Below are 72089 nucleotides of genomic sequence, written 5' to 3'. Positions count from 1 at the left end.
AACACAACCAGGAGAGACTTTAATTTTAATTATTGTATTACTGTATTTTATTTACTATTCGAATAAAGGAATTTATCAAAAAATAGCCTGTAGCATTTACTTTTCGCAAACCTTGTGAACATGTGAAACCAAAAGCAGTGACCTCACGCCAAATGTTTTTTTATTGGTTTATAAAGTACAAACAGACCAGTTATGAAAAACTGAGTGTGAGGGATTTGTTCACTTCACACAAAAAGATCTTGGAAAGAAAGAGATGACTAACTGTAGTAGGGTTTAGTCCACTGTCTATAATAGCCTAATTTACAGATCCCTTTTTTAACCGACAACCGACAACTTTGACCGGTTAACGTTGAAACGGTCAACCATCGGTCAAACGGTCATCGGTTCACACCCGTCGCTATGGGCGGGCCATAGGGGGCCGGGCCCGCCCTCAAAGACGCGTGTGCCCCCCCCAGTATTTAAAAAATACTGTAATTTTAAATTATCATAGTTGCTATTTTGTGTTGCATTAATGTTGTATTCTTTATAATTAAAACATTTAAAATATAAAAAACAATGGTGTGATTTTGTTTGATTGATGGGAATCTAGCTACACTTCAACAGCCTATCACGAGGCTACGTACGACACGTACGTGACGTAGCCTACGTCAGTGTAGCCGCTCAACAGTTACCGCACTTTTTTAAACTGGATGAGTTTTCGCTTAGCTATACTGCTTTAAGATGGATATTATCCGCAAATGGTTGAAAAGCCCACCAACAGTCTCTTCTGCCAAAATTGAAACGACATTGACACATGTTGGAGAAGACGACGACACTGGACGACAGCCTGAGCCCGATGTCAGCTCCGTGGAGTCCGACCCCGTGCCTTACAGACTACTACATTCAGAAGATATGGACTTGTTCACTGCGGTGATTCAGCTTGCTTTTGAAAAGGACCTCACTCACAAGTTTAATTCCGAGTGGACACTTTATTAATGAGGAGGTTCTGCTCGGAGAAACGCCGCCTGCCGCTATACTGACTGGAGGGAAGGGAGAGACGACGACAGCGCTGCCTCTACTCAAGTACCGTAGGTTAAAAGTCTGCGTGCGTGCGTGCGTGTGTGTGAATGTGTGTGTGCGCACGTGTCTCATGGCAATGCATATCCCTCTGTTGACTGCTTTAAAATGCAATGTCTGAGAGATGTCTCTGGTGTTACATGTAATATTTTGTATAGATTTATGGATATTCATAAAATTGCTTCTATATGTAATGTGGTGTAGGCTATAGGCTATCTGGTCATATTGCTGATGGTTATGTTTAACGTGTTGATTACGTGCTGCGCGAATAGAGTATATATTATTATAAGTATACGTACTGTAGGCTAATAATAAGTGTGCCCTCCCATGCATTTCATATGCCCCCCTTAAGACTGAGGTCTGGCGACGGGTCTGCATCGGTTAACATCCCTACCAAATGTAATATCTTTATTAAGATGATATGCGGACAACATTCAACTTCAGGAAATAAATTAGTTTATGACTTGACAAAGTAACTGAGAAAAATGCATTATTATTTCTTTAGGGACAGACAGACAGTCAGATACAGGCAATAGGACCAATGAAAAGGTCTCAAAAAATTCAGAATTTCTTCATTTTGAAGAAAAAAAGAGAGATAGAAGCAGAAAGGCATGAGGATAGGGAAGAGAGGAAGACGCAGCAGTAGTCCACTGACTTTTCTGCAAACCAAGGTATGTGTATTACATGCAGAGACCAGAGGGAGGTTAAAACAAAAACACATCAGGAGGTTTAAATGTACTGAATGTATCAGGATACAGTATACAGTATTATTACCTTCAATGTAGGGCAAGTTACACTAATTCACTGTTTATATGTATTTAAATGTGCCACCCCTCTCTAAGTCTGTGCCCCAGTCCGGCCCCCCCATGAAAAATTCTCTAGACCCGCCCCTGCAAAACGTAATAGTGCTACATTTAAATGTTGCAAATATGTCTACATTATACGCTTCAGCATCTTTTTAAAGTACAAAAAGTACATTTGTATTTTTGAAAGTTAATTATAAAAGGTATTAACTGTGAGACCAGGCTAAAATGCCAAAACTTGTTCCAACTTTAAAGTGACCTTTCTTTTTGTCAAATGTCATAGATACATCTTCATTTTCAACATTTGTCCAATCACCTGGATGCATTCCCCTACGTAACACCAACGTTTTTATGATCTAATCAGTCTTATTCTCTTATTAAATATCATAAGTAATATACCCTACATTTTGTTCCTCACTAAATATCTACTTTTTAATTTGGTAATTTGCCTGAATATAAACATACACTGGGTTTAATGTCAAATTTATGGCATCATTTTGTTTCATTCTAATTATTTTCATTTCGACATAATTCACTGGTCTATTGATACTATTATCTTATTAATCCTATGACAATCTTATAGAAAATAATGTATTTAACAGGATCACTCCTGCATCTCAGTGCTTGTAAACACAAAGTATGAACAGATAATCCCATCATCATATCAATAACAGGCAGAGATAGTTTATGATGTCATTTATTTAATGCATATGCCTCATTCATCAAGATACCGGTAGATGTAATCCTCTTTGTAGGCAGCTTCTGCATTTCGTTCATTGATTTGAACTCAGTTGTCTCCCATAAACCTTCTCATAGACTTGAAGCCACAAAGATGACCTTATATCATAAGACATTGATTGTGTTAATGTGTGAGATGGTCACCTCACTTCACCACTCAAAATTATTATTAGTGCTGTTTGCCAGGGCAACCCATACTATCAGCACAGCTCATACTGTACATTCATCAAACTCCATTTATTAATCTATGGTCCATGACCCTTCCTGTTTGTACTCCAGATATGAATGAGCCAAATCCTTTCGTTTCTTATCTAAATGATCAGAGATTTACTTAGCAGTATTCAAGCATCTATTCAAGTAAGAGAACACCAAGTGATGTATTATTTAAGTGCACTGTACAAACTTCAAGTTCGGTGAACTTAACTATTTAAGCTCAGTCTACATGACCACCAAGTTCAGTTAACTTTACTTAATTGAATTGAGGGAACAGTTCACTAAATCAAATGAGTTCAGTCAACTTATTAGGGTTTTCAGTGCTGTTGTGAATAAAATAAATAGAAAATAATGAAACCTAAAGGAATTTTCTTTATACAGTATTGGGCAAAAGTCTTAGGCCACCATGCTACCATTAGATTAGTTTTATTTTTGCAATGTTATAGTGATCATATATAATTATTTCTCAGTCTCTTTTTTATTTTTTTCCCAGGCAACTGCAGGATCTCTTAAACCTAAATGAAATTAAATCCTAATTTCCAATTCGCATCGAATGACTTCAGGACTTCAGTCTCCTCAAAAAAGCTCAAGATGTGTTTCGTGCCAAGAGAGGCATTTTAGTGAAGAAGATATTTAGTTTATAAAATTGTTTTGTTTTTAATTTTGTGTACATATTTCCTGTATTTTCTGTTTGTATCTTAAAATAAGTGAAAAATAAACTTTGCTAAAACAACGAAGCTGGTGATGGTGGCCTAAGACTTTTGCACAGTACTGTGTTTTTAGTTTATTTCAGTTTGTCTGGTAAACACACAATGCAATTTCAATTACATGGGTTTATTTATAACCCAAAATGTGTTCTGTCTAATATATTCACCCAGCGTTGGGTCCAAAATAACCCAGTAGAAGTGAGTGAGAATAAATTAACCCTGGCGGTTTAACCCTGGAGAACCCAGGAAAATCCAAAAACCCATTTATTCTATTGAAAAAATTTGACCCTGTGGATTCTTCAGGGTTAATTGAAAAATATATTTTTGCTGCTAATTTAGTAAACACATCTATTATATTTGGTGGAATAGGCAAAAGACCAAAACAATCTTATGGGTTGAAGGAAAGGTTGGTCTATTAGATGCAGCAATGTCTAAACATAAATAAATAGTAATTGTAAACAGCTTAAAACCACTTTAGTGAAGAGATCTTGCAGATTTAGCGCTATTTTAAGGTGATCACGTGTGTTTGACTTCGGAGAGAATATTGGAAGGATGATTTTTTTGTATATATATTTTTAATTATTCTGTTCACACATGAACTCGTAACTGCAGTTTACCAGTTTAGACTGTATGTGTGAAAGAAGTTAGTGTCTGTTTTCTCTTTTAGTGAAGTTGTTTATCAAGATTCAAATGGTGTCTGGGTAATTGTATTAAAATGATTGTGTAACAAAGCATTCAAATATAATCCATATTGAGTTTGATTATTCAAAAAACTGAATTCAAAACAACAGAAACCAAGAACATTAAACATTACTACTGTACACTTGATTCTGATATCAGCAGTTCTCACCTTACAATAATTTACTGGTAACTATTTACATCTTTATATTGATTAACCAATGACAGTGTTTTTTAAATCATTTAAATAATGTATAATAATTCAGTTACCATAAAGTATTCAAATACAAAAAAAAAAACAATATCACTCAACAACAGGACCAATATCAAGTTATCCTGTAGGTGACTTAAATCCTAATATTATAAGGGCTTAGGTTTTGAAAATCTTCAGCATCTCTTTGATTTTCAGAAGGTCACCAAGCTATTTTGCATGACTAAATGAATATTCACACATTAAACTTTGAATTATATGGGGATTCACACAGGAGTTATTATTTCAAAATCAGCCACACCGTAAAAAAAATCATAAAAAATGGTCAAATGACTGGCAGCAGTGGCTGCCAAACAAAAACTGTAAAATTAAAGTAAAAATTCTTAATTTTACAGAGTTTTTATGATCAAACACCTTCAATAAAGTGACCAATAAAAGAAAAAGTGATAGATAAGTGATTGTCTCTGCATTTTACCCATCCACTGGAAGTCAGACACACAAACCACACACAGACACAAACAATAGGCAACTATCACTGCAAATACTTCCAATACTTTCAAACCAACAACCTCTGGGTTACAATCAAGTCTGACTCTCTAACCACTAGGTCACAATGTTTGGACAACACAAACCTGTGAATCATGGTCACTTTTATCTCCTGTAAAAAATTAATGATAAAAATATTTGTGTTTTTTTCATGTTAAATTGTTAATATGGTCATGTACTTTTAATATAATGAATTACCTTAATGTAATGCAAGAAAACAGAAAAAATACTGTATAAATAATTTAGTATTTCCTGTATTAAACTTAGATTTTCTGTATTTTGTCATTAATGAAATAATACTTAAAATAACAGTCGAGTTGTTAATTGGCAGAAAATGTTTGTAATTTGACAGATTTATTTGATGTTTTTACCGTAGTTTACCATTATTTAACCCTTTTTTAACAGTGATAAAGCACAACACAAACCCAATAAAGACTAAACGCAAATCACCATGGTTTTCTTTCATTTCTCTCGCCCTCATTTCAGTGTAACAATGCTTACCACAATAACAGTATGGCCATGTTTAACAAACATTTGACTTCCAGAAAGTGTCTAAAACATTACAATTTTGAGATGTATCACTTCTAAATTTCATATTACATATATTAGATTATTTGGTAGCACTTTATTTTACAGTATGTGTACTTACCTTGTACATATATGGTAAATAAGTTGTACTTACAGACAAATGTGAGGTACTTACTTTTAGGTATCTACATGGTAATTAACTGGTATCATTACTGTACTTACCAGTGGTACATACTTGGTAGTTATTATGTAACTCTAGATAAGTACTGGGTAACAACAGATACATACTTATATTGTAGGTATACTGGAACTAACGAGAAACATTACTGTACTTACACATAAATATACAATAGTAGTATTTAGTATTTACAGGCAAGTTGGGGTAAATGACAGGTATTTATAGTGTACATATGATAACTGATATCAAACACTACTGTACTTACAAATTGTATATACACGATAAGTGTATACTAGTGAATGTACCCGGTAGTTAATGCATATGATAGTCAATGGTTGTTTTTGCTTCACAGTGACATGTATATGATTTCTTAGGTAGTAGGTCCTATGTAATAACTGTGTAAAAAGCAACACTTCACGGTCCTGTTTCCATGCAGTTACCATAGACGTACTAGTGAATGTAACCAGTAGTTAATGCATACGGTTATTTAATGCTTGGTTTAAAGGACAAAGATACTGAGTACCAAAATGGCACATCAGTAATGTTTGTTCTTAGTTATCATATACATATGGTATAAGTACTTACGCTTATACAGGTACTGCAGGTACCACACACTTATCGTGTATATACAATTTGTATACAAAAGTACAAAAGTGTTTAATATTAGTTATCATATATGTACACTATACATACCTGTCATTTACCCTAACTTGCCTGTAAATACTAAATACTACTATTGTATATTTATTTGTAAGTACAGTAATGTTTCTCGTTAGTTACAGTATACCTACACTATAAGTATGTATCTGTTATTACCAAGTACTTATCTAGAGTTACATAATAACTACCAAGAATGTATCACTGGTAAGTACAGAAATTATACCAATTAATAACCATCTAGATACCTAAAAGTAAGTACCACACATTTGTGGGTAAGTACAACTTATTTACCATATATGTACAAGGTAAGTACACGTACTGTAAAATATCAACATTTCTAAGTATGGATTTTTATATTTTTAAGGGTCCAGTTATACTTTAGCAACACTAAACATGCCTTGATATTACACTTTCCCAGTGCTGGTGAAGGTCATTTTTTCTGAAGGGATTGAGTTTAGAGACCGCAGAAATATGAATTGAATCGCTTGTGTGCACTTATGGTAAATCCATGTTCATTCTGTTTTTGTAAATTGATATAAGGAAACACGGCCATCTGCTGTGCAGTGAGAAACACGAGTAGAGAGCCTGAGCTGGCTGCAGAAATGTCTCCCCCTTAACACTCATTATGCTGTAATTGCCAAGTGTGTTTTGCATCTTAAATTAAAAAATGAAAGCGAATGCTCTTTTAACCTGCTCTTTTCCAACATTGAAACAGATGCTGCTTGCCTGATATTACGTATAGATGCTGTGATATATCACTGATTTATTCACACTATATCTCTGTGTAGCGGTGTATTTTAGTTTTTTAACATCTGGCTACCTTTCAATTTGCATGTTTCTTTGAATTCTTTGGGGCAATGTACTGTAGGTGTTTTGTTTTTTTCAGACCAAATTTTTTCTTTTGGGACTCTGCCTAATATGTGAGATGTCTATTAATGGTAAAAGAGCATTCTTTATTTTGATCAGAAATCATCCCGTATATCCCCTTGAAGGAGAGAATAAACTCAAATGTGTAGGTTTAGGAATTCATCCATATTATGGGTATTATCTAGTTTTATTACACGGCTTGTTAAAATGCTTGATTCTGATTGGCCAGTTATGACATTTGCATGTTTGTTACAAATTACATTATATTACATTGTTACATTATATATATTTTGTGCTGTTAGGAGTTTGAAAGTTGATTTTATATAAAGTAATGTTTAATTTTGATTATATGTAGCAGTTGAGCATCACATTGTACCAGAGTTTTGTTTTTACAAACCACAGGGCTCTTTAATTAAGAACAATATGTACACTTGCATTATGAATTCAGGAGCATTTTTCTTTGTCAAACTTGTCTGCTTTAAAGCCTAAAATGAACCCATGGTGGTTTACCGTGTGCACTGGAGCATCTTTCATTACAGATGTTCGGAGTCTCTGTATGAAGTCAATCTTTACAGATTGTAGTTATAATGCTTATCTTTTATTTTAAAAAGTCACAGGTTAAGTTATACTTTACCAACATGGATTAAATTTAGCAGAGTTTATACTTCATATTGGGTTTAACACTGATTAACTTTAACCAATATTAAAACTTTTACCTGGATGATGTCACCAGTTGGTTTTTGGTGTTGACAAAAAAGAGACAAAATATGTAGCTTTTGCAAGGAAAGAAAATGTGTTTGATCCCTTGACAGACCAGTAATATAAAGAGATAATAAATCAGGCTTAGAAAAAGTGTGCATGGATTTTACAAGCCATAAACAACTGTACATTGTATTAATTAACAGAGCAATGTTGCAGCATAGATTGCAAATTGCAGATAATGTCATGAAATGAAAACAAGAAAATCATTAATCATTAATCCCCAATATGTCAATTCAATCTCATACCCTGCACCTCCACATACAAGCAATATACTGTAAAAAAGGTGCATTTTTACTTCGTTTTTGCTGTTTGTGGGAGAAAGGTTTACGCACTGACCTCTTTTAAGCTATATTTGACTAAAAACTATTACAGAATTTATTTTCTCATCATCCAAATTAAACTCATCCTTATCCTGATATCATTTAAATGAAACAATTCAGAACAGGATTAGAATAGACTTATATTTTGAATATTATAAAAAATGTTATCCTCTATATTTACAGCCTTATTCCATGTGCCCCTTTTATATGTTGAGCACTTTCCCCTCTAAAGGAGTCAGTGTAAATGTATCACTGGTTACCTGTTATCACAGATTTCCTTTTCTTGAGAGATCCGTCTCTTTAAGCTCCCAGGTGGAAATTTGGGTGTTGAGGATTTTTAGAAATTTGAGCTCCATTCATGTCTCTGTTAATCCACAGATGAAAATCTCAGTTGTATATTTAAAGGTAATCCCTGCTGTTTAGTGTTTAAAGTATTAGAGCAGCATGATTACATGTAATCTACGGGTTTACTGTAAACTTAAAACCAGTTTATGGTTTTAACGTAATCCGCAAGGTTTAAAATATGATGGGTTTAAGCCATCCTTGTTGGTGCAACTCCCACAGTGCATCATTTTTAGTTTAATGACAAGTCTTGAATATATGCCTGCTTGATATCAATAGAGGTGTCACGGAGTGACTTTATACACCGGAACCCAAAATGGTGGAAATAGTTCCACCCGGACCATTGTCCTTGAAACACACCGCTAGTTCTGGCTATTCCGGGCAAACAAATTTGGGGATTATTAGGAACAGGTGTATGAAGTGAACATGGCGATTGGTGATTGGGCATTTCAGAGAAGAGGAGACATATAAATAAGGCATCCGGAGAACAGCAAAGGGAGAAGTTTATTCCGGCAACGCTGGGGGTGAGACGGAAGCGATCGGTGTGTTTGGAGAGACGTATTGATGCGGATATTGCAGACTGGGCGAAGTCAAAACAGAGGATTGGGCTCAAGGAACACGGAGCTAAGTGTTAAATCATTCATTTTGAAGTATTTGTGCTGATATGTACTCTTTACCTTGAAGAGACTGTGTACATTGAGAAGTCACCGGAAACGCATTGAGAAAAGGAATGGAGTGGGTTCTAAGTGTTCCTTAGAAGTTTGTCCTAGTGAGGAAGGCTAGAAGTTCGCTGTGTGCATATACGTCCTCTCCAGCCACCTGAGCCTCGAAGAGCTAAAGCCTGACGTCCCCCTATCTACGGGCCTGTGAGTTGCATCCATTCCAGCTAAAAGCCTAGTATACTCACCTGTACGCCCAAAGCTAAGAGCCGAGAAGATGAAGGAGTGGGTTCTAAGTGTTCCTTAGAAGTCTGTCCTAGTGAGGAAGGCTAGAAGTTCGCTGTGTGCATATACGTCCTCTCCAGCCACCTGAGCCTCGAAGAGCTAAAGCCTGACGTCCCCCTATCTACGGGCCTGTGAGTTGCATCCATTCCAGCTAAAAGCCTAGTATACTCACCTGTACGCCCAAAGCTAAGTACCTCCCTGTATACTCACCTGTACGCCCAAAGCCAAGGGCCCAGTGTACCTTCTTGTATACTCACCTGTACACCCAAAGCTAAGAGCCAAGGGTACCTAACTGTATACTCACCTGTACGCCCAAAGCAAAGAGCCAGTGTACCTACCTGTATACTCACCTGTACGCCTAAAGCCAAGAGCCAGTGTACCCCCCCTGTATACTCACCTGTATGCCCAAAGCCAAGAGCCCAGTGTACCTTGTATACTCGCCTGTACGCCCAAAGCTAAGAGCCCACTGTACCTCCCTGTACACTCACCTGTACGCCAAAGCCAAGAGCCAGTGTACCCCCCTGTATACTCAACTGTACGCCCAAAGCAAAGAGCCCAGTGTACATACTTGTATACTCACCTGTATGCCCAAAGCTAAGAGCCCAGGGTACCTACCTGTATACTCACCTGTACGCCCAAAGCCAAGAGCCAGTGTACCTACCTGTATACTCACCTGTACGCCTAAAGCCAAGAGCCAGTGTACCCCCCTGTATACTCACCTGTATGCCCAAAGCCAAGAGCCCAGTGTACCTTGTATACTCGCCTGTACGCCCAAAGCTAAGAGCCCAGTGTACCTCCCTGTATACTCACCTGTACGCCCAAAGCCAAGAGCCAGTGTACCCCCCTGTATACTCACCTGTACGCCCAAAGCCAAGAGCCCAGTGTACCTACTTGTATAATTACCTGTACGCCCAAAGCCAAGAGCCCAGTGTACCTTCTTGTATACTCACCTGTACGCCCAAAGCTAAGAGCCCAGGGTACCTACCTGTATACTCACCTGTACGCCTAAAGCCAAGAGCCAGTGTACCCCCCTGTATACTCACCTGTACGCCCAAAGCCAAGAGCCCAGTGTACCAACCTGTATACTCACCTGTACGCCTAAAGCCAAGAGCCAGTGTACCCCCACATGTACGCCCAAAGCCAAGAGCCCAGTGTACCTACTTGTATACTTACCTGTACACCCAAAGCCAAGAGCCCAGTGTACCTCCTTGTATACCAACCTGTACGCCTTAAAGCTCCAAGTGCAGTGTACTTACCTGTATACCTTCTAGACGTCTCTAGCTCCAAGCCCAGGCACGCACCTGTATACCTTCTAGACACCCACACTGCAAGCCCAGCCTACTCCCCTACACGTCCGAGGTTGCCGGTTAAGGTACTTACCTATCCACTCACCAGTGTACTTACCTGTATCTGCTCTTACGTCCAGGAAGGGAGGTTGGAGCGTCCACCTGTAGTCCATCTGGAAGACACAATGAGCGAAAGCTGAGAATACTCACCTGTAATTCATGTGTGGATAAAGAGAGGAAGCTGGGAAGACCTACCTGCAAATCCCCGTGAGAGTCAGTAGTGACTCGGATCCAAAGTTCTCCAGTTCCAGAGAGCTTGGCCATTTTAAGCACCTTACCCTTAACCTTTTTAATTAATATTGTTTTATCTTACTTGCTCTCGTCCGTCTGGTCATTGGGGTGTTTTGGGGAACTCCTTGGGGTGGAAACTGAGGGAGGAGCGAGACTCACGATAGTGGTGGTCCGCTCCGACCTGTGACAGAGGTATTTAATTAAATTAATTTCTACATGAACACCAACATTTGTGCGTGCAGGATGACTGGAGGCACCAGAGAAGTCCGTCCAAATGCATCTTGAAGGTTTCAATTAACTTGAGATTATTATTTAAGACTTTGCATTGGTGACATAAAGAGGAAGGCTGAGATACTGTTTTTTTTTTGTTCATTTAAAATACTTGGATCACACTTAACTGAAACATGCACTCAAAAAAATTATTCATTGGATTAACTCAATAAAATTGTGGGCAGGATTTCCATCCAATATGAATGTGTACCCCTAACTCATAAAAAACTGCTTTACACAATAAAAATATATTGAGTTAGTCCAACTCAATTTAAAGTAAATGGCAATACTCAATTAGTTGCCTTAACTCAATTTAGTGTAGTCTGAACAACTTGATTTAGTGTAGTTTGAATAACTAAATTCTGTTATTTTATTAAACGTTTTTACATCATACTAATTAGCATAAGCACATGTTAGTATGCTAATAATAATAACATTTGATACTTTGGATGAGCATGTGAGAAGAGAATGATCTCCAAACAGGCATTAACATGCTCATTGAGAGAAATACATCACATCCACAACCTAACCACAAGCGCCACTCTTCTGCAAGGTGGTAACCAAACAATTTGAAAAAATATAACACAAACGCTTCTAAATCAATAAGATAAATGGACATTAAATACTATTAAGTCTTTCTCTTTACCTAAAAATGCATAAAATAACACTTAATTAAAAAAATTACTCTCCAAAAGCACTTGCATGCAAAGCATGCTGGGAATTTCTTTTTCCAGAACCCAAACCCAAACTAATTGTGTTAAAGCAATTAAAAAGAAATCAATAAATGATAGTACATATTCATTTTGTGTTAGACTAATTAAATATATATATTTATTGCTCTTAATGAGGTTTTTTAAATTTCTATCATTTATAAGAAGGCCTTGAATCATTTTTTTTTGGAGTGTGCTCGTATTTGTAGTCTTTAGGGCTTTTAGGAGGCAAATAAAAATTACACTTGCTTCAACCGAGACTAGGGCCGTTTCTCAATATGCGTTCTTGTCTGTACTTTTGTTCTTGTGAAACATCATCAGTTGCGGTCCAAGTACTGTTCCAAATTCAAGTTCACAATTAGGTTCACATAACATCCCGGGTGTGTTCTTGATCCATCCATTTTATTGAGGATGCATCAGGAGCTGACTTGTGTGGACTTATGGCAAGTTTCCCAGAATGCATTTTATTTCAACAGCAACGGAGATACAGGTATGCACAATATTTTAAATATTACTCTTACTGTGTCGTAGTTTTAAGAGCTGTTTAGTCAAGAATATAGATGTATAAACTTTAAATCTGTGGTCATTTAGTAAAGATATCGCATATATAAAAATATCCTTAGATGATTTCGGATTTGTCAGTTCCAGGTGATCAGCGGGAGGTCAGCACCATGTACACTGCCGAGGTCTTTTAGAAATGTGTAACTGCTCTGCCGCTCGGTGTCTATATTTAACTGCCATTTTTTGTCTTGTCAATTTATTTCTCTTTATTATTCATATGAAGTCTGTTATTTGTTATTATATTTTTAACTGAGGTAAAAGTTAAGTTGTATAACTTAAATCACATAGATATATAATCTTAACACTGTAGTAAATCACTGCCTTTGTACTTTAACTGGATTTTAACTGGATTTTTTTATGGTTTGTTTACTTCATGTTGTACAAACATTTTGTACTTTTAAAATAAAGGGTTTTGTTTAATATCATATTTAATTTTGTGGTAAATACATTAAAGGTTATCAGCATATGCATAAGTGTTGCCTGAACCACACACTGTATTCATATTTCAAAACGAAACCAAGCAGAGTTGCATTTTATATAAAATAAAAAAAAATAAGAACATATTAAAGATATTTTGAACAATTGACGGTATCCATTGAATTCCATCGTATTTGTTTTTCCTACTATGTAAATCAATGGTTACAATCAGCTGTGTGCCTACCATCATTTATCAAAATCTCTTATTTTGTGTTCATCGGAAAAAAGAAATTCATACAGCAACATGATAACAGTAGTTTCATTTTGGGTGAACTATCCTTTTAATAGTCAGATCATACATCTAAGCATGTTATTTTTTATATGCTCTTTTGAAAGATAAGGGATTTAAAGGTGCTCTAAGCGAATTGAAGCGTTTTAGACCATAAAACATTTTTTGTTACATACCGGAAACATCTCCTCACTATCTGCTTGCTGCCTGTCCGCTGATCAAACTGTAAAAAAACGCGATCTCTGTAGACAGCCCAGGCTTCACAAACGGCAATATCAACAAATGGCCAAACCTACAAACAGAAACCATAACAAAGTGTTCCAGCCAATAAACGACAAGAAGGATTTGGGGGTGGGGGTTGGGCGCGTTCATGAAAGCACGGAAGGGAGGGGGAGGGGGAGGAGTTAGCTACGCTCTGTCTGTTTGAAAACAGTTCAAACATCAACAGGAAGTGACGTCGCACATTATTCGCTTAGATCGCCTTTAACTCCATCTGAAATATCCCTCTTAATTAGGCCATTTCAAACACAAAGTCAGAGATTTACTAAAGTTTGGCTGTGATTGTAAACAAAGAATTAATTTACCTTCATCACCATCACATGCTTTATTTTTTAAATGTTTACTTTACAAAACCTCTCAATCTAAAATAGAAAAGTCGTCTTCTTCCAGTGGTGTCACTTCCTTCAGGTTTTATGGCTCCTGATGTTGTGCTTGTATCTGCTGAGGATTTGTGATTGAGTAAGGGGGATTTTCACTGTAAATATTTGATGGTCCTGTTAAGAATTGAGATCCAGCACAAAGCTGCTGTGAAAAATAGTGTCAGACAACGTGTGAGGCCTTTTGGATTCTGGAAATAAATCAAAGTTGTCAGCGTTGTGTTGGCATCCTTGTATTACTTATGAATAAATGGATTAATTAGTAACTATTGCATCTAGAATCAAAGGTTTAATTTAGAAAGATTTAGCAACTTCAATCACATCAATCTGAATTTGACAATAATTTTCTCTTTGATGTTTTTACAAGCTTGCTATTTTTGACAAATATAGTTCTTGATAATGCTGTTGTTGATAAAAGCCATCTTTATATATTGTAATCTGCCTTTTGCTGCATTTTCTGTTTTTAGTTTGAGACATCTGTGGTAAAGTACTGTGTTAAATAGAGCTAACAGTACACACTTCGCACATTGGAAAAAAATGCAGCATGTTAGAACAAATAAATTCAACATACTATTTTAAGTTTTGATAAGTTTGTGATAAGTTGACGTAACTTAGAAAAACATGTTGAAATTGTTTAACTTAATTTGTTAAGTCAAAGTAACGCAAACATGCCGTTTTTGATATCATCAGTTGTGGACACCTTGATGTTGAAAATGTCAAATTGACAGCATTTTGAGCCACTCATACACTTTCTGAAAAATAGGTACAAAAGTTGTACTTTTTGTCACTGGGACGGCACCTTTAGGTACAGATATCTACCTCTAAGGCAGAGTCCAGCACGGGTCTATTTTTGGAGACCCTTCCCTACCCGCAAATTTCAGCACCAGATCCGACCCGTCAACCATGATAACATCAAAATGAAATCTGCACCCACCCAGACCCTTAATATGTGGCCCGTTACCTGATCCGTTTCAGCAATAAATCACACATGCTAAAATTATTCCAATTAAAATGCTTTATTTTTTATCTCGCACCTCTGTCAACATGACAACAGCATCATGAATAGGCTAATGAAACAGGCTAAATTGCGTTTTGTTTGCACCATTCAAGTAGCCTATCATCGGTACCTAAATAGCCTATATGGAACCTAATAACTATACACAAATAGACAATTTTCAATGTTAATGAAAACACTTAAACAAATGCAAAGTGTCGAAAAAGCAGTTGAACGTGTTACAGAGTGTTTTTTCCGAATGCACTTCGCCAGGGTTCGTCCAAGTTTCTGAAAGTTTTTGTAATATGGGTCCAGCTGGGGTTTCAGGGGTAAGCCAAACATATAATTTCTTTTTATGGGCAGTTCCCCCGGAAAACCACGCCCACACATCAATCAGCAGGAGAGCGAGAACCAAGGATGCTAAGTTACATACATCACTTCACGCGACCGATTTGTTTTATATCAACACTCAACAATGGCATGAAAAAAGTAGTGTGTTTTTGGATGTAAGGAGCCGGGTCATGTTGCATGCAAAAATACTTCTGTGTTATGTTGCAAATAGGCGGAAGTGTATATTATATAAACGACACGAACATGTAGTGAATCATAAGTTTTTCATTCAGTGATGTATAAAGTGCTGACTCGTGACTCGCTCCCCCGCAGTTTGTAACTCCTCCTTCCGAATTTCGTTATTGGAAAAAATCGGTAAAGCTGATCTGTCTTTTATAAATCTGATAAAACTAAAGACTCTATAGGTACTCCAAATTAACATTATTTAACATCTCGGAAGCAGACATTTACTATGGTAAAACATGACGAAAAAATTGATGTGATGTGAACAAGCAACTACTGTAAACAAAACCTTGACACTCATGAGAAAAGCAGACAGCACATAGCGGGCATGGTTTCTAAAAGGGTTGCCGATAACCCTTCATCTGGTCCACTGAACTTAATGAGCAGTGAGGATAAGTCAACAGGCAAGTCACCACAATAAAAACACACTCAGAAATACACACGCTACAGTGCTAAATGTTATCAAAGTACAGAACCATTTCTCGTTTCACAGTAGTCATGCATACACAAAAAGTACCAGAAATAGTCATTGCACAAAGTCATATTTCTTGTTGTTGTATGTGTTAAAAGTTACCCAAGATACCTGTAACTTGTTTTAAATATTATATGAGATGTCAACACATGTACCCACCTACTGTAAGCTTTACTCATTCCCCGCCATTGACGAGTTATCTCATCAATTAAGAGAAAACATTTGCATGAAACGTGTTCCTGATTAGTTGTTATGGTAAAATCTGTAATACCACGATTATCCACACGATTATCTTTCCCAATTTAGGAAAAAACGGAAGTAATTTTTTTGTAATTAATTTTACACTCTTTTTTTTATAATCCTTCTGAATCTGATCTGTAATCAAATTAATATGAAATTTTTACTGTAGTAATGTAGGACTGTAAAAACCATTTATCAGGTGACAACATTATTTAAAATGCTAAAAATGTTACTGTTGAAGGCAACTGTTAAAGCATGAAATAAATCTGTGACTGTGTCGTTCCTTCATTTAAACTTCTGGACTCCTTCCGGTCCCTGACTCTCCCATTTGTATTTTTCCCTGCTAAACTTTCCTAAAAATGTATGCAGTCTATCACGCAGACTTTGATACAGCAAACAGGAAAAACAATAAAAGAAATTACTTACACTGCATCCAGCTAGCCAACTCTTTCATAAGTGCTGCAAAAGCACTCACTGTAAGCTAGACCGCAATCACTTGACTCCTGCTGGTCGATCTGGTCCAAGATCCTTAATTTTTTTATTTATTCTTCAACTGAATGCCTTGTAAATGTTGAATTTGTAAGGATAAAATCATATTTTATTTTATTTCAAGATATTTTGCTTGCTTCCACTTATCAGTACTGTAACTACAGTAGCAGTTACATGACTGCACACGGTTATAAAACTCTAAGAACGATCCAATCACATGAGGTCAAAAATATAAAAAACAATATTGATTTTCTAACAACAAACATCGGAGGGTTTGGGGTGCACAGTGCTGTGCCACAAGGCGGATACGAAACCAGCCAATTAGAGCTCAGCCTAAAGTCATATGCTTTTAATATATTTACTGTTCTACACACACACTCATTTGGGTGGCGCCCCAGACATATACATGACACACACACAACAAACTCAGTTTTGATTTTTTTTTTTCATAAATGATAACATGACTAACAGTGAAATAGTACAACTAAATTATTTTATTTTGTATTAATTTGCACTATATATGTAACTTTTTGGTAACATGTTAAAGTAGCTTTGCTCTTAGGCTTTTAAGGGGGCAGCACCCCAGCACCCCCTATTGACCAGCCGCCACTAGAGCTAGGAAATTTTCAAAAATATCTGAATATATGTTTGTATGAAAAAAGATGGACATATGTAATTCGGATGGCTTGAAAGGGAATCATGGGATTTCATTTTTGGCAGTTTCTCTATGTGTTCTCGTCTGTACTTGTAACGTCAGTCTCTGCCCAAGTACTGCTCCAGTTCAAGTTACCATCGAGTCAAGCTAACCATAAATTCCTAGATTTGTTCTTGCTTCGTCCCTTCAATCAAGGATACATTGTGAGGTGACTTGTGTGGACAGCCAAGTTTCCCAGAATGCATTTCGCGTAAACTGCAATGAAGCAAAAAACATGGATATTCAAAATAATACTGTTCATGTAACTTCAAATCTGCAGTCATTTATAAAAGATAGGACCTATTTGAAAATGTGCTCCGATGTTTTTGGAGATGTAAGTTCCATGTGGTAAGCGGATGGCAATCAGTTTAACAGCCTTATCTCTACAAATACTTCTGAAAATTGTCACTGGCTCTGATATAATTCATTTTGGATATATCTAATAAGCATCCTTTGTTATGAATGTATTATTTGCAATGATTTATTCACATTAATTCTGTAATTTTTATTATTATTTTAGCTGAGGTAAGAGCTTTATAAGTTACAATGAGAAGGCTAGTAAACATAATAAAAAAAGGAAATAAACACATGGAAATGTGTGTATTGTTGAAGTTTACATTGAAATGCATGCATCCTAAAAATAATCCTGTCGTTTTAAATTAGAAATCATACTCAAATATATTAAGTTTCACCTGCTGCAGGTAGAGGCGCTAATTTAGTAAACGCATCTGGGGGTAGTATTTGGGGAAATGGACAAATGACCTAATCAATAGTATGGTTTTTAGGAAAGGTTGGTATTTAAGAGCAAAAAATAAATTTCTCTGGCCAAAAATATGTTTTAAATATATGCTAAATACATTTTGTAGAGCATTATTAAATATATTTTTGAATTTGTGATTATATTTAGTGTTAACCACCATATATTAACATATATGTCAAAATGTATTTCAGGGGCAAATACATTTCTAATTTTACAACCCATATGGCAAAAAAGATATTTTTTTCTGGACAAAATATTTTAAAGTTTTTATAAAATGTATAAAGTATAAATATATTTTGAAATATATTTAAAATTATGTTTGAAAATATATATTTTGCCATATTCCTAATGCAAAATCTGTTGCCTGTTTTGTCCTAGCACTTAACAACACCACACTGCTATTACTCCATGTTTCAAGGTAATTTATAAATGTAAAACATCATCAGACATCACTATTGTTTAAAAAAATACTTTTTTGCAACCTTTCTGTTCTGTGTTCAATGAAGCCATACTGAATGCTAAAATTAGATACTGAAAAATATGGCCATTGATTCATGGGAGTTGATTCATAAAATGATGATCATTGTACATAATGGCTGTTGAATTAATTCCAGAGCAGGTCTTAAATATTTCAGTACACGATGATTTGTTCAGTGCTTGAGCTTTCCAAATGTCGTCTTGTAATTCAAGCGCGAGTGCTCTGAGCTTTGACCGAGAGAGTCTCCTCTCTATATTTCATATCAGGCAGAGGAAACCAATTCAGGCACCCTCCGATGAAACATTTCTCAATGTTAATTTAGTCTCAACTGAAGGATTTGTCATTTAAAGTGTGTATTTGAAAAGATCTCTTTTAAAGCATCTTGTTTCCTGCATGGTGTCATTATAATAATGTAATGTCATTTATTCTGTACTCTTCAATTAGGGCATTCATGTCAACCGCCCATTGAGGAGATTGAGGTTTAAAGCTTTAATACGAGGGTATGACTCATTTCACAGATGTCAGCATCTTCTTCACACTTTAACATTCTTGCGCTCAGAAGTGCTGGTTGCTAGGGCAAAACTCATTTATACTATCGCTCGTACTTTTAACTTTAAAGAAGCGTAGTTGGTCCTGCAACATCTAGTAATGGACATGAACAATACCTTAAATTAATGCTTGTTGAGGATGGCAACCCACACTACCCTAACACTGCAACGACAGGCAAGGACTTGTATTTCCTTAAGAAATTGTGAAAAGTTTGCTATTTATACCATAGCCTAGTGTTTCAGGAAGTTCAAAGTTAAACTGAAGTTACTTTTACACAAAACTTCTAATCTGTTGTTTGCACGCATCCTGGGGATTACATTGACATTGGGGTTAGAACAGAAGCACCAAATACAGTGACTGTTCAGATAAAGATGCAGTGGACTTGTTTCCACATGAGCAATGATTCTTGAGTCTTCGTGTTAATTACGATTAAAGGACAATCTGATCTTATATACTGAACAATTACATTAGGATTATGTTTGAGTTTTTCCACATAATTAATACAACAACAACAACAATAATAATAATAATCCAATACTGAGCTATTTCTAGTTACCCAAAAGCTTTGGCTATAACCATTGTCCAATCAAAACTGACAAACACTGTTTATTATTTCAGTAAACTACCTCAGTAGCTTGCAGTTTGTTGTTCCAGAGAACTTTGTAATAATTCAAGATGATTTGCTGCAGTTAAAGCAAAATGCCTGGGGCGGTCGTAGCCTAGTGTAGGGCAGTCGAAGCCTAGTGATAGCCTAGTGCGGCTGAGGTGCCCTTGAGCAAGACAGCTATCCCTACAGCGCCCAGGAAGCAACTGGGGTTAAGGCTCCCTGGACACACATAGTCCCAATGTGAATAACTGATGTTACTTACCTTTTCCTTTGTAAGGGTGGATTCACCACAGTGGTTCAGGCTGTAGGAATGCCTTTCCTTGACCATGTGACCAAACCCAACATGATACATTCAAACCAACCAATCAGAAGACCACCTTTTTTTTCAGTTGTGATAACAAGCTGTTTGGTTTCATTTATTTATTCATTTTATAAGCGTCTGTACCATTATATGTGGGTTGGACAAGACCCACCCACTTTTTAAGACCAGTGACATCTACCTTATTTTCGAAGGCGGAAGTAAGAGATGTGACATATTTCCCTGTTTTGTGTGAGACGTCTGTTTCAATAGCCGGCCGGTAGAAAACAGTGTCGTGGTAGCATGCATAAAACATGCTTTAAACAGTTATGGTAAATATTTACTACACCTGCCATGTATGACCCATTAGATGGATCAAATTAAAAACTAACCTGATATATCATATGAAGATATATTCAATCATTTTACGTTGTTGCTTGGGGGGGTGACAGGTCACCAATGCACTACAATAAAAGCACAGAGAAATAGGCTATCCATATCTTTAAAATGGGAAAGTCAGTCGAGTGTTTTACATGGAATAGACCAAGACTTTGTGTTTTTAACCTTTTCAGGCGATGATTTAAAATGTCACAATTGTCCCTCTGGTGTCAGTTTTTTTTAAACTTGTTTGAGTTTTTATGGTGACACATCAAGATTCACATCGTCTTAAGGGGATCGCACACCGGCCGCGCAGCTCAGCGCTGCGCAGCGCCGCGCCGTTCTAAAAAACTGCTGCATCCTCCATTCCACTTGGCTCATTTAGATTCCATGTAAATTAAACTCCATTTCATGTTTTTAACACTTTGGCCAAATGCACTAGGTGTCACAAGGTAACCAAAGCTTTTAGGCTATAAAAACAACAGTTTAATTAAAAGGCCCGAGAATACAAGAAAAAGGCGCTTCAGTAAATGTTTTCGACCCACCAAATTTTTTTTTGCTTCTGATGCCAATGATTCATTTATTTTTGGCTTATGGTTAGACGTAAAATTGACGGCCCAAATTTTGCCTTGTTTTAGCCTAGACGTCTGGACTGTTGTGATGCCTATTAGATGTCTTTTAAACTCAAAATTCCTGGGTCACAGAAGTTCAAAGGAAAAATTCTCGAAATTGGCATGATACAACGAAAAAAATGTGTCGAAATGTGATTCATATAGATTTGCATATTCAAATGACTCTATAATGTTATTCGGTGACTTTGTCCTTGGGTTGATTGGTTGAGGTAAAAATAATTAGAAAGCATTCTGGACCTCATGAAAGAAGATGTACATAATATTAATCTAGATTCCCTCGTTCTTTTTTATCAAGGCTGCCTCATGTTATGATTTTCTTCCAATGCATGACTGTATTTTGCTGAACACAGTGTTTGTTACTTGCCATTACCTGACAACATATCCTTTAATGCACTATTCATTCATTCGAATATCTTGTTGACTCCCTTCAAAAAACATCAAGTTCAGTCTGTAAACATTGATTTGTCAGCGTTTGAGGTGAGACAGGACAAACAACTGAGTATGCTTATGGCATTGGTTTTCAACTGGGTTCATAATTTTGTTTGGCAAGCCAATACCGCAGTGGTTCTTAAACTGGGGGCCCTGAGAAGGTGCCGGGGGCCCCAGTTTAATGACATTTTTAAATTACATTAACATAAATTCTGTGTAAATAAACTCTTTAGAAAAATAAGGCTACTAACCAACAGCACTACATTGTGAAATTTAATGTTTTTTATTCAAGTTTCGAATGTTTTGTCATAAATATTCTTTGGGGGGGGGGCATGAAGGGATGCACCGTACACAAGGATGGGCCACACACAAAAAAGTTTGAAAACCACTGCAATGCAGTACCAAAACTGTAGTCCTTAAACAAATATTTGCAATGTATTAATATGAGTTGGATTGAATGCAAAACTTGATAACCAAAAATATGAGTTGATGTATGTACAATGATGCTGTTATTTTTATTTGTGTTTAGCATTGTATATCCCTGTTGCAGTCCGGTCAGAACAAACCAGACCCTTCAAACAACCTTGTAACTCACAAATATCATGTTCTTCCAAAGTACTGTAGTAAAACAGTCCGTAAAGCCATTTAAAATTCCCTCATGGTACATCATCATCTAACACAACCATTACCAAGATACTGAACTGCACTTTTTTAAAGAATAAGACAGTGCACAATAATTTTAGTCTTGCAGTAATTTAAAAAGGCCAGAGAAGCAGTGGTTTGAAACAGGAGTGGTGTTGCTTTAGCAAGCATTATGGGGCAGTTTCCTGGACAGATTTTAAATAAATCCAGGATTAGGTCAGTTATATTCCCAGGTGAAAAATATTTATATAAAAAATATACTTTAAAAAAGTGTACTAAGTATATTTTCTACATTTTGTACTCTTTTCGTTGAATCCAAGTATAGTTTAGTGTATTCAATTATGTATTAAACCGTAGCCCACCACACATATACAGGGCCGCTGGAAGTCATTTTGAACAGGGGGTGCTGTGAATTGATTTTTTTTTACAAAAAAACTATGAGCCTAGAGGCCTATCTAAAATTTTAAAAATAAATACATTGAGTTTTACTACTTTATTGTCATATACACTTCAGTGCACACAGTCAGGGTCTGAAACACACAGACATCATCAGCTCTCAGATGAATATGCGCTATCAATCAGAAGCAAAAATACTTTTAATAATCCCAGGGGGAATTACTTTCATTACAACTTCAGATATACATACATACAACATATTTACATACAACATATAATATTATAACAACATATAATATTAATTAAACTTTTTTACTTTCGTTTTTAAGTTAGGATCACACGTCGATTAACAGTGGTAAAATATTGTCACGATAACATACCTAGTATATTTTCTTTTTTTCCTAAATAGTACTATTACTGTCTGTTTTTAAACTCATAAATAATTCATAAATTGAACAAAAATAATAAAATGGGTTTAGTTCTGATATTGTATACTTTTATAAAGACATACATGATGTATAATTACATTTTTAGAATATATATTAGGCTTTATATAAGGTTTGTACTCTAAAAATACTTTATTTGTTACAAACAAGAGATAAAGAATTTACAAATGTGCGGAGAGCCGTTTCAGCACTCGGACAGTGGCAGTTTTTTTAAAAGCATTATTTAAAAAAAAGTCTCATCTCACCATATACACAGGCATTTAAAAGCATTTTTTTTTTATTCTCATCTCACCATATCCACAGGTACAGAGTCATAAAAAACAATAAATCTGTGGGGTAGCATTAAAAAAAAAAAATTAAAAATAGATGCATTTGTTTAAAGCAAAGCATTGATTTACTTACCAGGGTAGCTACAGATGAAGCAGCTCTTTACGCCTTCTAACGTCTCATAATCGGCCATCATTTATGTTCAAGAGACTCAATAAGAATATTTTACAATTTAATCCTTTAATTTTTCATGTTTAAATTTTTTTTGTGTCGCTGCGCATTCATGTATGTGATAAGCAAACCCGCGTTGTCATCCCGTTAATGCGCATATTACTAATGCGCTCTTTACTCTTGCAAAGACACTTCCTTTGAACATTGCGCTGGTTGTATAAAAGAGTCCAAAGTCTCTCATAAGTTGGGGATGAATGTCCACGGAGTTCAGAATTTATGTGTGGGCATGCATCAGCAAAAGGTGCGTCTTTTCTGGGTCATGGTGCTGCATACCCCTGTTTTCAATAGACGCAAGGCGGAGAAATTGCACTCGGAAGAGGCCACGGAGATGGGGTAGGCACAGACAGTAATGCAATTAAAATCCAAAATACACGTAATAAACTACGTGTGTCAAAAATTATTTCCCTCTCGCCAATAGGGGAGCACCCGCAGCACCCCCCTTCCCGCGGCCATGCACATATACACCTGAAAGTGCGCATGCGCAGAAAGCAGACCTAGGGACGAGCATGTACGACGGCTTTACGAAAACATATCATCGGAATGATTGACAACTGGGATGACCTATAGTCTTGATGATCCACCCGGAAAAAGAAAATCTTCCGCTATACCTTTAAACTTAACATCTATTTGACTACAATTCAAGTGTAAATGGTATACTAAAATGGAACAACTTTTTTAAACTTAAGTGCACTAAAATACATTACTGAAAATCAAGATTCATGAGCAATTAAGCACACTTACTGTACAGTACAACTGCATTGTGTCGCCATTCTAATAGAAATACACTTAAAAAACATTGCAGCGCAAATTATAGCTGTGTTTAAGTTCATTTTGTTCATACACTAAAAGTATATGTCACACGTCGGGGCTGGCTGCTAATGTAACTAAGCCACGCACCTTTTTAACTTCCACCTCGAGGAGGTCCCCATTGCCAACCCAATGACACGACAACACAAGTGCACGTAAGTATAAAAGCGAAAATTTTATTTAATTTAATTAAAATTGATATGGGGAATGGGGAGGAGGAAAGGGATTTAAAACTAAGCACTTTGTCCTGCCCTCCAGGTGGGCTGTGATCGGAAGAGTCAGGGAAAGGGGGACAGATGGGGTCAAGTGTCCGGGATCTAAGACACTGCGGGGATATGCGACTCAGGCTCCTCTGCCTGGTTTTAGGTTCCCGTGGCGCCCTCCTCTTCCTCCTGGAGGCAGAATGAATGACAAGATAAGTGTTGGGCTGATAAAACTTCTTTCGTTACGTACCCTTTGTCCAGATAACACCGTATCTCTTCGGCACGTAGTGCTGGGGGGTGGCTTCGTAGCGTTCCTTTGACTCACGTGTATATTTCTTCTCTTCCTCTTTGCAGACTGCCGCTAGAACACAGACGATCGATTAGCTATACTGCTATGGACTCTCCCTCTCACCTTTCCAGCTTGGGACGACGTGTGGTAAGTACAATACAGGTAAGGTTTTGTTCGTTCACTTCCTCCACTTTCTCTCTCCACAGGCTGAACAAGTACGATGCAGGTAAGTTTCCTCGCTCTCTTTCTCTCTCTCTCCACAGGCTGCTGACTGAGACACAGAAGATCTGCTATATATACTGCTGGTTTCTCTCACCTCTCCAACTTTGGGACGACGTGCAGCAAGTACGGTGCAGGTAAGTTTCCTCGCTCTCTTTCTCTCTCTCCACAGGCTGCTGACTGGGACACAGAAGATCAGTTATTTAAAACTGCTGGTTTCTCTCACCTCTCCAACTTGGGACGACGTACAGTAAGTACGGTGCAGGTAAGATTTCTTTATCCACTTTCTTTGTTCTCCTCCACACGGTAACACTCTTGGTCAGATGGCAGTCAAATTATACAGACATGGTATTTGGATCGAAATGTGGTGGACTTACAGTGACCGGGCTCTCACAATTTGCCAGATGTTTCGAGAGCGTATGGTAGTGAGATGTCGGGGACAAAACCTCCCAACGGCTGCTGATGCTGCAGAGGGGAAAGTGCTGCACTGTCACACCGAGCCGAGCGCCGCCCTCTCCTCTCCACTTCCTTAACTACAGAGCACTGGACAGGGGCACCCCTTTGAAGAGGCCTCCGGACAGGATAGGATCTACTCCGCCTCACTCTGCAACAGTAGACGTTATGTAGATGTATACACAAGCAGCATTAATCTTTAGTCGTACTCACACAGTCTCTAACGGTCTAACTCTTCACCACCACTCTGCAGAACAACCCAGATGCAAAAGATGACGGCTGTCGAACACCACAGTAATACTGCACACCCAGAGCTCACTCACAGCATATGCCAGGAAATAAACAACTGAAACCTGCGGCCTTTCCGTTCTCCCACGGCGAGGTTAGCGGAGGCGGGGGTTTTCTGACAATACACACACAGCAGTACACAGCACCACATCAAAGTGAAATTTCCACAGCAACACAGACTCACCCACCGCACTCAAGTGAACACTTAGGACGCCCCGTCTTCCTCCACTTCGCCGGGACCCGTTAGGCGTTGTTAGCACGGCCCAGTCAACATTTACGTCGCTGTAGTAGCCCAGGTTCGTCCTCCTCCGGCTCTCCCACCACACTGTTCAGGGGTAGGGCCGTCCTCCTTTTTCTAGAGTCGTTCGCTACGGAATAGGTTAGTACACAGCGTGTCCAAAATCAATGTTTCATACTCACAATCTTGTATGATCTCTCTGATGCTCTCCTCTTTAGTACACGCAGGCGATTCTTTTCAGCCACACAGAACGAAACGTTTCTTCCCCCAACAGGGTTACACAGCGATTTCACTAATGTCACAATTTCCTCATATAGCAAACACTCACGCTAACTCCGCTTCTCCTTCTGTTTTGTTTCAGTTTCCAGTCATCTCCAGTCGTCTTCCAGCCACTATGGTTCGTTCTGTCCCACACAGCCACGCCAGCTTTCAGCCTGAGAGGATAACCGCACAACAACAAGCGCACCAAAACAGCACCAAACGAACCCCAACAACTCAGCCCCAAACTGTGGTTTTAGATGATCCTTTATACTGCCCCACTCCTCGTTTACTCCAATCACCAGCCGCTTCTGTTAACTAGACGCGCCTGTGTTGAATCAGCTGATTTTCCATCTCGCGGTGTCTACCGGAAGTTCCGGTGTTCGTACTCTTCTGTCCGGGAGGAAACACTTCCGGGCGGAACCAAACTCTCCAACTTTTGGTTCCGCCCCTGGAAAGATCGTCACCGTGTGACATATACTTTTAAAAAGTACATATTAAATACTCTTTAAATATAGCACAGCAAGTATAAGCATGCTTGTTTTATGCTTCATGTACTTCATATTTCTAATCATAAACATATTTCTAATACACTATAATATACTACATTTTAACTGGGTACCTTACAAAAACAATACTGATGTTTTTAAATTAAGGCAGCTCAAACATGCATTTAAGCCCGGTACACACAGTCTTTATTTGGGCCAATTTTCCCCCTTATGACAATCCTAGGTAAAATCTTGATCGTCTTCGTGGTTGAACTGATTATCATATCAGATTTTCCTTTGGTGTGCAGTGTTTTAAAAGCTGATGAAAGGCAAAACCATAATAACTACAGTCATTTCACAGCAGGCACAGTCCAAAGTGAGATGGACATCAGAGATGTAAAAAAGCTCTTCACAGTATTAACTCATTCCCGCCAGCCATTTTTTGAAAAGTTGCCTGCCAGCATTTTTGGTGAAGTTTCACAAAATGCCTTTTAGGAAAATTCAAAAAATATATAAACATACAAATATATCAATTAAAAGAACATACCCTCTGCTTTCAAACAAACAATAAAAAAACTGGAAAAAAACATTTAATCTTATCTATATTTTTTCTCTGCTTTATAAACTCCTAAATATGGGTATTTTTCTTAAAAAATATTTTTTTAGCAAAAAGCTGAAATAATTGCATTTTTGTGAAAAGATTTTGATAGAGATCAGTCTCAGAACGATTATCAAAACATACAGTTTATTTGCGTTTTATTTGAGTTTAAAATTAGTAATTTATTTTTGCTTCAGTTTTATTTTATAAATTTGGTATTACTAGAGTTGGGGTACTCGAACTTGGACTCGGACTCGAGTCCAATTTTGAATGAACTCGGACTTGTCACGCACTCGGGTGAATTTGTACTCGGACTTGACACGGACTTGGACATTTTGGATTCGGAAAATATCCCGAGTACAGTCGAGCAGTGGGGAACCTTCAGGGCCTTCTACGCCTTCAGAGAAGGCCTAAAAAAATTTATAAAAAGATTTTTTTATTATAGTAATACAAATAAATAATATTCAATAAAAATATGTTTTTACATTTTTAAATTTCTATTTAATTCAATTTAATACAATACATGTAATATATTTTCTCTCATCTATGTTCTAACGTTAAGCTTACTGTCAGGTTCATGTCATGAAAACATCTAATCCAATCAGAATCGTCGGTCTCTATTAAGGCCCGGTTATCTGGCTCATTCATTGGTTAGGACTTCATGAATCCCAGGGAAGGCCAAGCTATGTGTTTTGGTGTGGAGAGTGACGGGCAAATCGACCAATCACGTTTTGATTTCAAGTGGGCGGGCAAAAAACAAAACATTGTAAGCCTTCATGAAGTCCTAATCATGCAACAAACTGGATGCGAGCTGCCGTAAAACACCAAAGACGAAGATCATAGACCGTTAATATTAATACAGTCTAATGGCCCGAATTTCTGCGGTGAGAGTGGTTGAGATAAATGGCGGAAAACGTGATTGACGTTGTGGCTAGCTTGATAGGGCTGAGGTAAAAACGAAATTACTTAAGCGGGTACTCGTCAAGAGTACAGCTGGGAGAAGCGCGTGCAGAGGAGCCTGTGCATATGACGCGAACACGAGAAAAATAATGGGTTTAATTATACTTTTACTTCCTGACAGTTTCACTTGTTACGTGAGGATAGTAATGACTGACAGACGACGCCGAATTACATACAATATAATTTCCTAACTAAATCTGAGAGCATGCGAAAACATTCAAATATTAAAGCTGTAGTGTACGATGTTGAAAATCGGTAGAGAAAGCCTGAGACGGTTAGTAAGTTTTAAAAAACTCATCCCGCCCCTCTGTGCTACCTGATCCCTCCCCCCGGGGAACCACCTGAACAAAGTCACTCATTCAAGCTGTGATCACTGGTAGTAAACATCAGAACAGAGATTTACCGAGCAGTAAACACATAAAGCCTTGAAGGAATGTACAATTACAATTATGATTGTAATTGACGTTATTTACTTTCACAACAACGTTTGGCATACGTTTCCCCTCCTGAGCTTCAAGAAATGACTTTATAAATATAATTATTTTGACCCGTGATACGCGATGCTAAACGGCTAACATTCCGATGCCGACCGACAGCATGTTGTCAGACTCACACAATACAAAGTATAAATAAATGCGTACCTGTTCAACAAAAGTCTGCCGTGTCGGCGTCGGTTTTCAGCCCCAAATCTCCCAGAAGCTTCCTCCAACAGTCAATGGCGGAGCGTCTCTCCAGTTTTTGCAATTTTGCAGTATTATTCCTGCTCATCTCGGGTCTGTTCGTACTGAACAGCTTTGCTTTAACATCATACACCCGACAGGAGCTTTTGGGTATCGGTGAGGACTTTACCAGCAGTTTTATCACCAATCTTCGACTCTAGAACGCTAGAACAACCGAGGCTTCGCACTCTACCCGGCCGGGCGGAAGTGCTCGCAGGCGGCGTCGAGATCGTAAACAAAGGCGGGGGAAGCGCGGAGGTCTAAGAGCCAAGCTAAAGCTAACACCGCTCCGGCTCTCTTTACCCAGCATTTTCCTCGCTAATGTGCGGTCACTGGTGAACAAAATGGATGAGTTACGACTCCGCATCACCCACAGTAAGAGACTTACATATTATAGACCTTTATTCTGTACTTACTGCTTATTGCACTTCTGGTTAGATGCTAACTGCATTTCGTTGCCTTGTACCTACATGTGCAGTGACAATAAAGTTGAATCTAATCTATCTAATCTATGTTGCTGCTTCGCTAGCTACCATACACTGACACAAATTTCATGTCGCAGGCAGGAGAGGGGCGGGGTGGTGTGCGATGGGGTGGAGACGCGAGCACGAGGTGGATTTTCAAATGTAGCAGGGATTGGATGAGAGCAGTTAACCAATGTAAGCTGTCCGGCCGGACAGTTTACATTGGTCAACTTATCTGCTACCATACACCCAATAGACTGAATGGATTTTTTAAATTCTTTTTTCTCTTTATATTGTTAGGATGTTACTGTAGAACCATAACCAGCATATAAACGAGGTTATTAATAATGAACAATCTTTGAAATCGTAGACGATAGCTTTAATATATCGCTATACCCGATGGGCAGGGCGGAGATACATTTTGGTAGCCCGACAAGAATTCGCAATAGCCCCGGGACCTTGGGGCTCGGGCTAGCGATTTTGCGAGCCCTGGATATCTTATAACAACAGTTATAAGCCACAAGGAGGTGCACTGAGAACGCAGGGTGCTATATTTCCCCTTATGAAAAAGATTAACTAGGTGTCCTACAGCTAAATATATATTTCCAAAAAATTAAATATAAATTAAAGAACATAATTTAAGCTTGTTAAATGCAAATTTACAGAGCCCCTGTCATTACAGAGCAGCAGAATCTGTATTTGTGTTTATCAGTTAGATTAAAGTAATTTTAAACTTTAAAACTGCATTTAAAGGCAGACAATGCCCATTCTGTAATTTAAATTTGCGTGCTCATAATTTTTACACGTTCACTGTATGATTTAACGAAATACGAATAGCCTAGTATTATGGATGGAGAGGCATTTGCACTTCATTGCATATTTTGACGGCCCAGCTGAAGTACCCATGGTTCGCCACTGCAGTCGAGTCCACGTCATGTGAAAAAACAGGATGAACTTGAGATGAGAAATTAATGAATGTCTCGTCTCGTACACACTGCAAACTTTCGAGAGTGACAACCGCATTTAAATGCGGGAGTGAATCCCCTAAATGTTCGTTTCATGTCTGTACGGAACAAGACAAGATAATGTGATGATTGACACAGAAATAACCATAGCAACGTTCTGCCGTCTTGCGTGCTTATCACTCACAGCTTTGACCAAAATAATCTAACAGGATTGTGTTTTGCAATGAACCTCCGTCCAGGTGTTGTGTATTGTACGCTTCTTTTGTGAGGCTGCTTCACAGCGCGCGGTCTTGCAGTGTTGCCGGGTCCTCGGCTTTTTTGTACGTAAATACTGTAAATTACTGAAGTGTGTGTGTGTACAGAACATGATTAAGCATTAAAAGGTGAAGTGACAACCCAATTTAATATGCAGTGTGTACGGGACCTTCTCCACTCCTGTTATTTTACTGCAACACACTGGCAGGCAGCAGCCAGTCGCATCATACTTGCAGACAAACACATCACACACATCAATGCGTGGCTAGCACAATGTCATCAAAGTCAGCAATAATTTGTTTTGCTTATGAAAATCATAAAGAAATTATTTGCATGACATCTGGTAAAAAGAAGATACCTCTATATCCCATTATTTTCTTTGAAATCAGTTTTGATAGGAAACTAGTTGACATAGAATAAAAATGTTCAATAGCAATGACATGATGCAAAAGAGGTATTTTTATTACATTTTTATATTGCCATTAGTTAAATGGGTTGAAAGGTTAAAGTATTAATAAAAAAGTAACCATTTACAATACAAATTTTGTATCTTTTTTCAATTTAATTAATTTATGGACTCGGACGGACTCGACTTGGACTCGGCCTTTAAGAACTCGGACTTGAGTCCACCTCGGACCCTTTTGGACTCGGACTTGGACTCGGACTTGATGTTTAAGGACTTGGTCTTGACTCGTACTCGACAAAGGTGGACTCGGACCCAACTCTAGGTATTACAGATTAAAATAAAACTCATCAGGAACACGTTTTTTATGCAAATGTTTTCTCTTAATTGACGAGATAACTTGTCAATGGTGGGGAAAGAGTTAATGTTATTTCTTTATGCCCATCGTCCATCGTGTTTGTTAACTATGAAGTCACGACCATGAGAGACATTGCAAGATTTTAACAAGATTTCCTATGTTCTCCGTCAAGACTCGCCATATCTGTGAACTTAAAGGGAATTTAAATATGTGTGTGCTGTAATAACATCATGGCGGCAATTCACACACTATATGAACAACATTGGTTAATCCTAGACTTTTGGTGTGGACCTAGCTTTAGTCTGGGACATAAATCCTATCCAGGAAACCGCCCCTATAGTTACAAAGACACAGTGCTTACTGTAGTATAAAGGTGTTATACAGTTTATTCACACAGCATTAGAACAAAACGGTCCACGAAGATCATATATATATGTATTGTTTTCTGTATTGTTCATCATTTATGTTACTCTCCGGTTCATAATAAAAGGTCTAAACAGAAGACGGATGATGTTCATGTATTTTTAATAGCATGCAGAGGTCAAGTCCACATAGCGCCGCCTACTGTCTGTGTGGATTTATAACTATCATCTTCTGTTTCACATCAATCTACTGATTGAAGTCTTGTTTACCATGTTTACCCTGCTGTTTACCCTGCTGTAGAATTAATACAATGGGTTATGATTGTAACTTTTTCATGTATTGTCATATGAACTATGTGCATCATGCCTGCTGCACATGCGTCTAAAGGGTTAATGATAAATGAGACGCCCGCGTTTGCCAGATACTCACTTCATCTAATGTGTAATCAGAGTTTACTGTTAAGGTAGTGTCTTGCAAGTATTTTGTGAAGGTGAGCGTCTCTTTTATCATTAACCCTTTCGATGTGCGTGCAGGAGGCATGTATTTTGACAAGACGTGTGATGCACATGGTTCACATGATGCAACGAAAATATATTTTGCCATGACAATCAACACACATGACACATAGCGAACACATATTTTGAATTTGCACCCTCGGAAGAGAAGTCACCGGCTGCCACTGCTTTAAAATATTATGAACAATATTGTTACCAATATAGGAGATAGCACATATTTTTTCAGTGTAATTTTATTTAACTTAGTTAAGTAGATTTACTTAATTTCCATGTGTGTGAAATTTACGTGAAAAAACTCTTTTAAAATTTAAGTAGCCTAAATTCGACTTTTTTTAGTGTAAATAGTGCCTGCTTAACATGACATGAACTACATATCCAAAAATATAAAGATGTTTGGCTTGTTTGGTATGTACAGCATCTATATGCAGAATGTGAAAATGCTCTTTAACCCATAAATAAATAACTGTGTTTTCAGCACAATGTTGTGTTAGTGTAATTGTAATTGTGAGGAATGTGTAATAGTGTTATGACAGTGTGTTACAGTATAAAAGCAGTGCTTTTCTACATAAGGAACAAATAGATAAAAAACCACATTAGACCATGTCCACAATGCAGAGATAAGTGTGTGCGAGGGTGTGTGGGTGTGTGTGTGTGTGTGTGCGCGCGCGCATGTGTGTGCATGCTAATTAAGGCTTAATTAAGATAACAAGTCTTTGAAATTTAAGATCACTGTTTGGCCACCCAAATTGGAGGCTATAATTTAGAAAGATTTAACCCTATAACCCAAAAATATACTCAGTCCTATATAATTAATCTTCTGTTGTGGACATAAATATTCATTTTAAAATAATAATTACCAGGAATCAGATTGGAATAAAATTAAGTAAATTGCCATCTCAGTTGCAGTCCTCTTAAACCTCAGGCATTAATCTAAAATATAAGAAAGAAGGCTTAAAATATAACACACACAGTATAACATATACAGTATAGGAGTTATGCTACTGCTCATATATGTCAGGATACTACATACTGCTAATTGTACACGTTGTGCAGTGAGGGTTACATACGTTTTCTTTATGAAATATACAAATCTACAGATGTCGTATGTTTAAGTGATGCATCATAAAGTGGACAGAAAACATATGAAACATAAATAACAAAAGAGATATGTGTTGTCTTTGCAGTAAGTTTGAACTTTTTGAGAAGTTTGGTTTCTGGAGTGAAATGTGTATGTGTTTATACTTCACACGACGACTATGAGATTTATTAGCCAGAAATAAGAGACTTCATGCTAGTTTGAGCAGTGCAGGTGATCGATGGAGGGAATCGGTGAGCTGTAACAAGCGTGACAAAGAGACCCTGAGTTAAAAGAATACAATATTTGTCATTTGAAGATGACGGGTGAGCTGTTTACAGCTCCGAGGCCTTGCTCTCCTTTCTAAAGTGACTCACATTTATATCCCTAAAAAGCAGTGAGATCTACTGAGGAAGATGATGGATGAGTTTAAAAGCAGCTCTCATTATTTAAGTTTTCCTTTGTGGCCTTCCCAGATGAACAGGACCAACATCATGCATCAACTTACTAACACATGTTTTCACCATGCTTTTACCAGCTGTAAGAGTATTTCTCAATAGTAGCTCAATTTGTAGAGTAGTGCATTAGCAGCATAAACGTTGTGGGCTAAATTCCCAAGATACACAAATCAACATCCTAATGTGACATATGGTACACATTATGATAATAAACTACAGTTCCTGTATTTTTTTATTAATGGAATTCATGTTTGAATTTTCCCTATACAGTAGTATATAATATTGTTCCCCTCTGTAAAAGTGTGGTTGTCACTGGTTTGTCTGTAAGAGACTGTCCTGTACTTAATGTTTTTGATTTTTGGTTGTTTTAAGCACTAAAATGTGTCTAGAATATAATTAGCTATGCTTCCTTTAGCAAAAAATATTTGTGAATAAACCAGAATTTTCATTTAGTGTTGGAGAATAAAATCAAAACGAGAAAACTCGTCAAAAGTCAAAACGGAAATGAAACTGTTAATAGAAACTGAAATCTTCAAAGCTGAAGTAAACCGCTGTAGCTCTTTGAATATCTGTGTGCTCTATTATACTTAACAAAAGATCCACAGTGGCTTCTTCAGCTTCACTTTTATTGATTTTTGGTGGCACTTTTCCTAGAAAAGACCGTTTTATTCTCTGAAACACATGAGTTGGAAATCTGTTCTTGTTCTTACTGTTTCCCTAATAAAAGGTAAAACAGGGTTCGGCTATGATTTTTATTTTATTTTATTATTATTCCAATTTTTTAATAGCATATTATTTGCATTCAGAGCTGCTAAAAATTAGATAACAGACTTAAAAATACCATTTTATAACTCAAATACTGGTTTTACTTAAGCCAGATTCTGACATGCTCTTACATTTGGTCTTTTTCAGTTGCTTTAAACATAATAATGGCAAGTGTTTCATAACACTGCGTTCAGCACAAACTGGGCTACAATATCATATGAGCTACATGTATGTACATGTTTGTATTTTTGAGAGAGAAATGTTTATGCGTGGTTTTTAAAAAAGCAAAATTTTTAAATCATTGATATAAGTCCACAAAACCCATACTAAACATGTTTTAACAAGACTTTTCTAAACAGAATCTAGTAGTCTGTTTTTTTCTTTAAAATGATGTGAAAATCATTCTGCCTTCTCATTCACATAAAACAATATATTGATTTAGAAATTGTAAGACACTTTTTGTTTAGAGGGGCCGTATGTGAGAAGGATTGATTGACAGCTGAGGAAACATAAGACTCGCATAATGAGCTGCATAATGAGCCTTTGGGCAGGAATGTGAGAGGGAACTACAGTAAGGAATGTGAGGACAAAAGAAATGTATACATGTTTGTTTGTGTTTTATTAAGAAGTTAATAATATACCAAAATAGAAATGAAGGTCAGTGGGACATTTTCAGTTTATTTGGAAACAAACCCTATTCAAAAACTTAACTATAAACTAAGAAACTGATACACAACAGAGCTGTAAACTTCATGTGGTTCGTGTTACCATATAACTTTATGTCCAAAAAGTGTGAATATGTTTTTCCACTTCATAGTTTTGTACTGATGAGAGGGATACAGACCTGTAAGAGAGTTATAAACAGCTGTTAGCATAAATTGTCCACAGATATACCACATAGGTTGACATACATAATGGTTAAATATCACTGATAGCAGTACATTCAGATAAACTATCATGCACATAAACTAAATTCAGAACATCTCAGATAAACATCTGCAGTGATTATTTATATAAAAAGCTGTTTTCAGATGACTGTTTTCAGATGCCTATCGATTGATCGTCTAGCTTCTGTTTTTAACAATGTTTTAATGCGTTTCTGTAAGCGCGTATGAACTTTAAAAACACAACGCATATGGCGTCCATGTGCACGAGTATTCCCGTCTCCGTATAAACAACGCACCGCTCATAAAAACCGGTGTCGCATGTAAAGCGCAATGTATGGAATTGTGTTGCATGTAAACAATATATGGAATCATATTACAGCACACACTTAAAAGATCCTGCAGTGCAGCCTTACTGAAAGTTGCCATGAAGGATACGAAAGTGAAAAAACTGTGTCTTTAAAATGGTTGCATAATAGAAAAGATATCGCCGCTTGTATGCTTCTTATCACTCAATTTGATATGTTCAGTTCCACTGATGGCTCTCATTTCTAAAGCCTCTTTGCCTTTATGAGAGTTTTCTCTCAGAGCATCACATATGCGCATTCAGAGTTGAAATAATTAACAAACTGTAAAAAAATATTCTTTTTTGTTTAATCAACTCAGATTCACAAGTAATTCAACTCATCTTTTGTCAAGATAAATAATAGTAAGTTGTAATGACTTGTAGATCTGAGTTAATTAAACAAAAAACGTAAGGTAGCAAAGAATGTTTTACTGTGCACTAAATTGTACTCGTACTAAAAACCCTTATGCTGTTTGTACTTAAAAAGTCAAGCAATCCTGACTTAAATTTAGCATTTTGATCCATAACTTAGCTAACTTTGTTTATTTACCTAAAATTCAAGTGCCGAATACCTTTTATTGCACCTTGTTACCAATGAGGATTAGGGCCAAGCTAAAATGAAAGAATAATTCTTTCAATTTGAAAGAATGTCCCGCATATAAAAGGCAATATGGGGGAGATGAACAAGAAAAATTCGGTACACACCGTGATAAAACAGGCAAGAACGAGCAGAATATAAATTCAACGAGTACTATTAAGTTTCACTACTTTAGGAATGTTCTCATGAAACATATGAAGAATATGAAAGCAAGAATATGCATGAAAGTTTTACATTAAGGGCATTCCCTTATAAAACCATAAAAGAAAACATTGGACGTGGCTTAATTCATTTACACAGTGATATTAAAACATCAAATTCAGCAAACATTTGATTAATAAAACATTCTGTGTACAGGCAAGAAGAAGATCCCAGAATAAGAATGCAAATTGCTAAAGGGCACATTTGTTTCCCTATATGAAAACGAGCACATTCTGGGCTTTTCTGCTTGACCGTACATGCTTATTAATAATATATCATTCGTTTATAGTGAATTTATTGTATTAATATCACCGTCTCAATGCATTAAACAATGTTAAAAAATACCTACAGTGAAACTTTATTCTGAAAATATTGATTATGAATTCTGTGCGCATCCCCCTCATTTGCCTTTGTTATTAATGTAAGGCATGTCATTTGGTATCTGCTTTGCAGATCTGCTTGCTCACATCACTCCAAACACATTAATGTAAAAAAATGTTATTATTATCAAAATATTTTTTTATTCACGTTACATATTGACTTTATTCTCGAAATTTTAATACTTTATTCTTGTTATATATTGACTTCATCCTCAAAAAAACTACTACAGGTAGTTAAATCTCACATAATAATGACTTTAATCTCGAGATTATTTTTTTTATTTTAGCTTGACCATGTGGCCACCAAGTTAAGTGAACTTGAATTTTTTTTTTTTTTTTTTGAGACCCATTACTCAATTTAATTGAGGGAACGAGTTTACTTACTCAAATGAGTTCAGTCAACTTATTAGGGTTTCAGTGCATATTTAACTCAATGGACTGCTTTACATGAAAGATCTGATCTGAAAGTTTTATTTAAGAGAGCATTAAGATTTCATCACTGCAGTCCAGGAAACCTTTAGTATACAGTATGATGCTGTATAATGTTAATGATTTCAGACTTCTTGGTGATCTGTGGTAGATGAAGCTTGTGTCATATGATGTCATACTTTGGTATAGTTTAATTAAATACAGTGGGGTCCAAATATCAGAGACCACACTGCAAAACTGGGATTAAAAATCCTATTTAAATATGACTGAATTAGAAATATTGATCATTCTGCACTATTTCTAGCACTTCTTTGTAGTCCTTCTGTTTCCTTGCACATCTTGCATATGGTTTTTTTATGTATATATGTTTTCTGAAAACAAAACCATTCATATATTTTTTATTTTGCATTCTTTTGGGGATTTTCTCTACCGTCTCTTTTTCCATATGTTAATGTTTTACGCTATTCATACATTACCAATATTCAATATTTACAATGATATACAATTATCTTGAGAATATCTAATATTCAAAATATTGCCCATGCATGATGCCCTCAGGTACATTAATCAGTAGACATGTGAAGGAGGGACATACAAAATTAAATTCATTTCAATTTAGCTTTTCGCCTATATTTAATCAGAAAAAATGCCAAATTTAAATGCTTTTCCATATACTGTAAACTCTTGGCCCGAACTGTGCTTTGAAGATACATAATGAAATATACATGGAATAAAAATGTAACATATCTTCACAGCATGACTTTCACTCTTCAGCATTGAGTGGATATGTAATTCTCGCCTCTGTTTAATAGGATGCACTTCAGAGTTATTTTGTTGAATTGTGGACTGTGGCGTCTCAGGGGCCGTCATTATCTCCAACGCTCTGGCTTTCTGTCATGTGTTTAAAGTGTTTCTAGAGCGGCTGAATGAGAGAAATGAGCAGCGTTTGATGAATCGTGACCTCTGTGGATGAAGTCTAGGGTGGTATTCAGAATACAGACCAGTGCAATGAGAATTTGCAGAGTGACTTTATTCCTTCTGTTAATGTGTAGTTTTTTCTTTCTTTCAGTTTAATGTTGACAGTGTAGTGGCTTTTCTGGATTTCAGGGTTCTCACAGGTCATGGAATTTCTGGAATATCTTGGAATTTTTATAAAAGATCTATTCCAGACATCGAAAGTCAGGGAAATGTATATTTTTGGAATATGTCATGGAATATCATAGAATTTAAAGTTTCCATTCATCAAATTGAATTTTTCTATACTATATTTTTCATCCTGTTGTTTCACACATTTTGTGTAGTGCTTTAGGGATGCTGTATTTTTATAGTGTTAAAAAGATTCATTTGCAAAGAAAAGTGAATGGTTTTATTTATTACTGTCAGTGGCGTGTTTATTCACCAAGTGGGGCCCCATGGGCTTGGGGCCCCCTAATGGCCACAAGCGGTTAACTCTTTTAATGGTTTCTTTTGACATCGCAACATGCAGCCCAGATACATAGAAAAAATCAACCAGACAAAAGACTTTTGCTTAAGGCAGTGGTGAAAATATTTTTGTTCATTGGATTAAGGCAAAACAAAGACCTTTGTTTGCTGGATTAAGATAATCCAAAGACCTACAGAGAATGATTGTTTAATTTTGGGGGGGAAAAGACAATGGACAGTACTTTTATTTTTTTAAACCATTAATTTTTGTCTTATAAACTGTAGCAATTTTGTGTTATGTAAAGTAATTTAAAATAAAATAAATCCATTTTATATATGTCTAACTTAATTCTGTATAACAATATTACTTTTGTGTAATTCAAAGAAAAACCTTAGGCAGTGTTGGGGCATGGGGCCCCACACTGTAAAAAAATTCTACTGTAAATCTACGGTAAATTTCCGGCAACCCAGCTGCAATAACATTGTAATTTCTACGGATTTTTTTTACAGTGCAGGTGCTTGGACTTTGCTTAGGGCCCCAATGGTAACACGCCACTGATTATTGTGTTCATGGTCATTTTCAGGACTTATTCAAGTAGGCAAATTCAGTTCTTTACTTATGAGAAGTCTGTGGCCTAGTTGTCTTTAAGTTTGTAATGTTAGAATGATACAGTTTACCCCATATAAGGTGACATTTTTTCAAATCCAACCTTAATTTTTAAGAGTGTTTGTTCCCTCGCCAAAAAGCCCTTTATTTTTCCGAAGACTTTTGGATTATCGCAAAAAATAAACTCTGCGTTTAACCCAAGTTTATGAAGCTTAAACTTTTTGTCCAAAATAATCTTTACAGATGAACACAACTTGTGTTTACTAGAAATTTAAAGCAAACCTTAGGCTACTGTACAAGCGAACTATACCATCTGTGTCTACACCATCGGCATCAACATCATCACCACCAAGCTTCCGACAGCTCTTCTAAACTTTATTAAACAGATTTTAAAGCATGTTTCTTGATAAGGAAATGCTCTGTGGATGAATATTTGTTGGGGATTGTGCTCATGTTGGGTTGTTTTTGAGAGCCTTATGTGTGATGACGTTTAAAGTCTCAGAGCCAGTCTATAGTTTCATGTAGTTAGCAACCGGTCATTTAAAAATACTTTTTTAAAGTCATGACTGGGGTATTGATGGAACCGAAGTTCTAAAATGCTAACTCGCTTCCAGGCTTTGATTACAAAAATTCCTTACTCCCTTCCTGCTCGTCAGCTGGCAATGATTTAAAAGTGCTCTAAGCGAATTCACGCGTTTTAGGTCATAAACATTTTTTGTTACAGCAAACATCTGATAGCTGCCTGTCCCCTAAACACACTCTAAAAAAACACGCTCTCTGTAGACAGCCCACGCCTCACAAACGGCAACAAAAACAAAGTGGCGCAGCCTACAACCACTAAACATAACAAATGTCTTCTAGCCAATAAACGACAAAACGGATTTGGGGGTGGGGTTTGTGCATGTGAGGAAGCATGGAATGGAGAGGGAGGGGCAAGGGAGAAGATTGAGAGAATGGAGAGGGAGGGGAGGAGTTAGCTATGCTCCATTTTTGAACGTCAATAAGAAGTGACGTCACACAGATTCGCTTATAGCGCCGTTAGGTCAAATGCAGTCACCTGTACCTGTTAACAAATGCAAACATGCTAGGAAACTGTACGTTTTAAGATGTTTTATTTTACATTCCAGGTTATGAAAATTCAGATTTTTAGTCAGCGAAAGTCAGGGAATTTGAAATCTGGCTTAGAGTGGGAATCCTGGAATTTAAATAATTTAGATATTTGGAATCTGTAGGGGAGAGTGGGGTAAGTTCTCACATGGGTAAGTTGTCACACTGTTCATAACTCCAACACTAGAGGCTCTATCTCAAAAATCAAATAGCCACTTTGTGTGAAGACGACTACTATAGTCAACTTTGTGTTCACATGTGGTCAATATTTTTTATTTGTTGGCTTAAAAAGTAAACAATTTACACTTTACATTTTATGCAATACAACTTTTTAGGTATGAATGTTGAAAATTATTATTTTGCACAAAAAAATTGAAGACAATAACAAGTCATTTGATACTTTAGCTGACGTGCTCTATATGTTGAGCATAACATTCTAACCCTGCTTCCTTTCACACTGCCTGTGTCTGGCACCACAATGCAGGGTTAACCCCACAAAAGCAGGGCTAACCATGCTTCAGAGCAGGGTTTCATAACCCTGGGTTAATTTCAGGAATAACCCCGCTTCTAAATTACAAGTGTAAAACAATCTTTTTACCTACAGTAGGGCTAAAAGCAGGGTTTAGAATGAAGATAACCCAGGGTTAAATGCAGTGAGAAAAGCCCTGGAGTTAACATTTCCAGTTCTAATTTGACTTACAATAATCACATTTAAATAGTTGTGTTCTTCTGTTTAGATAATCTAGTGTGACAACTTATCTCATTTGGTATAATATTTATACCATTGTGATGTCTAGTGCTCAGTAAATGTTAGACAGTGTGAAAAGTGTAAGAATTTACCCCACTTTTTACAGGATCCAGACCCTTTACTGGTGTGAAAATATCCTTCTCTAATGAATCTGGATAGGAAGGAAATGGCTCCATATCTTCAACACTTGTAAGAGCAAGCAAGTGTCCAAGCCTCCGGGTATTTTTGATAAATATTTGATCTTCACCTGTACTGTCATTAAAGACCTGTTACAGAAGATGATGAAATTTACAGCATGAAAGCTCAAATCTCCAGGCATTTAACATTTCTGTGGTTAAAAGCAAACTAAATGTTCCCGTCATTTTCTGTCATGTCACCGATTTTCAACCCTTTTTTGTCTTGTGTATACTGTAAGCTCAGCCCCATTACTAAAACGTAAGTATCCCAAACCAGAAATGTGTTTCCGTTACTAAAATGTGACCCTGTCTGTGAAATCCAAACTAAAGTCTCATAATCTAATGATGAGATGAGTAGCGTCAAAGTTTGATTTCCCTCATTAATTTTAATATTTGACATGATCTTACTCGGCCAGTTACATTTTGTAAAAACAAGGACTGGGACTATAGGTATCTATATATCTGGTACCAGTATTGATATATATATATATATAACTTTTTAGGTACAAAAGGCTACTTTTTGAAAGAGTGACAGCTTTTGTACCTTTTTTCTGAAAGTGTTGGATGATTTTATGTAAAAAAACAATAAATAACAAAAAAATGACATGGCTGTGTTTCACAGACTGGGTCATATATACAGTAATAAAAGTGTTTCACTGGCTCGTTATCATAGGGGAACCATTTTAAAGTCCATATAGCACCTGTGTAGCACCTGTGTAGTACCTGTGTAAAACCATATTGTGCTATTTAGAATCATATCTGGTGCTATAGTGGTGCTAAATCACCCCAGGATGGGTCTTCATAGGTGCTTTACAGGTGCTATATAGCACTAAAAATGGTTCCCCTATAATAACGAGCTTTTAGTGCTATTTAGCACCGATTTTTTTTGAGTGTATATGAATGAAATTACATGAATGACATTTTCTGCATGTCTTTTATTCTAAAAATCCAAGTTTTTTTCAGAGTTAATTTAAAAATCCTTAAAACGCTTGTAAAATTAAATCTTTTTTAGCACAACTGTAAAAAAATTACTTGACTCTTGTGTTTTTTATTTTTTATTTTATGTAATTAAACAAACCAAGAAAAGCAATGCTAACTGTGAATGAGGTTATTGGAGGGTCCAAATAAAATTCTACACAATAATTACAGACTCTGATAACAGATTATCTTTGAAGTTGAAGCAAGCTTTATTGTCATTCTGCCAGGGTAAATAGATAAAAATATGAAAATGTAACATTTTAAAAGCAAAATGTATTACATCATTATACCTCATTGTTTAAAATTAACTTTGCTTGTTTTGAACTGTTTGTCAAAACAGATTTTTAAACAATAGAGCAATTTGTTATTTGAAATTTTCAACGAATATCTAATTATTTATTTATTTAGATGAAAGTTTATGAGAAAGGTTTTTTTTACAATTTAGCTACACTCTGTAATGACACGTAAGGAGTGGAAACAACTGCAGGGAAATAATTGAACAATGTTTATTTAAAAATAAACACAGAGAGAGTATAGAGAGTCAATGCGGAAGTAACAGTCCGGTGTTGTTGTTGTTGGCAATGGTGGCGAAGACTACGGTGGAAGTTGATGTTTGAGTGCGACGTTGGTGGACTGGTGAGCAGTGGTGAAATCCAGGCTGAACACAGGAACATCCACACGAAGACGACGACGACAATAAACATCCAACTGGAAACGTAATCCAACAGAACACGTAACAACCAAACAACACGGTGTCAAACACAAAGTGAGAATCTGGCAGGGAACAGAAAGTCAGGTGAGTATTTATGGAGGTGATGTAATGATGAACAGCTGGAGCGAGACAATCAACACACAGGTGGAGGGAATCGCTCTAACGATCACATGGCAGAGGGTGAGTGACAAACAAACACACATGACACGGAGGAAACAGTGGATTTCCTACCGTGACAGTACCCCCTTCCCCTAGGGACGCCCCTTGACGTTCCCAGCCTGCTTTACCTGTAGATTGAATTCATCTATAAGGCGGTGATCCAGTATGTCTCGAGCAGGAACCCACCTTCTCTCCTCCGGACCGTAACCTTCCCAATCCACCAAATACTGAAATCCGCGTCCCCTCCGTCTAGAGTCCAGAATACGGTTAACCGAATAAGTGGTCTCCCCATTAACGATACGAGGCGGGGGGGGGGACCGGTGCAGGCGGATTAAGATGGGATGAAATCACCGGTTTAATTTTGGAAACATGAAAGACGGGATGAACCCTCCTGTACGCCGGTGGAAGGCTCAGACGCACTGTTACCGGATTAATGATTTTGGTAACAGAAAACGGGCCAATAAATTTGGGAGCAAGCTTATTCGAAACGGAACGCATCGGAATATTCTGGGTTGAAAGCCACACTCTTTGACCGACGACGTGACGTGGAGGCTTTGACCGGTGGCGATCGGCCTTGGCCTTGGTACGCGACCTTGCCTGGAGCAAAGCTCTACGAGCTCTGGTCCAGGTACGGTGACACCTCTGGACTAGTGCGTGTGCGGAGGGGCCCGACACCTCGGATTCCGTACTGACAAAATTAGGTGGTTGGTACCCTAAACTACACTTAAATGGAGACATGCCCGTATATGACACTGGCAGAGAATTGTGTGCGTACTCCACAATTGAGAGCTGCTGACACCAGGACGAAGGATTCTTGGAAACCAAACATCGTAACACCCTTTCGACATCCTGGTTGGCTCGTTCGGTTTGACCATTGCTCTGGGGATGGAACCCGGATGAAAGACTAACAGTCGCTCCTAGCAGTTTACAAAATTCTCGGCAAAATTTGGACACAAATTGGGGACCCCTGTCAGAGACCATGTCTGTCGGGAGGCCATGTATCCGGAAGACGTGGTCAATGACAGCTACCGCTGTTTCCTTGGCTGATGGTAATTTGGGCAAGGGAATGAAATGAGTCGCCTTCGAGAACCGGTCCACTACGGCTAAAATCACCGTATTACCCTTAGAGGGTGGGAGGGCGGTAATGAAATCTAGCGATATATGGGACCAGGGTCTCGAAGGGACAGACAACGGTAAGAGTAACCCATCAGGAGGTCGATTGGAAGTCTTACCAGTGGCACAAACCGAACAAGCCAAGACGAAGTCGTGGACGTCACGAGCCATACCAGGCCACCAAAATCGTTGCTTGACTAGGAACCTAGTTCTACTAACCCCTGGGTGACAAGCAACACTGGAAGAATGAACCCACTGGAGGACGTCAGACCGTAACTTCTCCGGCACAAACAAACGATTCGGTGGGCACCGAGCCGGGGGCGTTACCCCTTCTAAGGCTGTCAAAACCTTCGATTCGACCTCCCATCTGAGCGCGGAGATAATGATGGTCTCCGGTAAAATGGGCTCGGGAGTAGCAGTGCGATCGGAACGCTCAAAAAGACGGGAAAAGCATCGGGTTTGATGTTTTTGGAACCTGGCCGGTAAGATAATGTAAAATCGAAACGTCCGAAAAAAAGTGCCCACCGAGCCTGCCTGGAGTTAAGTCTTTTGGCGGTTCTAATGTACTCGAGATTCTTATGGTCCGTCCAAACAATGAAAGGTACACCCGACCCCTCAAGCCAGTGACGCCATTCCTCCAGTGCTAGCTTGACAGCCAACAACTCTCGATTGCCAATGTCATAATTAACTTCTGCAGGAGATAAACGGTGAGAATAATACGCGCAAGGATGCACCCTTCCGTCTGAGGATGCGCGCTGGGAAAGCACTGCTCCTACCCCCACCTCTGACGTGTCGACCTCCACTATGAATTGACGTGAGCGATCAGGGGTGACGAGAATGGGAGCTGAAACAAAGCAGCTTTTCAGTTTGGCAAACGCAGCCTCGGCTGCGTCTGACCACCTGAACGTCAAACTAGGGGAAGTCAAGGCGGTCAGAGGTGCGGCTAGTTGGCTGAAATTGCGAATGAAGCGCCGGTAAAAATTGGCGAACCCCAGAATTCGCTGCAGGGCCATGCGAGACTCTGGGGATGGCCAATCCACCACAGCCTTAACCTTCTCAGGATCCATGCGCACACCCTCAGTTGAAATGATGTGTCCTAGAAAAGAAACAGACTGCATGAAAAACGCATTTTTCCGCCTTGACAAAAAGCCCATTCTCTAACAACCACAGAAGCACTCGTCGTACGTGTTGCAAATGTTCCTGGAGAGACGAGGAAAAAATCAGTATGTCATCCAGGTAAACATATATAAACTGATCAATCATGTCTCGCAACACGTCATTAACGAGTGCTTGGAAGACCGCTGGCGAGTTCGTGAGCCCGAAAGGCATCACGCAGTACTCAAAATGGCCACGAGGGGTGTTAAAAGCGGTCTTCCATTCATCCCCCTTCCTAATACGGACCAAATGATATGCATTACGCAAGTCCAATTTAGTGAAGACGGACGCTCCCTGCAACCTCTCGAAGGCAGAAGACATTAACGGCAAAGGATAGGTATTCTTTACCGTAATGTTGTTCAACCCTCGGTAGTCAATACAAGGTCGCAAGGATCCGTCCTTCTTACCCACAAAAAAGAACCCCGCCCCCGCTGGAGAAGAGGAAGGGCGAATGAACCCCGTTGCCAGAGAATCAGAAATATATTTCTCCATGGCCTCCATCTCAGGAACTGACAGAGAGTATAACTTGCCCTTAGGCGGAAACGTACCTGGCAATAACTCTATCGCACAGTCATAGGGACGATGCGGAGGAAGAGAATCAGCCCGAGACTTACTGAACACCGCCTTCAGGTCGTGGTACTCCGCGGGCACGTTAGACAAATCCACTGCTTCCCCCTGAAACACAGACTCAGAAACAGTTAAACAGGCAGACACAAGACAGGACTTATGACACTCCTCGCTCCAGCTGGTAACAGAACCCAGTTTCCAGTCAACAGTGGGGTTATGGGAATGGAGCCAAGGATGTCCGAGAACAATGGGGGAGAGAGCAGTGTCAGTGATAAAAAATGAAATTGTCTCTGTGTGATTGCCAGAAGTGATGAGAGTGATGGGTGCAGTGGTGTGCTTGATAGTGGGAAGTTGCTGTCCGTTGAGGGCGAAGGGCGCAATCTGGTGGGTGAGAGGAATGACGGGTATCTGAAGCTTACGTGCAAGTGAGCTGTCGATGAAGTTGCCCTCCGCCCCCGAATCCAGAAGTGCGTGCCCGGTGTGAGATTTGATGGACCACCGTAGCCTCACCGGAAGGAGAGTAGATGTAGTCGAGGTCTTGTTAGCGGAGATCCCGCCCGATAGTAGCCTCCGTCTTACTACCGGGCTTGGTCCTTTTACCGGGCATTGTTGACACAGATGACCCGGCTCACCACAGTACATGCATAATCCAAGGGATTTCCGCCGATTCCTCTCCTCCCGGGGTAACCGAGCTCGACCCACATGCATGGGCTCCGAATCTGAGAGACCGCCGGCGGAGACTTCGCTGGTCAGATGGGAAACCTCGGTACGTGGCTGGGATATGGCGGGAGACCTCCTACGGGCGGCTATGAATAGTCGAGCGTCGACCTGGATCGCCAAATCCACCAGTCCGTTGAGCGTCGTGGGTAACTCCGCCGTGACAATCTCTCGCTGTATCCGATCCGCCAACCCATGCAGGAAATGATCCCACTGCGCCTCCTCGTTCCACCTGCACTCCGCCGCCAGGGTCCGGAACTCGATGGCATAGTCCGAGACCGACCTCTCCCCTTGTAGAAGCTCCATGAGGAGACGGGCGGCCTCCTTCCCGGCGACGGAGCGATCGAAAACCCTCTTCATCTCCTGGGATAGCAGGGCGAACGTGGAGCAGCAGATGTCCATATTCTCCCACACCGCCGTCCCCCAGAGGGCAGCCTTGCCGGTCAACAGTGAAAGGGTGAAGGCGACCTTAGTTTCCTCAAGGAAGAATGACCGGGGCTGTTGGGCAAAATGAAGAGAACAATGTGACAGAAATGTACGGCAGTAATTGGGCTCACCAGAATACTTTTCAGGAATCGGTAACCGGGGTTCATGAAAAGAACTACCCACTGGAGGTGAAGATGATGCGGGCGGCGTGGGTGGCGCAGTGGGTAGCGTGGTGTGTGGAGATCGCTGGGAGAGCTCGGAAACTTTCGCCACCATCGCATGGACTGCCTTCCGCATATCGTCGATAGCCTTGTCCTGGTGATCCATCCTAGCCAACGATCGCTGGAGAAACTCCTCCAACGCGGAAATGGGTTGTTACCCCGCTGCTTCCATGTTGGCCAGATTCTTCTGTAATGACACGTAAGGAGTGGAAACAACTGCAGGGGAATAATTGAACAATGTTTATTTAAAAATAAACACAGAGAGTATAGAGAGTCAATGCGGAAGTAACAGTCCGGTGTTGTTGTTGTTGGCAATGGTGGCGAAGACTACGGTGGAAGTTGATGTTTGAGTGCGACGTTGGTGGAGTGGTGAGCAGTGGTGAAATCCAGGCTGAACACAGGAACATCCACACGAAGACGACGACGACAATAAACATCCAACTGGAAACGTAATCCAACAGAACACGTAACAACCAAACAACACGGTGTCAAACACAAAGTGAGAATCTGGCAGGGAACAGAAAGTCAGGTGAGTATTTATGGAGGTGATGTAATGATGAACAGCTGGAGCGAGACAATCAACACACAGGTGGAGGGAATCGCTCTAACGAGCACATGGCAGAGGGTGAGTGACAAACAAACACACACACACATGACACGGAGGAAACAGTGGATTTCCTACCGTGACACACTCGTGCAAACATGGACATAGATAAAAATGAGCTCAGCAAGTTGGTTATAATGCTTATTATGCTTTTGTGAATTCTTGTCATATTTTTAAACTGTAATTCTGTGTATATGTGTAAAGTCAATGTCCTATTTCCACATTTCAACGTAGTTTGTATTTCAGGGCATATAGGACAAGCAACTGCTTGTGTCATTCATCCAGGAGTTGGGCTCACAGAATTGGGGTACGGTTATGCAAACAGCATGTAATTGGGTTTTTTAATCAAATATATCAGAGGAAAAGCTCACATGCTGTCATAAAGGTTTTTTTATTTACAGAAAAGAACCTCTAGCATCTTCTTGCTTTGATCTTTGAATTGCTGGCAACGCTCGATTCCCTCTGAATGAAGTGAGTCTCTCTCTTCTCTCTCTCTCTCTCTCTCTCTCTCTCTCTCTCTCTCTCTCTCTCTCTCTCTCTCTCTCTCTCTCTCTCTCTCTCTCTCTCTCTCTCTGCAATGTAACAACAAGATTTCCAGACTATCACAAACCATATAAACCCTCCACCAATATTTAATAACATTTTCTGGTCCTTTTCAAGCTAAGATAAGAAACGTACCTTTGTGCGCTGGAGAGAATTAAATCCAGTTAGAGTGCTTCAGCTATAGTATCCATTCTTCATCGGAACCTCTTTTACAGTCACTGTGTTTTGGGTTGAAGTGATGTCATGATACTTGCTGAATTTAATTACTCTTTCATTTTTGGTTTGGTTGTTTGAAAACATATAAAATAAAAGTAAGATATTCATGTGTTATTTTGATTTGTAATAAACACTCTTATAGGGGAAACTGATTCAGCGATATTGATCTGGATCATTTGTAAATGTAATTATAAATTTGATTCAGAGCGCAGCAGCTCGGCTCATCTTCCAGGAGCCCAAAATTGCTCATGTAATGCTGCTCTTCATCTCTCTCCACTGGCTATCGTTTGAAGCACCTGTCAGCTATACCACTACTCATTTGAACCCTATTGACACAGCACTTCGATCCAAGAAAATGTTCATAAAATTGGCAGGGTCAGGGTGGCTTCTGTGTGAACACAAACAATTCCTGTAAATGTTCTTGGACCTAGTAACACTGCCGTAACATTTATGGAAAGTGTTGTGTGAACAAAGACAGAAACAATGCCATAAGGGGGGTGCTGTAGTGAAGACACGCGTCATCGCAACAAGAAGTTTTGGTTCAGCTGTTTAAAATGAGGCATCTACAAGCAGATTAAAATGTCTGCAAACTGGACTAAAGCAGAGATCAAGGAGCTCCTTACTATCCACGCTGAAGCTAGCCTTAGACAATTCAACAGCATAAAATAACAGCAGAACATCCTGAACCTTACATTTAGCAAATGAGCGGCGCCTTGTGTTACCGTCACAAAGAGGCACTGAATCACATTGCCGCTCATTTTCCTTCACTTCTCACTGCCACATCTCTTGCAACATTCAAAAAAATCAATTAAAACCCCATTTTTTCCCAAAAATACTTGACATAGATATTGACCCACTTTTGTCTCTTCTATCCTTATAAAAAAAAAAACACTAACTCTCTCTTTCTCTCTCAACAGTTATTGTTTCGAAATAGTGAAAACTTGTATCTTGGTATACAGTAAGCACTTTTTGTATTATTGCCTCTCTATGACAAATCACTATATTGTTTCCTAATCTTTGTAAGTCTTTGGATAAAAGTGTCTGTTGGATGCCTAAATGTAAATGTAATTATGCAAGGGTCACTAGACCCTAATTTGGACTGCTTTACACTTTAAAAAGTTTAGGGTTTTGATAACATTGTCCAGTTAGATTCTGCTGGAAGATCTGAGCCCAACCACTATCTTCCTTAAAAGTAGCCGTATACAGTTGTGGACAAAAATATTGGCACCCTTGGAAAATATGGAGCAAAGAAAGCTGCGAAAACAAAATCTACACCAGTGGTCTTCACAATTTTTTTCATGAGAGCCACACTGACAGGTCAGGGTCAATAGAAGAGCCGCCTTTACCGCAAAGTATCAAAAGTTACATCCAGTCATAAATAGCATGTCTGCTTATCAATCTGTCAATCTGTTGCAATGCAATAAATACAAGGGCAAATCATTCTTTATTATTTACCAGTCAAATTTGTAACATTTGAGACAATATTATTTACCTTAATGACAAAAACAGGATTTTAATGCTAAGCATTCTTATAATATGCTTATTCAGTGCCCCCCAAACCACCAGGGGGCCACCTTTCTCGTATTTTCATGCAAACATTACTGTGCCGCGAGAGCAATTCGAAAGCATAACAAGCAGTCTGATCTCACGTTACTTTGATGTCATATGACGTTCGCTCTGTGCAAGTGCTGCATTAGATTGAACACGCTTATTGACGTGCATCTTGATCTAATAGGTATGGTTTTCTAACAAAATTAGCGTCTGGAGCAGAAAAGACAGAAAAAGTGCATGCCTGCATGATCATATCACCATATTATTTACTGCCATGCGAGCCACAAATTAAAGCTTGCCAAGCCGCGCAATGAAGAACACTGATCTATACTGTTAAAATTCTTTGCTGCCTTTTTTTGTTGAATCAACTCAGATTTATAAGTCATGTCAACTTACTTTATCTTGACAAGAGATAAGTTGCTACAACTAATGAAATGAGGTTGACTTTTTTAACTATAAGTTACAACAACTCTGTAGTTATAACTCAGAAATATAGTCTTTGGTTTTACTCATTGTGATGAATGATTAAGGGGATTTGGGTTTTGTGATACTTAATAATACTTATTCTCCTGTAAATCTGGAATTGATGACTGAACAACATCATGGCTGCATCCGAAATCTCATACTGTGACATCAACCGTTAAAACATTAGGTAATATATTGCATGAATATGGATATAGTATTACATCCAGCATGTTGACACACATACTACTTGCCTCGCGTACTACTTTTCACCTACTATATACTATGGAAGTAGGCGGTTTCTAGTCACCTTGGTGTGCTAAGAAAATAATATCAATGGGAATTTACTTCAGAGATATTTAACTCATAGAAAAGTCTAGTGTCAATAATTGTGTCCAGTGTGTATTAGAGAACCCCCCCCCCCCCCATTTAAATTGTTTTATTTAAATAAAACATCATATTTTTGTGATTATTTTTATTACAGCTCAAAAGGAGAAATATTAAAGATTTATTTTACCCCGGCATTCTTTGCTCATATTTACCAAGGGTGCCAACATTTTTGTCCATAACTGTATCTTGACAACTTTTATATGCACGCATATATATTTCAACTAACCCTTGGCTGAGTTTTGGTCTGACATATTTAAAGTCAAAATCTCAGGACAGTCAGAAAGCCTTGCTCAGCTATTACAGATCTCCTTATCTGTCACATAAAAACAAGTAACCAACCATGCTTCCTGATTCTGACATTGACGAGAGATGAGACTTCGGATAGGTCAACTAAAAAACTACAGTTATCTTTAAATGATGATACAAACTAAAACACTAAAAGAGATTTAAAGAGTCACGCTGTCTTACCTTGTGTGCTGTCAGCCTCTTCATTTCTGATATTTGTTTCCCAAGTCAAAGAAGAGAGGTCCCTGGAGAGCAATTGTTTTTAACAAAACTATACTGTCTTTGCTCGATCATCGAGTCCTCTCTTTCTACCCCAGGTCTCTTTAGAAAACATAATGGAAACGATGTGTCAAGTGTCAGAGAGCTGAATAACATTTTGGGATGTCTCTTTGTTGGGATGTCATAATAAGGTGCCGGTTACTCTGACTGAGAGACTCTTGAGATAGTGTGAATAAATGTGAACGCTCCCAAAAGAGTAAAGAGGGACTGCTTGTGTCTCTTTGAAAGATGAGCAAGCATTTGCATGCTTGGCACAGCGATCCAATATCGAAACCAACTTGAACAAACTAAAATATCCTCTGAGACCTACATTTATCTTTTATTTATGTACATGTTTGAACTTGTAAACCTCAGCTGTATAAACTGTCATTGTCTATTGGTTGCATAAATGTACTGATATTGAGTTTGACAGAATTAATTGTCTATTATTGCATTTCTTATTCTGCATTGCCATACGTCGATCTCACTGAGATTTTGTTTTATTTCCCCCATGAAATGTATGTAGATTTTATTCTCTGTGATGGTTTCTACGTGTTTGCCATTATAATGTGGAGACTGCTGTTGAATGTAATTTAGCTGTAATTATACACAGCACTGAGACAAACAAACTCATTAAAACAACAACACCGAGATGTCTGGTTAAATATGCATGATCCTTTTTGTCCAGTAGGTGAGTTTACAGATTTGCTCTTTTGCTGATTTGAATATATTTGTCAGAAATAACACACATGCATACATTTCAAACATAAAGTTATACCTCTTATTACTAATTACTAATTATACCATAATTCATGATGAATAACAGTCTTTCTTTACTCAATTATGTAATTATTTTGTGTATTTTTAAATGTGTTTGAAAGCTAAAGTTTTTAAAGGAAATTTAAAGAAATCAACTTTTTACCTGTGAGCTGTTAATGACATTTCAGATAGTTGGTGGTTTGGATGTCATAAGCCAATTCGTTTCATCCAAAGCAAGTTACAGTGTATTCAACCTACTGTATGCTGATTTTATCAGTATGTTTGTTCCCTGGGAATCGAACCCATGGCCTTTGCGTTTCTAACTCTACTCCGTGGAGACAAAAATGCAAATAAGAATAGGAGTCAATCAAGTTCCCGTTGAAAAGTCAATTGCACAGATGTCAATCAATTTCACCAAGCATCATCTAAAACCTTTTAAGAGTTTAGATGGTATAGTCTTTGTTATTATATTTAAAGCAAGAAAATAACAAGATTTTAAAAAATAAAATATTTCTATCGTATTGGGGTGGACCTGTTGATCAACGCCCCTGCTGTACACACACATTGAAATCAGAACATTCTAGTAATTTCCATTGATGTGGAAATTATTCTCTTTCATTTTACAGTATAAATACAGTAAGTGCTAACAGGTACATAAAAGAGGCTTATCCAGAATAAAAGGTTTTATTGCTTAGGTTTAGTCTTTCTATTGATCTTTACATCAGATCACTTTACTTGAGCAGTTATTAGAGTTATCTCCTTGTGTCTGAATGATATTGCTAATGCATGTAAAGGTCATGGAAATTATCTCATTTATCTCACTTATGTTTTGGGACTGTTATGGTCTAAAAGAGCCACTTTTATCTCTTATGATGTGTTCTGATAAGCCTGCTTTTGCCAAGGTTCTCTCTATTACAAATAACTACAACACAATGCAGGTCAGATAACAGCAAAACAATATTCCTATTTAACGGACTGTATTATTTATTCATGCTGCAATGCATGCTGGGAACGTGTTCTTAAACAAATCAGCAACATTGTTCAGTATGAAATTGTTCACTAAAACAACTCTAGCTGGGACAATATTCAGGACAATATTGTTGGTCAAAACGTGTTTTGATATAGATAAAAAAATCACATTTCTAATGGTACGTGACTGAAAGAGCTGTCAGATCGTGTCTATACAGCCACCATATCTGTATGTCTGCACAACATGCAAATCTGATTCAGTATCTGGGTCTATTACCCTACTTCAATATAGATATGCAGTGCAATATTTTGAATGTCTAGCTAGGGTTTTTTTGTGCATCAGTTGGGTGCATGGTTGATAGCATGTTCATATTGCTTTTATTGTGTACTATCCAAATACTCGGATTTAAAGCTTTTTAACCCTTTAACTGCCAGCTCAACCAAACGGTTGAGCACATTTTGAGTCCCTATATTTTATTGAGAGGAGTACCTAACTTAACTCAAGCTGATTGAGCCATCTCTACTATTTGTGTAAGATATGTTTTGCCAAAAAAATCCACTAGATATCAATGTATCAATCAACAGCACTTGTCACAACACATCTTGTTATGTGGATTTTAGAAATAAAAAAATCACTTCTGTTATATGAACTGTTCTTGTTGAAATTTTGCAAGGAAACCATATTTTTTTGACATATTACACTGTAAGAGCCCTAACTTTACAAAATTATGTTACTTGGTGCCATGAAAAAACTTTCATATGTTTTGAATAATTTTTCAAAAACATGCTCAACCAAACGATTGATCTGTCACTTAATGGTAAAAGTAGAAAAGCTAGGGTAATGTTTTCAGATCATCCAATTCTGCAGTCAGAGTGTACTATTTGCTATGAAATATACATTTCTGATCATTCACAGCTATGAATATGACACAGCTATTGTTATTTCTAATTTAATATATTGAGATCATTTCTTAAGTATGTATTTTTGCCACTTCTGGATATTTTTTTGAAATAACTATAATGAATTCATATAATTAATGTATGGAAATCATAATTACTCATTAATTAATCAATAATTACTTCTTAAATTATGTTTTAAATTGTTTGAAGGATTGTCTGTAATGTTGGCTTACTCTACACAGCATTGCTGGTTTACAAATAAATGTTAAAGGGGCCATGTCACAAGACTTTTTTAAGATGTCAAATAAATTTTTGGTGTCCCCAGAGCACATATGTGATGTTTTAGCTCAAAATATCATATAAATAATTTATTATAGCATGTTAAAATTGCCACTTTGCAGGTGTGAGCAAAAATGTGCAGTTTTGGGTGTGTCCTTTAAAATGCAAATGAGCGGATGATGTGCAAACACCGATCACAATGATGGTGGTTTGTTGAAATTGAAACTTAGTTGTGCTGTGAATTATTTTCTCTGTCTCTCCCTCTCTGGATTAAAACACTGGAAATGGCAGTGCTGTGGTTGGAAAGTGCAAATTAAGGGGTGGTATTATTATAATAAGGGCTCCTTCTGACATCACAAGGGGAGCCACATTTCAATTACCTGTTTTTTCACATGCTTACAGAGAATGGTTTACCAAAACTAAGTTACTGGGTTGATCTTTCTCACATTTGCTAGGTTGATAGAAGCACTGGGGACCCAATCATAGCACTTAAACATGGAAAATCTCAGATTTTCATGCCGTGACCCCTTTAATTTATCTAAAAAAAGACAAAAAAAATTATTTTGCACTACCAAACTTGACAGTGTGTTTCTTAAATCATAAAATACTAATATGCCATTGTATTACTATCTTTGGCCTTCTTTTATTTTAGGTTTTAAATGCAGAATATCCTTATTTTTGTTAATTTTGGTCATTTTTATTGCAAAAAACATGAAAACATGTCATGTCCTGCGTTAAAATAAAAACCTGAAATATTTTAATATGTTATACTTCAATAAATAAAGAAGATTTAATATACAAAACCATTTTATTTGGATTATGTTTGTAAAAAATTAGTATTATAGTTCATATTTTCTAATTTCCATAGAATGTGTTTGAATTCCTTTAAGTGACATATCAACCGTTTGGTAGATGCCGATTTTTAAAAAATTATGGGATGTGTTGAAAAAAATACATTGATTGTGTTAAGTGGTGACATAAGGAGATAAGAAATGCAAACAAATTTTTTTTCAAATGCCTTTTTCTTGGTGTGGCAGTTAAAGGGTTAATGTATTTGAATTTGTCTATGTGGTGTTGCATCACACATCTATGCCTTTAGATATGTATTGACGTGAGGTGATTATTAAGTATGGTAAGACATGCACTATATATGTATAGATGGTTTCAGCAGCAACAACATAAACAAATGGCTTTTGTGGACCACACTTTACTTCCAGTAGTCTTCCACATAGAATCAATAACAACAGATACGTTTAAAGTAGTTTATTTCTGATAACAAGCAAAATAAATGACAAATAAATTACCTTCATTCATATATCCAAAGTGATACACTATATTCCAATTTATAAATACACTACAGTGGCGGAGTGGCAATCGGGAGAGTCGGGACTTTTCCCGGTGGGCCGGTAGTGTTTTAAGGCTGCGAGGGCTGGTGCTTTCAGTCTTTAGTCATGCACTCTGGCCACACTAAAACCTATTTATCATATATTTAATATGCTTCAGCGCTCAAAATGTATTTGGCCACCGCTCTCTCTATCAAGCCCGTCTCCCCTGGAGTTCTATCAGCCAATCAAAAAATAAAGAAAGAGGCTACACAATAGCCAATCAGAAAATAGGACTATTGTATCTGGGTAAGATTTAACGCAACAACCAATAAAAAAGCATAGCCTCGCACACCCATAGAGGAATGGAGCTCCGAGCATCACTTTGAGCAGCACAGGAAGTCTGATCTCCTGTTTTAATATTACAGCAAATGCACAACTTTGACACAAACAATGACAACTTGACTGCTGTTAGAGAATGTTTCCCGGATAATCAGCATCAGTTTTTCACGAGTGTCTGTAACTTAGCCAACAGTTTACAGCCTGTTCACCGACAACACCTACTCAGAACACGTAAGTTAGTTTAAGGCTCGTTATATTTTCGTTATCACACGATGACTGACATTTTGTCACATAAAATATCTCTCTCCAAACAGGCTTAATAATTTTATAAGCAACTGCTTTGCAACCAAAGTAAGCTTTAGCTTACCTAAAACTAGGGAACTGTTGACTTTAAGATCTTTTAAATAATAATTATTACACTTGGTATTTCATGTTGTTTTGCAGTCATTTTTTTGTAATTTTAGATTTCAGCATTTGCTTATTTACAGCAAACAATTTTCTTTCTTTTTTTTTTGACCACAGAGGCTGGTGGTCTATGAAATTTCCCGGTAGATTTTTGGGTCCCACTCCGCCCCTGATACACTACACTGTACATTTCTGTAATCATTTAACCATTTTGTAATATTAAGTTTGTTTGCCATGGCACACAAAAGGAGTTTGCTCCAATGCAAATAATTTTAACTTCTTTTAGTACTGTTTTTGAAAATGTGCATAAATTATAGTGATTACCAAGTTAGTCTGTTATGCTTTTTATTTCTCGCAGTATATGATTTTGATAAACAGTTTTGGGTAGGACTGTATTAGTGGTTTAAAATATCTTTGAAATGCTATATTGTTACTATTGTTGCAGAAAAATGTCCTACACATTTCTGTCCATTACGTTGCAGAAAAAGAACACATTATTATTATTATTTTTTTTTGTATTAAAAAGGTTTGGGTTTAGGGTAAGGTTTGGGGTAGGGTTAGGGTGGTAACATTATCGATAAAATGGTTAAAGGAATTATACCGCAATCTTTATGGTATGAAAGATTTGTAAATGTTTTAAGTTTTGTAGTTGTAAAAATGTAATAATGCTACAATACGACAACGTTTACATTATATGCTTCAGCATCTATTTAAATGTACAAAAAAAAAATTTTTTTTTTTAAGTTACGTAAAACTAGGGATGCACCGAATCCAGGATTCGGCCGAATACTGGGCTTTTTGACGGGGTTCGGGTTCGGCCGAATCCTAGATTTTTTTTCCACCGAACCGAACCCTAGGCTTGCGCTACGTCACGCGACGTCACGCGGCCGTTGATTACACACATCGGGTGCTGACGTGAAGATGAGCTTTTTCTTTCGGTGAGCCTTAGGGGCTGGACACACCAAAACTTTTAAACACGGCTGAAAACGCCTTGAGGACAAAAAATGCCAGCTGTTTTTCAGCCGAGCGCTTGGTAGCTGTGATGCTTCAGCTGTTAGCCGGTTGGTTGCTGTGGTAATGTCCCGCCCCTCCTCCACTGTAATTGGATGGCCGTGTGAAAACTGACATTGACGAGCGGAGCTTCTCACTCAAAGTTGAATATTTTTGAACTCTCGGCGCTCAGCGCCGGTTTTCAGCACGGAACTGCTTGCTTATTGGAAAAACGAGCGTGTCGCAACACAGCGCTTTCATTATGCATAGGCGTATGGTAATTGTCAAAATAGTTTTTCCAACTTGTCATCCTGGCATAATGTACAGTTAAAATTAAATAAAATGAAAAATACACTGCTGTGGACGTTGTTTACTTCATTAATGTGTTTTACTGTGTTAATGAAATAAGGATGCGAGTAGGATTCGGTATTCGGTTTCGGATTCGGCCGAATCTTAAACAGTGGATTCGGTATTCGGCCGAACCAAAAAAATCTGGATTCGGTGCATCCCTACGTAAAACACTACATTTTAACAGTGAGACCAGGCTGATATAGCATATTTGACTCTTGTTGTAAAATCTGTAGCTGACCTGGTAGAGCAGTGCTTTAACAGCGCAAAATATAGTGGGCTTTGTTCCCAGAAAACACACATAATGATAAATTATTTACATGCTCTCTAATGAAGATTAAATGCTTTGTTTTGGATAAAAGCATCTGCCAGTGGTGTTAATATACTGTATAAACCTTGAGATTCTAATTCCTGAATAAAATAGGATCCTTCACATGTTTGTAAATTTACTTACTTAACGTTACAGCTTTTAAAACTATGGGAACTTTCTCATGTCATGTTAGTTAGTGTTGTAGTAGGCTAGCTAGGACCAGCCTTTGTCTTGAGACCATTTTTGATGGTGTTAGTCTTATCTCGTCTTAACTGCATTTGGACTAGACCACAACTGCAGGGCTATCACTTAACTGTAAGGGGATTGTCTGATTTATTTGTTAACATCATTTATGTGATTCAGCTTCCTGCTTCAAATAAATGAATTTCTTTTGTCACTGTTGTGGCGGGTCAGAAATGAACAGGAAATTGTGTCAAAAATATCATCAAACTAAATACAAATGCCCAAGAGATGATTGCAAAAAGTACTTGCATGAGATCTTGTTTTTTTATTATAACATCTGATATCATTTAACAAAATCACAAGAGCAAGAGATCTGTTTTCACGAATATGAGTACACTGTAAAAAATGACTGTAGAAATTACAGTATTACTGGCTATTACTGGCAACTAGCTGCCAGTAACTTACTGTAGATTTTACATTTATGTTATTTACTGGCAACAATTTGTTCAAAGTTAAATGAACATGAAACATTTTTAGTCTTTATCTTCTACAGTAAGTTACTGGCAACCAGCTGCATAATTACAGCAATTTTTTTACAGTGTACAATTGCCAATGTGTCAGTGATTTAATACAATCATTAAAGGTGCCACTGGCTTGGCGCCATTTCTGAGATGGACATCTTGTCAGAGGGCTGCAGAGCTATTTTAACATAAAAACAAAATATTTTTTTAATTTAAATTCTATTATTAAACATATAATAATATTTAAATTAAATATACAAACAGTGGTTTCGATCTATTTCATACATCATTTTATAAAAGTAAATATTTTCTTAACCTGATCTTAATAAACCTTGCATTAAACTAACAAATTAAATTCCTGAATACATTTATGAACTATTATACTGTATGTTTCTGTTTTATTTGTTTTGGATTTGTTTATGTTCCATCTCTGTAAAAATTTATATTACTGTATGTGTAACTGCATAGCAAGCAACATAATGATATATTAGCTACTTCATTACTCATATTGAGATAAGTAAGCTGCATACATACTGTAGGCTACTATTATCTTTTGCACGTTTCTCCTCATCATTCCTTTTTTCATAACCTGTGCACCTGATGGCTTTTTCTCATCCGTAGTTTAATATGTGTTGCATTACATCCGGTCGCATTCCTTATGAGGTGTCGCAAATGGAACTTACAAATCCCACCACAGCTCTTCTCTGGACGAGCACTTTATCCCAACCATATTAACTGATCGCATGGTGACAAACTGACAATGATATGATTGACGTGAGGTGCAGATGAGCAATAAAATTCAATCACGCATTCTGTTATCTTTACTCTCACAGAGAGCGCGGTGCATGGTTGCGTAGTGACGGAAACGTGCAACCTCTCAACCACTTTTGAAAAAACAAAGAAGCACATTGACTTGCGTTTAACCCGCATTTTTAGCTGCGACATGTGAACGCCCTTAAACGTTTACATCAACAATCAAATGAATATAAAACTAAGTAAATGACTTATCCTTCTGCAGACGCGATGTTATATTTTTGACAGCAAACTTGGGAACTTCACCTTCTAAGAATACAGTTCCTATGTATAGACGGTTTCAGATGTTACAACACAAACAAGTGGCTTTCGTGGTCAACATGTTACTTCTGATAAACTCCGCCAAGAATAAATAACAACAAATTATATAACAAGCAAACAAACAACACGTAGATTACATAGGAAACCAAAATATTTGGGTAACACTTTATTTTACGACCCGCAAAGTACCGCGTAATTAAACCGAATTTACAGCGTACCTATTTGTAACAACAGGGTACCTCTACAGTACGTACTTGTAGGTATAAGGGAATAATATTTTAAGTTTGGGGTAATAAGGGGGTAAGAATATGAAGAATTATAAATTATTTATACTCTTAAGTATTTTATAACAACAGGGTACCTATTGTAATATTACGTGGTATGTATGACTTAGTCAAGTCTATGGGGAAATTATGTTTTATTTTTTTTTATTGTTAATTCTTTATATTGACTACTGAATGTTACAGTCAATGCCTACGAGCCACATAGGCAAATAAATATAACAGCATATCACTTTTATTTTAGTAGCCTATATTACTTGCTTTTAATAACAAAAGTCCAGCTGATTTAATGTGGTTATCTTTTTTAAGGTAAGTACAATAAAAATAGCAACTTTTTCCCTATTTACCAGGAAACTCCTACATTTGCGGACATATTTGAAGTGGTGCTTTGCAATTTATTTACTGTAAACACAAGTATTTTAGCCAAATATAATTTATGCAATGGCAAACCAGAATGAATCAACAGCAGATATCAGCTCCCTCTAAAGCAAAAGACGATGGTGTAGAACGCGCGGCCGTCTGCAGGAGGTTTGCTGGAACACGATCCTGAGGTGAAATTTCTTTAAAGGTGCCCTTCCTCTGTCATTTTTATTGTTTTAGACTGTTGTCTGAGGTCTACTCATGACGTTTGCATGGGTTTTACATCCAAAAAAAATCAAAAGCAATAAGTAATAGGCTATTTTGTAACCTGATTTTGAGGCTGGTTAGAGAACTGATCCGTTTTAATGGGCAGGCTGCATTGACGACTTGAGGAAACGCCCACTGCTATGATTGGATAACAGTTTTTCGTTCAAACTAACTTTCAATGTAATCTCATGTGTAATCAGTTTAATGTTAAGTGAGTGTCTTAAGACACAGTGTCTTTCTTACACACGCATATTTTATCATAAACCCTTTTGACACACACACGCGTGCCTTTTATCTTAAACCCACGCACAAAAACACACACAAACACAAACGTACACCTGTCTTTTATCGTAAACCCTTTTGATGCGCGTGTAGCAGCACACACACACACACACACACACACACACACATTCTGGTTTCCATGTTTTGTGGGGACATTCCATAGACGTAATGCATTTTATACCATACAAACTGTATATTCTATTCCCCTCACCTGCCCCATTCCCTAACCCCAACCATCACAAAAACCTTTTTTGTACCTTAGATTTTCAATAAACATCATCTTGTTTGATTTATAAGCTTGTTTCCTCATGGGGACATCAAAATGTCCCCACAAGGTCACAAAAACACTGGTATTCCTATCTTTGTGGGGACAATTGGTCCCCACAACGTGATAATTACCAGGTACACACACACACACACACAAACGTCTTTTACATAAACCCTTCGACGCGCGTGTAACGAATGCACAAACACACAAATGTGTTTTTTATCACATTCAATGGCTGCAACTGATAGTAACACATAGTACTAAAGTGTTTTACTCCCACAAACACGCGTGTCTTTTATCATAAACCCTTTCAAAGCATGTGCAGCATGAATTCGCGTCACTCAGAAGAGAAAACACCGGTCGCCAACGTGACACATGGTACTAAAGTGTTGTACTCCCACAATGGCCCGAATACGGTACGGTTAACGTTTAGCCATCCTTGCTGTAACTTGTTATGAAAACTAACTCAACTACACGTAATATGTGGGTGCGGTCTCAAGTTGAAGAGCTCATGAATATTAATGACCTCGATCAGTTCCACGTCACACTGATAAGCTTTTCAAACTGACCTGATTTCTCCGCTTCTTTCTTTTCAGTGGCTAGAGCTAACAGAGGAGGTGGAAGTTTTCACATTCACAACACAACACAAACACATATGGACCTAACACATATCAAAAAATACAAGTAAAAACGGTTTTATGTGGAAGGGCCTCTTTAAAGGCGCTCTAAGCGAATAATGTGCGACGTCACTTCCTGTTGATGTTTGAACTGTTTTCAAACAGACAGAGCGTAGCTAACTCCTCCCCCTCCCCCTCCCCCTCCCTTCCGTGCTTTCATGAACGCGCCCAACCCCCACCCCCAAATCCTTCTTGTCGTTTATTGGCTGGAATACTTTGTTTTGTTTTGTGCTGGCTAGGTTTGGCCATTTGTTGATATTGCCGTTTGTGAAGCCTGGGCTGTCTACAGAGATCGCGTTTTTTTACAGTTTGATCAGCGGACAGGCAGCAAGCAGATAGTGAGGAGATGTTTCCGGTATGTAACAAAAAATGTTTTATGGTCTAAAACGCTTCAATTCGCTTAGAGCACCTTTAAGAGGTTTTGGAAAACGTTCTACACTGTGGAGTACGGCTGCGAGTGATGTTTGCAGGATCCGCATGCTGGATAAGGTGACTGGTTTTGTTAATACATGACTCACGCATTTCAAACAATGTTTTTTCAAGAAAGTTGCCAGCTAATGGTAGCAGGTTAGCTAGCACATAAGTTAGCCTAAATGTATTAACGTAACTGGCTCAGAAAACTCTGTTTCTGTCAAGGCACAGTGAAGAAACATTTACTGAAGGCTTTCATTTATGTTTTTTATATGTAATGCAGAACAGAATTTGTGAGACGACATCAACTCATCATCCGAGTGGACAAGAACACCAACATAGGAAGCCAAGCCGCAAAAACAATGAAAAATTGGCATGACTTTTTTATTTTGAATAAAAGTTATGTGATAATAAACATTAAGTGTTGGCTTAATTATAGTGTTTTAAAGATGTTTTGAAATAAGTTGTTTTAAAATAGAAATAACAATATTCTGTATGTTTATGGTATTTACCCTATAACATTTATAACAAGAGGTGAACAAAGCACCACTTTAGTTTACAGCCCGCAAATATGTGAGTTACCTGGTACATACACAGAACAATCAGCGAATAAGTCCCACTTTAATTTACAACCCGCAAATATTAGAGTTACTTGGTACATACACAGAACAAGCGGGGAATAAGCCCCACAATTTACAGCCGCAAATAAAAGAGTTACCTGGTACATACACAAAACAAGCAGGGAATAAGCCCCACAATTTACAGCCCGCAAATATGAGAGTTACCTGGTAACTCATGTATACATGTACAGATCAAAGAGGTACAAGTTGCTATTATTTTTATTGTGTGTTATATATTTTATTTGCCGACGTGGCTTGTAGACATCAACTGTAGGCTATACAAAACACTTCATCAGGTAAGTAGCAAATATGAAAAAAAAAAACATATTACACATAGACCATATAACCCATACACGTAAGTCATACATACCACTTAATATTACAATAGGTACCCTGTAGTTATGAAATACTTAGAGAATAATTTTCCATATATTCTTACCCCCTTATTACCCCAAACTTAAAATATTGTTCCCTTATAACTGCAAGTACGTACTGTAGAGGTACTCTGTTGTTAAAAATAGGTACGCTGTAAATTCGGTTTAATTACGCGGTACTTTGCGGGTCGTAAAATAAAGTGTTACCAACATTTGTTATTTTCGATAAGGTATTTAAGGTCTATAAGGTTAAAAGATGGTTGTGTCTCATATGACATTGTTATGGGTACCCTATACAAATCACAACTTATATATATATATATATATATGTGGCCGTGTAAACCTTCACACTATGACAAAGACTCCAGCACAGCCATACATCTAACAGGGGTTCTTTATTTCCAACTGAGTTAAGAAAAAACTCAGCATTAAATGACTGTGAAATTTCCCCCTGTGTAGTATATTATAATAAACCAAGTTTACAAGAAATATAAAAAGAGATCAAATTAACACAAGCTCCAAATACACTGTAAATATTTTGTTACAATGGCCTATTCAGTTTAAAGAAAAATAAATAAAACAAATAAAACAGTAGCCCAACTATTGAACACTCCCTTTGGGAAAAATTCGGCTGATTAGAAAGGGTTAATACAAGACATGGGGACTTGTGACTTGGTGACTTGGACTCGAGTCGACTCGAGTCACTATTTTTGTGACTTGTGACTTGACTTGACAAAAAATAAAATACTTGAGACTTGACTCGGACTTGGAAGTTAAAGACTCGGGACTTGACTTAAGACACGATGACTTGAATGACTTGAGTGTTAAACACATTGGCCCTCATTTATCAAAAGTACGTACACCAAATTTCCAGCGTACACCTGGCGTACACCCAAAACCACGGTGACTTTGAGATTTATCAATATGGACGTTGGCGTACGGCACGCTCAAATCCTACGCCAGCTCAGGAGGTGGTGTACGCACATTTTGAATTAGTGCAGAAATGCGCAAACAATTCCTAACACACAAAACGCACTGACAAACTAAAATATATGATATATTATGACCCACTGTAAAAAAACAAAAACATAGTAATTATAAACTTCAGTGTTTATTTTTATGCAACATGTACTTCAATGTTTAATTTGTGAGACTTTACCAAAGCATTTGATTTGTATGCATATGTATTCCTTCAGTTGAGAGCCTGTGCGCTTTACCTGATGTTTCAGAGCGAGCATGTGAACGGAGCGGAGCGTACCTTGAGCCGTGCGGTAATATTACCATGAAAGCGCCTCTCTAAAGATCCGCTCGCTCAGCACCGCTCGTTGAACCCAGAACGCCCTTTGATAATTTGCTAGTTCGAGAATCTGTAAAAACGTCTAGCAATAAGTTATGGAATTCAAGCCTTATACATAAATGTAAAGTAAAAATCAAAGTTAAGATTGAGCAGGAAGAAAAAATTGAAAGGGACTGCGGAGAGACTGTAAAGAGTTAGCAAATATTCTTCCTGGAATCTGAAGCGGCACATTGCAAGAAAGCACAAGGATGTGCTACGAAAACATGGTAATGCAATAAAAGGTAAGCTAGTTACGTACCATTCGATGATAAATAAATACAGATGAGGTAAGGTAAAATGCTTGTGTTGAATGGAGCCGTAAATCCGATCATGATGACATGCGGACAAAATTATGGCCACGAATAATTTTTTATGCTATGGACACTTCTTTTTCTTATTTAGTCTAAAGTATGGCCATAAATTTAGAATTTGTTCCCAATATTCAACAGTTTGTTCCTTGGAATTAATTATTATAATATTTAGAATATTTCGTAATTACTATTACAATTATTATTACTTCAAATTATGAATTAGCTTAGCTAAAACATGTGGATGTCGTGGAAACAAATTGTTAATTTGAATTATATCCGGAGCTCCGAATCAAACTGGATCTAAGATACAGCTAACAAACAACTGTATGTAAATACAGAACAACACACTACATCATTTTAAAATATTATATAAAAAAAATTAACTGAACCATTAAGCAGACATAGAATTAAGATGTAGGCAACAGTAAATAATAATAATAATAAATAATTATTCTTCTAAATATCAATTAATAATACAAATAATAATAAGAATATTACAAATTGTCATCCAATTATTAATGTGTCTTTAATCCCACTCTTTAAACTGCCAAATAAAACAATTTTGTTTCTTTTCACTTCCCCGGATTCTCTTCTTTGCCGTCTTTCGTGTGTCAATGGCGTAAAATGAGGGCGTGGGGGGGGCGGAGACTTGAATTTATATGGGCTTGTTATTCTAATGACGCTCGTTTTCGGCCGCGGCATTTATGAAGGGCAGATATTGCGTACACCTGAATATCAACGGTACGCACAGTTTCATAAATCAGGCGGTGAGAGGAGTGTAAGCATAATCTTACGCCAACATATACGCCCGTTTCTACGCAAGAATGATAAATGAGGGCCATTATGTTTTCAGTTTGAATATAAACTATATAAATTATTTTAAAAAATAAAGTTGACCCAGCTGAAGCGCAGGCTGAGAATGGCGTTGTCATGACTGAATCACAACATTATCATCAGTCATGCCCTCTCGTACGCACACCACGCCCACTTAGATCAGATATCAACATGTCAGCCGGAGTGGTACCGAGGGTCATGCTTTCGGCTTCAACAAGATGGCAAAAGACGAACAGTGCGTTGCAAGACATGCAACATTAAAATCACGGGCAGCCAGACGACAGCCTCAAACGGTACAAGACTTGCCTACTTTTTCTAAGTTTGCCACCTGAACACACATACACACACACACACACACACACACACAGAGAGAAAAATGACTTGATTCTACAATGTTAGGGGCGGTTCACATGTCCCGTCTTTTGCGCGCTCAAGTTCGTTATTTCAAATGTAGGCGCGCGAACGGAAGAGACGCGCACGCGGTGCGACGCGCTAGTTTTTTCTGGCCGCATGTTTGAGAGAGAGAGAGAGAGAGAGAGAGAGAGAGAGAGAGAGAGAGAGAGAGAGGAGAAATGTAACAAAGTTTAATGTTGTACGTAAACTGTGTTTGAGAGAGAGGAAGGTTTTCAGAGAGTCTTGTTGGATGCTAAGCTGTTATTTGTTTTATGGACTCAATGTTGAAAATTTCAAACACGGTTGGCAGAAGTGAAAAATAAATAATTTATGACGTAACTATTTTTTTTTAATCCATGATGTATTTTACTGAACATGATTATTTACAATGCAAATCCAAATTATTGTAATTTACTGATAGTTCCTTTCTGTATATCTTGTCCTTTCACTTTATTAAGATCAGATTCTGCAAGTAAAATTACAATAATAAGGTGACTTGACTTGGACTTGACTTGACCTACTACAGGACTTGACTTGACTTGACTTGACATAGCCTGTGACTCGACTTGACTTGCCCAAGAAAAAAAAATACTTGGGACTTACTTGAGACTTGAAGGTTCAGACTTGAGACTTACTTGAGACTTGCACATGTGTGACTTGGTCCCATCTCTGGTTAATACACATTTCTCCTTAAATCACATTCCTTATCAAGATTATAAAGATCCCAAATCAACAGAGAAAAATAAATGAAAACACACAAAAATAGCCCTGTATGAAATATACCCCTATAAAACAACAGTAGTGGCTTTTGGATGCTATTCTGTAATATAGACAAAACACAGAAACATTCATAGTACATAAACAGCCACTTAACTCAATAAATCTAAACTGAATCCAGTTTACACCTCATTAATCATTTATACAGTGTCAATCATGGTATCAAAATGTTCATATTTAGCCTATTAACAAATTATATTTATTTCTTACATAATATAAACATTACAAAATGTATCTCTCTCTTCTTTGAGTGCACAATAACATTTATAATATGAAACAAAATAAATGAACTCACTCTGTGACACGCTGTAACATGAAACGAGGCGCTGACACACGTGTATCTGTTCTCCCCTCTAATATAATTCAGTCAAAGAGAAAATGGATTGTTATTTTTCCACAAATACCCGATTATTATAATAAAACATGCAACTCAAATTAAACTCTTTAAATAAACACTCACGCTCAATCTCCACAACATTAGATATGTGTATATCCACCTGGAAATATCTTGCAGACAGACACCAAATACGTGATGCACAAGATGGTAAGCAAAACACAAGCAGGACTTTCCACCCTTCCTTAAGAAAGGCTGATGTTTGCTTTTAATCTTATGCACAACTGCTCATGTGCTCAGCTACAGACAGCTATCAACAATCACAACACACACATGGGCTGAATCCGAAATCGCATACTGCCATACTATATAGTAGGCAAAAAGCAGTAGGCGAACGAATAGTATGTCCGAAACCTCAGTATACGTAAAAGGGTAGGCGAGAATTAGCGGGATTTTGGACTATTTCTCGCGAGATTCAGAGGCACGTGTACTTAAGTATTGTCCGAAACCGCCTACTTACTGAAAATGTAGTAGGGGAAACAGCACGTGAACAGAGTAGTACGTCCGAATTCTCAGTATCCATAAAATCAGTAGGCGAGAAATCCCCGGATGCCCTACTGAGTCCACCCAGATTCTGAAGCGTGCATCGGATGGACACTTCTATCCCAGCTTTCCCATGATGCCACGGGAAAGCAAAGCAATCGACCGGAGACCAACCAATCGGGTGATTTTGATACGTTACACAGGACTGTTCCTCAGCACCCTGACTTCACGCACAGACCCAGGATATACCACAATCAGGGGCGCCGCTAGCAATTTTGGGCCCTATGAAAAAATAGGGGGTCAGGCCCCCCCATACCCATTTCGTACCAAACATACAATCCAACCTACTGTAGCTATTCAAAATCTTTGTCTGTAATTTAATAATACAGAACTATTTATTTTGATATTGTTTTGACCACAGTTATCAGTATTTATAGATACCTAAAATGTCTGCAGCTAAGATAATTTATTGTGCAATGCAATTTAATTGAAAAATACAGTACATTAAATCAAATATTCAGAGAAAATGCAACATTCTTAAAGATTAAAGATAAATGTGACCATGCCTGTGAAAACACAGCTGAAGTATTTCTTTGTGATTTACTGTTTTCCACATAAAATCATCCTATATAATTTAAAGAACATTTGTGAAAATATAAACTTGATAGCTTTAACATTGACTGAGTAATGTCATGTCAGCGATTGAAATCATAGTGAAATTAATGCTTGAAATTAAACTGTGATGCTTTTTTATCTCACAATAAGATTTGAGGCTTTAGTCTGATTTTCAGAGACAGTCTTAGTGACATACTGTATACTTGAGCTGTTACAAACACGACATTGTAACATTTAAAAATGGCGAACAACAACAATGCATCTTTTCTATGTACATTCTGCCTGAAATAAGACTGGGTCAACAATGCTTGACCAAAGCGGCGTGGTGAGCTTGAACCTGCTTACATCACGAGGCATTTTTTGGACCCAACATTCAATAGGAAAATTCAACTGCAGTAGCCACCTTTCAACCTGAAGAGGGCAGCACTCAGACGTTTTTACACCATATATTGTAGTATTGAAACACTTTATATCCAAATGTCAAGAAACTTACTAAAATCAATGAACAGCACTAATAAAACCCCATTCTTACAGATCATTAACTAAAAAAAGTTGGTTTAGGGTTGAGTTACTCTTTAAGAAAACAGCTATCAATGGAAATCTATGTCGTAATCTGCTATAGCTTAATAACAGTATTCTGTTATTAAATGAGACTATTTTTTAATCAACGGGGCTCTAAAATGAAATGAATGACAACTATAGCAGATTACGACATAGATTTCCATTGATTTCTTAACCCTGTTGCACGTTGAGAAGCTTTAATATACATAATTTGACTAGTTTAGCCTTAGTTGCATTTCAGTTTTATCACAACCAACTCGATTTACAACTGCATAAAAATTCTTCCTTGGCATATTGCGTTACAAAACTGGTGTGTAACTGATCACATTTCTAGTTTATGTTAATTAGCTTATACGGGCTACGTTAATTAAACAGCTTATAAGGGCTGACTTTGCGTTAGAATCATAACATAAAACAGGGAACGTAAATCACCTTGTGTTTTTTTAAGCTGGGGTGAACAGAGCTGAGACTTTACAGTGGAAAGAAAACTACATTGTATTGATCCAGCGTCACATTGTGTAAACTGCATATATAGTAAGGAGTGCACATATGCAGATATCATAGGAAATAGTAAATACACACACCTTGCTCTCTTCTGAAGTTCAATCTGCACTGTGAGACCGTGGATTGAAGACGGCGCTAAAACGCAGAGTAAAGACGGGGCGGAGCTAAGAGGGCTCAGCTTAAGGGGGTTGCGTATGCGGCACAGTCCTTGGCTGGGGCCCTCAAAAGTTCATGGGCCCTTAGAATCGTCCTAACTTTTCCCCCCTTTACGGCGCCCCTGACCACAATTAAAGTGCTCAGCTGATTCATGAAAATAAAGCTGTAGAATTGTCACAGCTGTGTTGAGCTGACAGTAAATATGTGATGGTTTGTTAGAAAAATACATTTGAATAAAGTTTTGTTTCATATGGGATTCACTTCAATACGTTTTCATTTATTGTGATGGTTTTATTCATTCATTTTTTATTCATGTTTCCTGTCGTTTTAAGTAAATACAAGAGATTGCTTCACTAAAATGTATATAATCTCATTGCCTGCATTGTCTAGTTTGTATTCAAGCACAGCTGTCATCTGACAATAGATATTAAATTACAATCTGCTTGTTTTACTTACTTTGTCCCCTACAAAATAATGTGTAATATATCTGTAACACTGTTACAGATCAAGTTACTGATGCAATCAGGTGTTAGTGCACCTGTCCCTCATACACACGCATACGTTATCATGTCTGTTATTAGGTTTGTTCGAGTTTATGCACCGCTGTAAGAACCAACAGCTGGATGACATCAAAGTACCGTGAGAGTGATTCCAGAAATCGTACGGAGAAGTCTGATTTCGAGTTGCTCTCGCGGTATTGTGATGTCAATCTCCTGTCGGTTCTTGTGGTTCCGCATGAACCAGGGGGGCAGGGTTTCATATTTTATTGAAGCTTCCCTGGACGCCGCCATTGCTTAGCGAACACCCATCTGCTGTTAGCATCCCATTTACTCCCATTCATTTTGGCGTCACTTTGACAGCGAATAACTTTACATCTGAGGCGTTTAAAGACTTCCTTTGTCCATTAATTATTTCTAAAGAAACACGAAAATGTATAAAAGGCTCTATTACCATGTATCTTACGTTATGTCCCAGTAGAAGCAGTTTTTTGTAAAAATAGGCTAACGATTGCGTCATAACCTGCAACTTTCTGTCGCACAGTAGAGAAATTACCGTATGGACTGGAAGAGAAGCTCACAGAAAATCTTTTACTGACTATGAGGCAATCGGGTGGACGTGAAGGCATAAAGTCAAGGGAGATTATTAATCAGAATACTAACCAAAATGTGCTCCTGTTCACGCTCGCCGTGTCTGCAAGATTCAGTAGGTGATTCAGATTTCCCGTGGCACGGCTATTAGAAGACTTACAATTGTCAGACAGGTTGCTCACGTGACATCCACGTCGCTCACGTGACATCCACGTCATTGAGCTCAGTTTGAGTCTGCACAGTACGCTTGACACCCAGGAAGTGCATGCTTCTAATTGACTTCACTTGTCTCCGTTGAATCCAATGGGGTCGCTGTGTCCATTTCTTTTACTGTCTATGGCATGAACTCGAACAAGTCTACTACGTCATATGTCACATGATAACATCAACATGGCGAATGCTGTACATACTTAACGCGAATGTACATACTGCCTTAGCGCACGTTAAGTAGGTACCCAATGAAATTCAGTACCTACACATTAAGTATGCGATTTCGGATTCAGCCATGTAGTACACTCTTCCTCTGTGTGCACTCTACTATGCATCACGTAAACATGAGTGCCCCCTAGTGGCGGGTAGGTATGAATGGAGCATATTATGCCCCGGTTACATATAGGAAAACGTTGGCGTCACTTATTGGGAGCAGTATGTTAGCTGGAGCCATTTACTTCCAGTTTTTGTGCTAAGCTAG

Source organism: Paramisgurnus dabryanus, chromosome 1 (assembly GCF_030506205.2).
Source record: "Paramisgurnus dabryanus chromosome 1, PD_genome_1.1, whole genome shotgun sequence".
Lineage (NCBI taxonomy): Eukaryota > Metazoa > Chordata > Actinopteri > Cypriniformes > Cobitidae > Paramisgurnus > Paramisgurnus dabryanus.
The sequence above is the reverse complement of the archived record's forward strand: the minus strand, read 5'-3'. Positions refer to the sequence as shown.